Raw genomic sequence first — 72,089 nt, forward strand, 5'->3', positions numbered from 1 at the left:
GCGACAAGTGTCGCTTTAATTTGGTGTATTACATGTGTGATTTCATGAAAGTTTCATATTTATAGTCATTTCATTTGAATTTGGCGCTCTGCCATTTCACCGGATGTTGTCAAATCGATCCCGCTAAAGGGATTTGATCCCTAAGAAATTTTAATATAATGTGTCATCATCGCAAATCAACTGCATTATACTTCAAAAACATTTAAACTTCAACCAGTAAAGTGTCTCTTTGGCTAGCTTTTGCTACAGCCGATATCATTGAGCATTCTAGCTAACAAGCATTCTAGCTAACACGCATTCTAGCTAACAACGGCTGCATCCAAAATAGTTGGCTTGCAAAGATCACAACCAAATATAACGACGGTTCAAGCAAAAATCGAAACATCAACATCATTGATGAGAACCCCCAAAAAAGTGATTTTGTGTAGAGGTAATATAAACATACATCTAGGCTATGTTGAATGGACGCAGACGGCGATGGCTTTCCTACTGCAGCCAAGAGTTGCGCGCATATGTACGTGACGACAGTGTGTCGTGTCCTGGAAAGGGGTTCATCCTCTCCTGTGGGTGGTGCCCCGTTACTAATGCAATAAAGCTCCTTGAAGCGATCCCAGCACAAGGCGTGGATTATTTTTTATCTGACAGACCCACAACGACTTTCTCCTCCACTCTGTCATTACCAGCCAGCTGCGGCACGTCTGGAAGTAGACATTTTGGGACTTAATACATTTGATTGTTCTTTATTGTGTGCAGTACAGAGACATTTCCCTCAATCAATCAGATTGTTGCAGAATGAGTGAAGAAAAAAGCACAAAGCAACAGAGGAGAGTGGGAGATCTTGTATTTGTTTATGGTAAATTCTAGATGAAATTAGAGAAATAATTAGAGAGAAATAATACCTCCATAGGAAACAATGCAAACCTGCCTTGTTAATGCATGTTGTTTAAATAACACTCAAAGAAATTAAATACTGAATACAAGATGCTTTTAAACAAGTTGATAGATCTTCAGACCATTCATATTTCTGAACCATAAAAACATGTATCCATAAATACATTTGTTATTTATGAAATACTGTATACTGCAACTTGTTCAAATGTTTGATCATCTGAAATATGATAACTAAATTAGTTTTGGTTAGGCATTGGGTCACTGGGTTTAGATATTCTAGATGTCAAGGATGTGACATATTGCAACTTCCAACAGTCAGTCAGTAAGACACTCTCTCTGTAGTCAGTCAGTCAGTCAGACACTCTCTGCAGTCAGTCAGTCACACCCTCTCTCTCCAGTCAGTGAGTCAGCCAGACACTCTCTCTCCAGTCAGTCAATCAGACACTCTCTCCAGTCAGTTAGTCAGTCAGTCAGACACTCTCTCTCCAGTCAGTCAGTCAGTCAGTCGCACTCTCTCTCCAGTCAGTCAGTCAGACACTTTCTCCCTAGTCAATCAGTCAGACACTCTCTCCCTAGTCAGTCAGTCAGACACTCTCTCCCTAGTCAGTGAGTCAGACACTCTCTCCCTAGTCAGTCAGTCAGACACTCTCTCCCTAGTCAATCAGACACTCTCTCTCTCTCTCCAGTCAGTCAGTCAGACACTCTCTCTCTCTCCAGTCAGTCAGTCAGACACTCTCTCTCTCCAGTCAGTCAGTCAGTCAGACACTTTCTCCCTAGTCAATCAGTCAGACACTCTCTCCCTAGTCAGTCAGTCAGACACTCTCTCCCTAGTCAGTCAGTCAGACACTCTCTCCCTAGTCAGTCAGTCAGACACTCTCTCCCTAGTCAGTCAGTCAGACACTCTCTCCCTAGTCAGTCAGTCAGACACTCGCTCTCCCCAGTCAGTCAGACACTCTCTCTCTCCAGTCAGTCAGTCAGACACTCTTTCGCAGGTCAGACAGACACTCTCACTCTCCAGTCAGTCAGTCAGTGAGACACTCTCTCCCTAGTCAGTCAGTCAGACACTGTCTCCCTAGTCAGTCAGTCAGACACTCTCTCTCTCCAGTCAGTCAGTCAGACACTCTCTCTCTCCAGTCAGTCAGTCAGACACTCTCTCTCTCCAGTCAGTCAGTCAGACACTCTCTCTCTCCAGTCAGTCAGTCAGACACTCTTTCGCAGGTCAGACAGACACTCTCACTCTCCAGTCAGTCAGTCAGTGAGACACTCGCTCTCCCCAGTCAGTCTGTCAGACGCTCTCCAGTAAGTCAGACACTCGCTCTCTCTCTCCAGTCAGTCAGACACTCTCTCCAGTCAGTCAGACACTCTCTCCAGCCAGTCAGTCTCTCTCTCTCCAGTCAGTCAGTCACTCGCTCTCTCCAGTCAGTCAGTCAGACTCTCTCCAGTAGGTCAGACACTCGCTCTCTCTCCAGTGTCAGTCAGTCGGACTCTCTCTATCCAGTCAGTCAGTCAGTCGCTCTCTCTCCAGTCAGTCAGTCAGTCAGACACTCTCCAGTCAGTCAGTCCGTCAGTCAGACACTCTATTCTCTCCCCAGTCAGTCAGACACTCTCTCTGCAGTCAGTCAGTCAGTCAGACACTCTCTCTCTCCAGTCAGTCAGACACTCTCTCTCTCCAGTCAGTCAGTCAGACACTCTCTCTCTCCAGTCAGTCAGTCAGACACTCTCTCTCTCCAGTCAGTCAGACACTCTCTCTCTCCAGTCAGTCAGTCAGACACTCTCTCTCTCTCCATTCAGTCAGTCAGATACTCTCCCTCTCTCTCTCTCCAGTCAGTCAGTCAGACACTCTCTCTCTCTCCAGTCAGTCAGTCAGACACTCTCTCTCTCCAGTCAGTCAGTCAGTCAGACACTCTCTCTCTCCAGCCTGTCAGCCACTCCGTCAGACACAGACACTCTCTCTCCCCAGTCAGTCAGACACTCTCTCTCTCCAGTCAGTCAGTCAGACACTCACTCTCTCCAGTCAGTCAGTCAGACACTCACTCTCTCCAGTCAGTCAGTCAGACACTCACTCTCTCCAGTCAGTCAGTCAGTCAGACACTCTCTCTCTCTCCAGTCAGTCAGACAGACACTCTCTCTCTCTCCAGTCAGTCAGTCAGTTACTCTCTCCCTCCTCAGTCAGTCAGACACTCTCTCTCTCCAGTCAGTCAGTCAGACACTCTCTCTCTCTCCAGTCAGTCAGTCAGACACTCTCTCCAGTCAGTCAGTCAGACACTCTCTCCAGTCAGTCAGTCAGTCAGACACTCTCTCTCTCCAGTCAGTCAGTCAGACACTCTCTCTCTCCAGTCAGTCAGTCAGTCAGTCAGACTCTCTCTCCAGCCTGTCAGCCACTCCGTCAGACACAGACACTCTCTCTCTCCAGTCAGTCAGTCAGACACTCACTCTCTCCAGTCAGTCAGTCAGACACTCACTCTCTCCAGTCAGTCAGTCAGACACTCACTCTCTCCAGTCAGTCAGTCAGTCAGACACTCTCTCTCTCCAGTCAGTCAGTCAGACACTCTCTCTCTCTCCAGTCAGTCAGTCACTCTCTCTCTCCAGTCAGTCAGTCAGACACTCTCTCTCTTCAGTCAGACACTCTCTCTCTCCAGTCAGTCAGTCAGACACTCTCTCTCTCCAGTCAGTCAGACACTCTCTCTCTCCAGTCAGTCAGTCAGACACACTCTCTCTCTCCAGTCAGTCAGTCAGACACTCTCTCTCTCTCCATTCAGTCAGTCAGATACTCTCTCTCCAGTCAGTCAGACACTCTCTCTCTCTCTCCAGTCAGTCAGTCAGTCAGACACTCTCTCTCTACAGTCAGTCAGTCAGACACTCTCTCTCTCCAGTCAGTCAGTCAGTCACTCTCTCCCTCCTCAGTCAGACACTCTCTCTCCAGTCAGTCAGTCAGACAGACACTCTCACTCTCCAGTCAGTCAGTCAGACACACACTCTCTCTCTCTCTCCAGTCAGTCAGTCATTCAGACACGCTCTCTCTCCAGTCAGTCAGTCAGTCAGACACACACTCTCTCTCTCCAGTCAGTCAGTCAGACACACACTCTCTCTCTCCAGTCAGTCAGACACTCTCTCTCTCCAGTCAGTCAGTCAGACACTCTCTCCAGTCAGTCAGTCAGTCACTCTGTCTGCAGTCCATCAGACAGTCAGACACTCTTTCTGTCTCTAGTCAGCCAGTCTCTCTCTCTCTCTGTCTCCAGTCAGTCAGACAATCGCGCTCTCCAGTGTCAGTCAGAAAGACACTCTCTCTCCAGTCATTCAGTCACTCTCTCTGCAGTCAGTCACTCTCTCCCTCTCCAGTCAGTCAGTCAGACACTCTCACTCTCCAGTCAGTCAGTCACTCTCTCTCTCTCTCTCCAGTCAGTCAGTCAGACACTCTTTCGCAGGTCAGACAGACACTCTCACTCTCCAGTCAGTCAGTCAGTGAGACACTCGCTCTCCCCAGTCAGTCTGTCAGACGCTCTCCAGTAAGTCAGACACTCGCTCTCTCTCTCCAGTCAGTCAGACACTCTCTCCAGCCAGTCAGTCTCTCTCTCTCCAGTCAGTCAGTCAGTCACTCGCTCTCTCCAGTCAGTCAGTCAGACTCTCTCCAGTAGGTCAGTCAGACTCTCTCCAGTAGGTCAGACACTCGCTCTCTCTCCAGTGTCAGTCAGTCGCTCTCTCTCCAGTCAGTCAGTCCGTCAGTCAGACACTCTATTCTCTCCCCAGTCAGTCAGACACTCTCTCTGCAGTCAGTCAGTCAGTCAGTCAGACACTCTCTCTCTCCAGTCAGTCAGACACTCTCTCTCTCCAGTCAGTCAGTCAGACACTCTCTCTCTCCAGTCAGTCAGACACTCTCTCTCCAGTCAGTCAGTCAGACACTCTCTCTCTCCAGTCAGTCAGTCAGACACTCTCTCTCTCTAGTCAGTCAGACACTCTCTCTCTCTCCAGTCAGTCAGTCAGACACTCTCTCTCTCTCCATTCAGTCAGTCAGATACTCTCCCTCTCTCTCTCTCCAGTCAGTCAGTCAGACACTCTCTCTCTCTCCAGTCAGTCAGTCAGACACTCTCTCTCTCCAGTCAGTCAGTCAGTCAGTCAGTCAGACACTCTCTCTCTCTCCAGCCTGTCAGCCACTCCGTCAGACACAGACACTCTCTCTCCCCAGTCAGTCAGACACTCTCTCTCTCCAGTCAGTCAGTCAGACACTCACTCTCTCCAGTCAGTCAGTCAGTCAGACACTCTCTCTCTCTCCAGTCAGTCAGACAGACACTCTCTCTCTCTCCAGTCAGTCAGACACTCTCTCCCTCCTCAGTCAGTCAGACACTCTCTCTCTCCAGTCAGTCAGACACTCTCTCTCTCTCCAGTCAGTCAGTCAGTTACTCTCTCCCTCCTCAGTCAGTCAGACACTCTCTCTCTCCAGTCAGTCAGACACTCTCTCTCTCTCCAGTCAGTCAGACACTCTCTCTCTCTCCAGTCAGTCAGTCAGACACTCTCTCCAGTCAGTCAGTCAGACACTCTCTCCAGTCAGTCAGTCAGACACTCTCTCCAGTCAGTCAGTCAGACACTCTCTCCAGTCAGTCAGTCAGACACTCTCTCCAGTCAGTCAGTCAGACACTCTCTCTCTCTCTCTCTCTCTCTCTCTCTAGTCAGTCAGTCAGTCAGACACTCTTTCCAGTCAGTCAGTCAGACACTCTCTCTCTCCAGTCAGTCAGTCAGTCAGACTCTCTCTCCAGCCTGTCAGCCACTCCGTCAGACAGACACTCTCTCTCCCCAGTCAGTCAGACACTCTCTCTCTCCAGTCAGTCAGTCAGACACTCACTCTCTCCAGTCAGTCAGTCAGACACTCACTCTCTCCAGTCAGTCAGTCAGTCAGTCAGACACTCTCTCTCTCCAGTCAGTCAGTCAGACACTCTCTCTCTCTCCAGTCAGTCAGTCACTCTCTCTCTCTCCAGTCAGTCAGTCACTCTCTCTCTCCAGTCAGTCAGTCAGACACTCTCTCTCTTCAGTCAGACACTCTCTCTCTCCAGTCAGTCAGTCAGTCAGACACTCTCTCTCTCCAGTCAGTCAGACACTCTCTCTCTCCAGTCAGTCAGTCAGTCAGACACACTCTCTCTCTCCAGTCAGTCAGTCAGACACTCTCTCTCACTCTCCATTCAGTCAGTCAGACACTCTCTCTCTCTCTCCATTCAGTCAGTCAGATACTCTCTCTCTCTCTCTCCAGTCAGTCAGACACTCTCTCTCTCTCCAGTCAGTCAGTCAGTCAGACACTCTCTCTCTACAGTCAGTCAGTCAGACACTCTCTCTCTCCAGTCAGTCAGTCAGTCACTCTCTCCCTCCTCAGTCAGTCAAACACTCTCTCTCTCTCCAGTCAGTCAGTCAGACAGACACTCTCACTCTCCAGTCAGTCAGTCAGACACACACTCTCTCTCTCTCTCCAGTCAGTCAGTCAGTCAGACACGCTCTCTCTCCAGTCAGTCAGTCAGACACGCTCTCTCTCCAGTCAGTCAGTCAGACACACACTCTCTCTCTCCAGTCAGTCAGTCAGACACACACTCTCTCTCTCCATTCAGTCAGTCAGACACTCACTCTCTCCAGTCAGTCAGTCAGTCAGACACTCTCTCTCTCTCCAGTCAGTCAGACAGACACTCTCTCTCTCTCCAGTCAGTCAGTCAGACACTCTCTCGTCAGTCAGTCAGACACTCTCTCTCTCTCCAGTCAGTCAGTCAGTTACTCTCTCCCTCCTCAGTCAGTCAGACACTCTCTCTCTCCAGTCAGTCAGACACTCTCTCTCTCTCCAGTCAGTCAGACACTCTCTCTCTCTCCAGTCAGTCAGACACTCTCTCTCTCTCCAGTCAGTCAGTCAGACACTCTCTCGTCAGTCAGTCAGACACTCTCTCGTCAGTCAGTCAGACACTCTCTCTCTCTCCAGTCAGTCAGTCAGTCAGACACTCTCTCCAGTCAGTCAGTCAGTCACTCTGTCTGCAGTCCATCAGACAGTCAGACACTCTTTCTGTCTCTAGTCAGCCAGTCTCTCTCTCTCTGTCTCCAGTCAGTCAGACAATCGCGCTCTCCAGTGTCAGTCAGAAAGACACTCTCTCTCCAGTCATTCAGTCACTCTCTCTGCAGTCAGTCACTCTCTCCCTCTCCAGTCAGTCAGTCACACTCTCACTCTCCAGTCAGTCAGTCACTCTCTCTCTCTCTCTCCAGTCAGTCAGTCATTCACTCTCTCCAGTCAGTCAGTCAGTCAGACACTCTCTCTCTCTCCAGTCAGTCAGACAGACACTCTCTCTCTCTCCAGTCAGTCAGTCAAACACACACTCTCTCTCTCCAGTCAGTCAGACACTCTCTCTCTCTCTCCATTCAGTCAGTCAGATACTCTCCCTCTCTCTCTCTCCAGTCAGTCAGTCAGACACTCTCTCTCTCTCCAGTCAGTCAGTCAGACACTCTCTCTCTCCAGTCAGTCAGTCAGTCAGACACTCTCTCTCTCTCCAGTCAGTCAGACAGACACTCTCTCTCTCTCCAGTCAGTCAGTCAGACACTCTCTCTCTCCAGTCAGTCAGTCAGACACTCACTCTCTCCAGTCAGTCAGTCAGTCAGACACTCTCTCTCTCTCCAGTCAGTCAGACAGACACTCTCTCTCTCTCCAGTCAGTCAGTCAGACACTCTCTCGTCAGTCAGTCAGACACTCTCTCTCTCTCCAGTCAGTCAGTCAGTTACTCTCTCCCTCCTCAGTCAGTCAGACACTCTCTCTCTCCAGTCAGTCAGACACTCTCTCTCTCTCCAGTCAGTCAGACACTCTCTCTCTCTCCAGTCAGTCAGACACTCTCTCTCTCTCCAGTCAGTCAGTCAGACACTCTCTCGTCAGTCAGTCAGACACTCTCTCGTCAGTCAGTCAGACACTCTCTCTCTCTCCAGTCAGTCAGTCAGTCAGACACTCTCTCCAGTCAGTCAGTCAGTCACTCTGTCTGCAGTCCATCAGACAGTCAGACACTCTTTCTGTCTCTAGTCAGCCAGTCTCTCTCTCTCTCTGTCTCCAGTCAGTCAGACAATCGCGCTCTCCAGTGTCAGTCAGAAAGACACTCTCTCTCCAGTCATTCAGTCACTCTCTCTGCAGTCAGTCACTCTCTCCCTCTCCAGTCAGTCAGTCACACTCTCACTCTCCAGTCAGTCAGTCACTCTCTCTCTCTCTCTCCAGTCAGTCAGTCATTCACTCTCTCCAGTCAGTCAGTCAGTCAGTAAGACACTCCCTCTCTCTCCAGTCAGTCAGTCAGACACTCTCTCTCTCCAGTCAGTCAGTCAGACACTCTCTCTCTCCAGTCAGTCAGTCAGACACTCTCTCTCTCCAGTCAGTCAGTCAGACACTCTTTCTCTCCAGTCAGTCAGTCAGACACTCTTTCGCAGGTCAGACAGACACTCTCACTCTCCAGTCAGTCAGTCAGTGAGACACTCGCTCTCCCCAGTCAGTCTGTCAGACGCTCTCCAGTAAGTCAGACACTCGCTCTCTCTCTCCAGTCAGTCAGACACTCTCTCCAGTCAGTCAGACACTCTCTCCAGCCAGTCAGTCTCTCTCTCTCCAGTCAGTCAGTCAGTCACTCGCTCTCTCCAGTCAGTCAGTCAGACTCTCTCCAGTAGGTCAGTCAGACTCTCTCCAGTAGGTCAGACACTCGCTCTCTCTCCAGTGTCAGTGAGTCGGACTCTCTCTATCCAGTCAGTCAGTCAGTCGCTCTCTCTCCAGTCAGTCAGTCAGACACTCTCCAGTCAGTCAGTCCGTCAGTCAGACACTCTATTCTCTCCCCAGTCAGTCAGACACTCTCTCTGCAGTCAGTCAGACACTCTCTCTCTCCAGTCAGTCAGACACTCTCTCTCTCCAGTCAGTCAGTCAGACACTCTCTCTCCAGTCAGTCAGTCAGACACTCTCTCTCTCCAGTCAGTCAGACACTCTCTCTCTCTCCAGTCAGTCAGACACTCTCTCTCTCTCTCCATTCAGTCAGTCAGATACTCTCCCTCTCTCTCTCTCCAGTCAGTCAGTCAGACACTCTCTCTCTCTCCAGTCAGTCAGTCAGACACTCTCTCTCTCCAGTCAGTCAGTCAGTCAGACACTCTCTCTCTCTCCAGCCTGTCAGCCACTCCGTCAGACACAGACACTCTCTCTCCCCAGTCAGTCAGTCAGACACTCACTCTCTCCAGTCAGTCAGTCAGACACTCACTCTCTCCAGTCAGTCAGTCAGTCAGACACTCTCTCTCTCTCCAGTCAGTCAGACAGACACTCTCTCTCTCTCCAGTCAGTCAGTCAGACACTCTCTCGTCAGTCAGTCAGACACTCTCTCTCTCTCCAGTCAGTCAGTCAGTTACTCTCTCCCTCCTCAGTCAGACACTCTCTCTCTCCAGTCAGTCAGACACTCTCTCTCTCTCCAGTCAGTCAGACACTCTCTCTCTCTCCAGTCAGTCAGTCAGACACTCTCTCTCTCTCCAGTCAGTCAGTCAGACACTCTCTCTTCAGTCAGTCAGACACTCTCTCTCTCTCCAGTCAGTCAGTCAGTTACTCTCTCCCTCCTCAGTCAGTCAGACACTCTCTCTCTCTCCAGTCAGTCAGACACTCTCTCTCTCTCCAGTCAGTCAGTCAGACACTCTCTCTCTCTCCAGTCAGACAGTCAGACACTCTCTCCAGTCAGTCAGTCAGACACTCTCTCCAGTCAGTCAGTCAGACACTCTCTCCAGTCAGTCAGTCAGACACTCTCTCTCTCTCTCTCTCTCTCTCTCTCCAGTCAGTCAGTCAGTCAGACACTCTTTCCAGTCAGTCAGTCAGACACTCTCTCTCTCCAGTCAGTCAGTCAGTCAGACTCTCTCTCCAGCCTGTCAGCCACTCCGTCAGACACAGACACTCTCTCTCCCCAGTCAGTCAGACACTCTCTCTCTCCAGTCAGTCAGTCAGACACTCACTCTCTCCAGTCAGTCAGTCAGACACTCACTCTCTCCAGTCAGTCAGTCAGTCAGACACTCTCTCTCTCTCCAGTCAGTCAGTCAGACACTCTCTCTCTCTCCAGTCAGTCAGTCACTCTCTCTCTCCAGTCAGTCAGTCAGACACTCTCTCTCTTCAGTCAGACACTCTCTCTCTCCAGTCAGTCAGTCAGTCAGACACTCTCTCTCTCCAGTCAGTCAGACACTCTCTCTCTCCAGTCAGTCAGTCAGTCAGACACACTCTCTCTCTCCAGTCAGTCAGTCAGACACTCTCTCTCTCTCCATTCAGTCAGTCAGATACTCTCTCTCCAGTCAGTCAGACACTCTCTCTCTCTCCAGTCAGTCAGTCAGTCAGACACTCTCTCTCTCCAGTCAGTCAGTCAGACACTCTCTCTCTCCTCAGTCAGACACTCTCACTCTCCAGTCAGTCAGTCAGACACACACTCTCTCTCTCTCTCCAGTCAGTCAGTCAGTCAGACACTCTCTCTCTCCAGTCAGTCAGTCAGACACACACTCTCTCTCTCCAGTCAGTCAGACACTCTCTCTCTCCAGTCAGTCAGTCAGTCACTCTATCTGCAGTCCATCAGACAGTCAGACACTCTTTCTGTCTCTAGTCAGCCAGTCTCTCTCTCTCTCTGTCTCCAGTCAGTCAGACAATCGCGCTCTCCAGTGTCAGTCAGAAAGACACTCTCTCTCCAGTCATTCAGTCACTCTCTCTGCAGTCAGTCACTCTCTCCCTCTCCAGTCAGTCAGTCAGACACTCTCACTCTCCAGTCAGTCAGTCACTCTCTCTCTCTCTCTCCAGTCAGTCAGTCATTCACTCTCTCCAGTCAGTCAGTCAGTCAGTAAGACACTCCCTCTCTCTCCAGTCAGTCAGTCAGACACTCTCTCTCTCCAGTCAGTCAGTCAGACACTCTCTCTCTCCAGTCAGTCAGTCAGACACTCTCTCTCTCCAGTCAGTCAGTCAGACACTCTTTCGCAGGTCAGACAGACACTCTCACTCTCCAGTCAGTCAGTCAGTGAGACACTCGCTCTCCCCAGTCAGTCTGTCAGACGCTCTCCAGTAAGTCAGACACTCGCTCTCTCTCTCCAGTCAGTCAGACACTCTCTCCAGCCAGTCAGACACTCTCTCCAGCCAGTCAGTCTCTCTCTCTCCAGTCAGTCAGTCAGTCACTCGCTCTCTCCAGTCAGTCAGTCAGACTCTCTCCAGTAGGTCAGTCAGACTCTCTCCAGTAGGTCAGTCAGACTCTCTCCAGTAGGTCAGACACTCGCTCTCTCTCCAGTGTCAGTCAGTCGGACTCTCTCTATCCAGTCAGTCAGTCGCTCTCTCTCCAGTCAGTCAGTCAGACACTCTCCAGTCAGTCAGTCCGTCAGTCAGACACTCTATTCTCTCCCCAGTCAGTCAGACACTCTCTCTGCAGTCAGTCAGTCAGTCAGTCAGACACTCTCTCTCTCCAGTCAGTCAGACACTCTCTCTCTCCAGTCAGTCAGTCAGACACTCTCTCTCTCCAGTCAGTCAGACACTCTCTCTCTCTCCAGTCAGTCAGTCAGACACTCTCTCTCTCCAGTCAGTCAGTCAGACACTCTCTCTCTCCAGTCAGTCAGTCAGACACTCTCTCTCTCTAGTCAGTCAGTCAGACACTCTCTCTCTCCAGTCAGTCAGACACTCTCTCTCTCTCCAGTCAGTCAGTCAGTCAGACACTCTCTCTCTCTCCATTCAGTCAGTCAGATACTCTCCCTCTCTCTCTCTCCAGTCAGTCAGTCAGACACTCTCTCTCTCTCCAGTCAGTCAGTCAGACACTCTCTCTCTCCAGTCAGTCAGTCAGTCAGTCAGACACTCTCTCTCTCTCCAGCCTGTCAGCCACTCCGTCAGACACAGACACTCTCTCTCCCCAGTCAGTCAGACACTCTCTCTCTCCAGTCAGTCAGTCAGACACTCACTCTCTCCAGTCAGTCAGTCAGACACTCACTCTCTCCAGTCAGTCAGTCAGTCAGACACTCTCTCTCTCTCCAGTCAGTCAGACAGACACTCTCTCTCTCTCCAGTCAGTCAGTCAGACACTCTCTCTCTCTCCAGTCAGTCAGTCAGTTACTCTCTCCCTCCTCAGACACTCTCTCTCTCTCCAGTCAGTCAGACACTCTCTCTCTCTCCAGTCAGTCAGACACACTCTCTCTCTCCAGTCAGTCAGTCAGACACTCTCTCTCTCTCCAGTCAGTCAGTCAGACACTCTCTCCAGTCAGTCAGTCAGACACTCTCTCCAGTCAGTCAGTCAGACACTCTCTCCAGTCAGTCAGTCAGACACTCTCTCCAGTCAGTCAGTCAGACACTCTCTCTCTCTCTCTCTCTCTCTCTCTCTCCAGTCAGTCAGTCAGTCAGACACTCTTTCCAGTCAGTCAGTCAGACACTCTCTCTCTCCAGTCAGTCAGTCAGTCAGTCAGACTCTCTCTCCAGCCTGTCAGCCACTCCGTCAGACACAGACACTCTCTCTCCCCAGTCAGTCAGACACTCTCTCTCTCCAGTCAGTCAGTCAGACACTCACTCTCTCCAGTCAGTCAGTCAGACACTCACTCTCTCCAGTCAGTCAGTCAGTCAGACACTCTCTCTCTCCAGTCAGTCAGTCAGACACTCTCTCTCTCTCCAGTCAGTCAGTCACTCTCTCTCTCCAGTCAGTCAGTCAGACACTCTCTCTCTTCAGTCAGACACTCTCTCTCTCCAGTCAGTCAGTCAGTCAGACACTCTCTCTCTCGTCAGTCAGACACTCTCTCTCTCCAGTCAGTCAGTCAGTCAGACACACTCTCTCTCTCCAGTCAGTCAGTCAGTCAGACACACTCTCTCTCTCCAGTCAGTCAGTCAGATACTCTCTCTCTCTCTCTCTCTCTCCAGTCAGTCAGACACTCTCTCTCTCTCCAGTCAGTCAGTCAGACACTCTCTCTCTACAGTCAGTCAGTCAGACACTCTCTCTCTACAGTCAGTCAGTCAGACACTCTCTCTCTCCAGTCAGTCAGTCAGTCACTCTCTCCCTCCTCAGTCAGTCAGACACTCTCTCTCCAGTCAGTCAGTCAGACAGACACTCTCACTCTCCAGTCAGTCAGTCAGACACACACTCTCTCTCTCTCTCCAGTCAGTCAGTCAGACACGCTCTCTCTCCAGTCAGTCAGTCAGACACACACTCTCTCTCTCCAGTCAGTCAGTCAGACACACACTCTCTCTCTCCAGTCAGTCAGTCAGTCAGTCAGACACTCTCTCCAGTCAGTCAGTCAGTCACTCTGTCTGCAGTCCATCAGACAGTCAGACACTCTTTCTGTCTCTAGTCAGCCAGTCTCTCTCTCTCTCTGTCTCCAGTCAGTCAGACAATCGCGCTCTCCAGTGTCAGTCAGAAAGACACTCTCTCTCCAGTCATTCAGTCACTCTCTCTGCAGTCAGTCACTCTCTCCCTCTCCAGTCAGTCAGTCAGACACTCTCACTCTCCAGTCAGTCAGTCACTCTCTCTCTCTCTCTCCAGTCAGTCAGTCATTCACTCTCTCCAGTCAGTCAGTCAGTCAGTAAGACACTCCCTCTCTCTCCAGTCAGTCAGTCAGTCACTCTCTCTCTCCAGTTGGGGCGGCAGGGTAGCCTAGTGGTTAGAGCGTGACAAGGCAGTTAACCCACTGTTCCTAGGCTGTCATTGTAAATAAGAATTTGTTGTTAACTGACTTGCCTCATTAAATAAAGGTCAAATAAAAAAATGTAACAAGTCAGTCAGTCAGTAAGACACTCTCTCTCCAGTCAGTCAGTCAGTCAGTAAGACACTCTCTCTCTCTCTCCAGTCAGTCACTCTCTCTCTCTTTGAAAGTATTACATTGTTGAATTATATAAACCATTTGTAAATAGCCTATTATAAACTCATTGATTGCATAGTGCATCCCTCTACTGTATGTCCTTAGCATAGTGTTCGCTCTGCTGCCTGGCACAGTGTGTTATGGGAAGCCACTGACTCCATTCCCTAGAGTTGTAAATGTTGTGCCCAGCAGCAAGTTCCCTTCACTGGAAGGGTTCAGTGGATTTCAAGGCACACAGACAGATGGAGAATAACTCAACTGGGATAATCATTTCATTTAATTCATTATTATTTTACCAGGAGTTGCCTGTCAGCGTGTAACCAGCATCCCATCATGGTGGCGTTCAAAGGAATCTGGACCAAGGACTTCTGGAGAGCTGTGTCAGCCGAGTACCTAGCTTCCCTGATCTTCGTCCTCCTCAGCCTGGGCTCCACCATCAACTGGGCATCCGAGTCGGACAACCCTCCCCCCCGCAGACCTGGTCCTCATTTCGCTGTGCTTTGGTCTGACCATCGCCACCATGGTGCAATGCTTCGGACACATCAGTGTCAGTCACGTCAACCCGGCGGTGACCAGGAAGCTGAGCCTGGCCAAGGGTGTCTTCTACCTGGCTGCCCAGTGCCTGGGGGCGATCACTGGGGCAGGGCTCCTCTACCTGGTGACACCAGTGTCTGTCAGAGGGGGCCTTGGAGTGACTCTGGTAAGACATATAGTTTAGCCTTACAATCAGAGAATCTAGCTAACAACAGTCAGAGTTGACACCTATGGACTAGTTTGGGACTATTCCGTCAGGCAAGCTCAATCAAGCACAGCTAAAGTATTTGAAAATATTGTAAATACTAGTTGAACCCAGGTCTGGTATGGATTGATGCCATAAAGAGTTGTTCATTCATAGACGAAGACACACCGACTGTGGCTAACTCTTACTCTCGTTTCCCAGGTGAACCCTAAGCTCAACATGGGCCAAGCCCTGTTGGTGGAGCTCCTGATCACCTTCGAGCTGGTCTTCACCGTGTTCCCCACCTGCGACCCCAAACGCTCTGACCTTAACGGCTCGGCTGGCCTCGCCATTGGAGTCGCTGTAGCCGTCGGCCATCTGTTCGCGGTGAGTGGGATTCTATCTCTAACTTGAGTTAGGTCAATTAGGGGTCAGGCCACATGTTGTAGTGGTTAGAGCTCTAGGATTATAGCGAACCTGAAGGCCTCAAGAGTCAGACATTACAGTGTATTTAATTCAATACCAACTATGGAAGGAAATGTAAACAGGGCATTGATGTAGATTGGTGATGTAGTTTGTTCTTTAAATCATCATAATGGTGGAATAGTACATTAGTTCATATCTCACGTGGGCATCCTCCTCCATGCCAACCAATCATCAGGGACCTACCTAAACCCCATTAATTGTCCTGCAAACGACATGCTACCTACCTCTAGTCATAGCAAAGCTTGACTATCAATATGCTGCCTACATGCCACTAGATGCCTATCAATGCTAACTAGTACCATGTACTGTATATCTATGGAATACCAGCATACATTTCCCTATGATGATATATACTTTCATTGTATCATTATCATGTATTCAAGTGGAACAATCCACTACTGTAGGTGTTGTGTCAGCTCTGGCTAGGTCTTGCTCCATGTCTCCCTCTCTCCCTCTCTCTACAGTGCTCGCATGTTAAAACCTCTATGCCATGCTTTGTGTTCTAGATCCCATACACAGGAGCCAGTATGAACCCCGCTCGCTCCTTTGGGCCTGCAGTCGCCACCATGAATTTTGAAAACCACTGGGTAAGATAGAAACTGTTGCCGCCTTCTCGCCCTCAAAGGGCTGTACTCCTACACAGTTGTCGGTGAAGGGGGAATATCTAAGCCAGGTAGTCCATATCTAAGACATTGGTTTCTATTTGTCAATATAAGGGACACAACTGTATCATGTGTTGAAACCATATCTCAAATGGTTAAAACTGACCTGCCATGTTGTGAAGCATTGTTGATCATACACTGAGTGTACCAAACACTATGACAGACTGACCATGTGAATCCAGATGAAGGCTATGATCCCTTATTGATGTCACATGTTGAATCCACTTTAAAAATAAATCAGTGTAGATGAAGGGGAGGAGACCGGTGAAAGAAGGATTTTTTTTGTATGTGTGCCATTCAGAGGGGGAATGGGCAAGACAATATATTTAAGTGCCTTTGAAGAGGGTACGGTTTCCCATGTGTATCAAGAATGGTTCTCCAGCCAACTTGACACAAGTGTGGGAAGCATTGGAGTCAACATGGGCCAGCATCCCTGTGGAACTCTTCTGACACCTTATAGTCCATGCCCCAGTGAATTGAGGCTCTTCTGAGGACAAAAGGGGGTGCAACTCAATATTAGGAAGATGTTCCTTATGTTTTGGACACTCAGTGTATCATTCATTAAAAACAGTTGAAAGGTAAACTCTTTGCTTAAAATATAGGGTCAGATATGTGTTTAGATGTGATTTTGTGATAAGTGTTCAGGTTGTCTCTGTTCTCCAGGAGCAAGGGGGGCTAGAGTAGTATGGGGGGGGGGGGCTGGAGGGGGCTACAGCTACAGGACTATGGACATTTTGAAACCCAGTAAGGTCACATTGCAATGATGGCATATCACCATGCCAGAGCAGCTGAAGGATGCTATCTAGTGCCGTTCAACGACGTCTTCACCCACAACAGTGGACGGGAGTTCTACAAAGGTTAAACTGGAAAGGAAATACTCACCTAAAGCATGCCTAATTAATAGTTTATGTATAACCCTCGCTACGAGGTAGATGCATGCCTTGTAGCTTGCTAATGCAGAATAAAAGGAACAGCACAGACCAGTCATAGACAGGTGTTACGGACTATACAAAGCATGTGCTTCTTTAATTCTGTATCCAGGGCAATAATTCTCACGGAGCTGTTCATACTGACTCAGCAAGGCACAGTGGAACTGCTTGGTGTGTGTGTGTGTGTGTGTGTAGGGGAGGAGGGTCTGGGTCTTGGATATAATTAGGATAGGTCTTCTCACTGAGAGTGGCGTCATTATCTGACGGGTGTTTGCTGTCTTTTGAGAACAACATGGTTGACCTGGCAGAACCCAAAAAAGGTACCTGGCTCCACTGAGGATGCCCATAAACAACGACTGTTGCACCTTTAGCTGCATGGCAGCTCTGTCAGAATGGGGTAGCCTCCGCTGTGGTAATGGGTTCATATTTGTCTGAACTGGGTTTGCCTTTTATCTGTATTGCAGGTGTACTGGGTTGGTCCAATCCTGGGTGGCATCATGGCGGCTGCCCTCTATGAATACCTGTTCTGCCCGGACCCTGAGCTGAAGAGGATGCTCCGGGACGTCTTCCAGAAGGATCCAGCGTCGAGGAAGTACAGGGAGGTGGAGGGCAACGGCGTGTACCAGGGGAAACCAGATGACCTGATCACCAAGCCACCGTCCATCCACCACATCGACCTGGAGAAGGGGGAAAAGAAGGATCTTTTCCGGGATGGTCATCCTTTTGACTACCACGGGCACGGAAGAGGGAGACCAACCTGTAGAGCAGGGGGAGATCCAGAGAGAGACACTTTCAGTTAGGGTCCTCCACCACTGCAGCCCCCTACTCCAAGCCCCCATGCCTTAACCCACACAACTCACTTCTCAGGCAGAATAGGATTGCTGCATGTCCTCGCAATGTAGATGTGTTCGTGTACATGGAGGTGAGCCTTCCTCAACATTTGTGAGGTAACTGGATAATATAAAACTTTGCACTCTACTCCAACCAATTACCCATATCATATGAAATCTATTGATCTCTGCAATCTTGTCCCATCATCTTCTGGCCCAGATTTGTTTTCTTGTGGCCCTCTACTACACCGCAGGATGATAACAATAGACTATACTTCAGGGATTTCTGTCAGGGAAAAATGTCCAGGTCAACCATTTACAATGGGTCATCACACTGAATTTGGTAACTGGAGACAAAACGGCAAGCTTATTTTGGGGAGAATTAGTGTCACAAATTGTATACGAGGGCATAAGAGACATTATTTACATATGGTCGTTAAGTACATTATAAAACCAATGCTATGATGGACAGGTTCTGTCGGACATCTTCAGCCCGCTCCTATATTGTTCGTACTTATTTTACATTCTCAGTGCACATTGGTCAGTGAAGACAAACAATTAAGCTTTGCCTATAACATATCTATCTTAACACACAGATGTTCAGTGCGTAGCAACAGATCATAAACAAACCATCAAATAGCAGTTATAGAGCTCATTGTAATGGCTGGAATGTTTCCATATGTTTGATGCAGTTCCAAATATTCCATTCCAGCCGTTTACAATGAGTCCGTACTCCTATAGCCTATAATAAGCTCTCTAAAGCCATGACATCATTTTCTGGAATTTTCCAAGCTTTTTAAAAAGGCACAGTCAACTTAATGTATGTAAATGTCTGACCCACTGGAATTGTGATACAGTGAGAAGAAAAAAAATCTGTCTGTAAACAATTGTTGGAAAAATGACTCAGCTGCTCACAAAGTAGATGTTCTAACCGACTTGCCAAAACTATAGTTTGTGAGCAAGAAATGTGTGGAGTGGTTGAAAAGCGAGTTTTAATGACTCCAACCTGAGTGTATGTAAACTTCTGACAACTGTATTTGAATGTCAGACTTTCATACTTGACAACTGCACCTTAAATGCCGTTTCTGTGCCGATTTAGAATTTCATGAAATAAATGGTCATTTCCAAGTCTTCAGTGTGAACAATTTTGTGATTGTACTGCACATATCCATGCCTTTGTTTGGCTTCTGTTGGTACCTCACAAAACACAAACCATAACCGTATCATATACCAAATAGATGCAACAGTGTTTTTCCATCTGACATAAAGCACTTCTCATGATACAGCTTTTAATAAACGTTGGAGTTTAAGGCCAGAACCTGAGCAGAGAATTGCTTCTGAAGAGATGTACCATTTCACTGTAGGGCAGAAGGAGTTTACAGCAGCAGTGTGACAGAAGCACAGTACCCGCCATGATGGATAGCCTCATCTCCCTCTAGAAAGTGTCTCCTCATAGCCAGACGTATGGGGATGATGTGTGTTCTTTCTGAGACTATAGGTTCATATAATTCAATCAGTGGAACACCACTGGAAATGTTGGGGCACTTTGTCATATAGAATAGAGGTGATCTGTCACAATGTCACTTTATTTCCTTTGAAAAAAACAGGGACAATTTCATGTGGAGAGAAGCCAAGCTGACTGCATATACTGCTAGGTGATAAAAAACGAACTGGTTGACTTAGGATGACATTGTGCCACTGTTAATACAAAAGGAAAAGCTAGGGAGTTAAACTCTCACATTTACAGTGCAATAGAACTCATGTTACACTAAAGATTAAATCACATACCAGTTAGTTTTTTACTCCCCCTACCTCCCTCCCCAACTCAGTTTAAGGTACGTACACATGCCAACAGCGTCACCGTCTGGGCACCATAGTTTTGTGGGAAAAATAAGGTATGGTCTCATGAATACCTGCCATTAGACTGTTGACCAGAGGAGGGCAGTCACGAGCCTTACAATGAACTTTGAGGCCTGAGGAGGTGAGGGAGACAAGGCAGCTTGAGTCCTATTCCCTGTTCATGAACTGATTCCTGTTGAAAACAACAGAAAATCGCAACCTAACATTTACACAACTACCCTAAGTGGCCTCATGACATTACAGAGGGTAATTTACTCTAGCTGATTTGCAAGGGATATGAAAGCTGTGCTCAGATCGATATTGGCCTGAGTCCCCAAGCAGGCTGGACAGTAGGTCATAGTACCATAACCCCCATTCCCCATCCGCTCCTCTCTCCCCAACCTATGGGCATCCCTCCAGGGCCTGAGTAAAGTCCACAGGCCAACAGTCTCTCAGCTCACCCTATATCATCTTCATAGCCCAGATAAATTAGCACTTAAATCTAAGTGCGACCATTGACTATTTCCTCATGGAATAGGGTACAATGAGAGCTCTGTCTGCCACAAGTACTAATTTACAGAGCTGGCTCATCATCGGACAATGTTGAAGGAAGGGGAGGGGACAGCATAGGTAGATAGCCGCCAAAATTGTCAAACGGATGTGTAGTGGCTTCCTTTCCTCTTGACCATAGCCACTGCACTAGCCTGAAAGGGGTTTCCAAACGGCCAAAACATTCAATGAGATCCAGGGATATGGTGCAACAAAAAGTTTTATTCTTCTTATATCAAACAAAAAAAATGTTATCCAAATCACCTTAAAGCATAGATTACTTGATGTGAAAAATACATAATATGGCCTGTCTGTATGGTCAAAAGACTATACAGCTCCCGCGTCTAGCTAGGACTCCCCCGCCCCCGAAGGCCCAACGTCCTGCCTTTATCCTAACACACTTTACCACATGGGCAAGAGGGGGGGCCAAGTTACACTAATCACAAAGGAATATATCTCAATCAGGTAAATATAAATCATTAAGGTACCTAGTATTTCATCATATACATTCATAATTTATATATTTACACAAACGTACATGGAGCTCTGTATGTTCTATTTTTTTTTAAGAATATGTCCAAATCGGCTCTAACAGGATGCTTGTGTAATTGAATGAGATTTGTTTTGTGTTCAACCTTAACTGATATGAATAGATTCCATTGCAAAGTCTTGTATTCAGTCACCTTTCCACATATGTGAATACCTTGAAATATCTTGAGTATTCCTTCTCCTTCCTCTGCTGCAGTATTACATACAGTACATTTGATGTTCCAGACAGACACCAACAGTTGTTCTGGACCAACTACACTGAACAGAAAAAAACACCCTAACCTATGGATTTCACATGACTGGGAATACAGATATGCATCTGTTGGTCACAGATACGTAAAAATAAATACATTAGGGGACATGGATCAGAAAAACAGTCAGTATCTGGTAACCACCATTTGCCTCATGCAGCGCGACACATATCCTTCACATACGGTATATCACAAAAGTGAGTACACCCCTCACATTTTTGTAAATATTTGAGTATATCTTTTCATGTGACAACACTGAAGAATTGACACTTTGCTACAATGTAAAGTAGTGAGTGTACAGCTTGTATAACAGTGTAAATTTGCTGTCCCCTCAAAATAACTCAACACACAGCCATTAATGTCTAAACCGCTGGCAACAAAAGTGAGTATACCCCTAAGTGAAAATGTCCAAATTGGGCCCAATTAGCCATTCTCCCTCCCCGGTGTCATGTGACTCATTAGTGTTACACGGTCTCAGGTGTGAATGGGGAGCAGGTGTGTTAAATTTGGTGTCATCACTCTCACACTCCCTCATACTGACTGGTCACTGGAAGTTCAACATGGTACCTCATGGCAAAGAACTGAAAAAAAAAAGAATTGTTGCTCTACATAAAGATGGCCTAGGCTATAAGAAGATTGCCAAGACCCTGAAACTGAGCTGCAGCACGGGGGCCAAGACCATCTAGCGGTTTAACTGGACAGGTTCCACTCAGAACAGGCCTCGCCATGGTCAACCAAAGAAGTTGAGTGCACATGCTCAGGGTCATATCCAGAGGTTGTCTTTGGGAAATAGACGTATGAGTGCTGCCTACATTGCTGCAGAGGTTGAAGGGGTGGGGGGGTCAGCCTGTCAGTGCTCAGACCATATGCCGTACACTGTATCAAATTGGTCTGCATGGCTGTCGTCCCAGAAGCAAGCCTCTTCTAAAGATGATGCACAAGAAAGCCCGCAAACAGTTTGCTGAAGACAAGCAGACTAAGGACATGGATTACTGGAACCATGTCCTGTGGTCTGATGAGACCAAGATAAACTTATTTGGTTCAGATGGTGTCAAGCGTGTGTGGCGGCAACCAGGTGAGGAGTACAAAGACAAGTGTGTCTTGCCTACAGTCAAGCATGGTGGTGGGAGTGTCATGGTATGGGGCTGCATGAGTGCTGCTGGCACTGGGGAGCTACAGTTCATTGAGGGAACCATGAATGCCCACATGTATTGTGACATACTGAAGCAGAGCCTGATCCCCCTCCCTTCGGAGACTGGGCCGCAAGGCAGTATTCCAACATGATAACGACCCCAAACACACCTCCAAGACGACCACTGCCTTGCTAAAGAAGCTGAGGGTAAAGGTGATGGACTGGCCAAGCATGTCTCCAGACCTAAACCCTATTGAGCATCTGTGGGGCATCCTCAAACGGAAGATGGAGGAGTGCAAGGTCTCTAACATCCACCAGCTCTGTGATGTCGTCATGGAGGAGTGGAAGAGGACTCCAGTGGCAACCTGTGAAGCTCTGGGGAACTCCATGCCCAAGAAGGTTAAGGCAGTGCTGGAAAATGGTGGCCACACAAAATATTGACACTTTGGGCCCAATTTGGACATTTTCACTTAGGGGTGTACTCACTTTTGTTGCCAGCGGTTTAGACATTAATGGCTGTGTGTTGAGTTATTGAGGGGACAGCAAATTTACACTGTTATATAATCTGTACACACTTCTTTACATTGTAGCAAAGTGTCAATTCTTCAGTGTTGTCATATGAAAAGATATACTCATATTTACAAAAATATGGAGGGGTGTACTCACTTTTGTGATATACTGTAGAGTTGATCAGGCTGTTGATTGTGGCCTGTGGATTGTTGTCCCACTCCTCTTCAATGGCTGTGCGAAGTTGCTGGATATTGGCGGGAACTGGAACACTGTCGTACACGTCGGTCCAGAGTATCCCAAATATGCTCAATGGGTGGTGACATGTCTGGTTAGTATGGAGGCCATGGAAGAACTGGGACATTTTCAGCTTCCAGGAATTGTGTGCAGATCCTTGCGACATGGGGCTGTGCATTATCTTGCTGACCCATGAGGTGATGGCAACGGATGAATGGCATGACAATGGGCCTCAGGATCTCATTACGTTATCTCTGTGCATTCAAATTGCCATCAATAAATGCTATTGTGTTTGTTGTCCGTACCTTATGCCTGCCCATACCATAACCACACCATCATGGGGCACTCTGTTCACAATGTTGACATCAGCAAACCACTCGCCCACACAACGCCATACACGCTGTCTGACATCTGCCCGGTACAGTTGAAACCCGGGATTAATCATTGAAGAGCACACTTCTCCAGCATGCCAGTGGCCATCGAATGTGAGCATTTTCCCACTGAAGTTGGTCACGACGCCAAACTGCAGTCAGGTCAAGATCCTGTTGAGGATGACGAGCATGCAGATGGGCTTCCCTGAGACGGTTTGACAGTTTGTGCAGAAATTCATCAGCTGTCCGGTTGGCTGGTCTCAGGATCCCGCAGGTGAAGAAGCCAGATGTGGAGGTCCTGGGCTGGCATGGTTACATGTGGTCTGCGGTTGTGAGGCCTGTTGGATGTACCGCCAAATTCTCTAAAACGACATTGGAGGCAGCTTAAGGTAGAGAAATTAACCTTAAAGTCTCTGGCGCAACTCTGGTGGACATTCCTGCTGTCAGCATGCCAAGTGCACGCTCCCTCAAAACTTGAGACATCTGTGGCATTGTGATGTGTGACAAAACTTCACATTTTAGAGTGGCCTGTTATTTTTCCCAGCACAAGCTGCACCTGTGTAATAATCATGATGTTTAATCAGCTTCTTGATATGCCATACCTGTCAGGTGGATGGATTATCTTGGCAAAGGAGAAATGCTCACTAACCGGCATGTGAACACATTTGTTCACACATTTTGAGAGAAAGCTTTTTATGCGTATGGAACATTTCTGGGATCTTTTACTTCAGCTCATGAAACCAACACTTTACATGTTGAGATTATATTTTTGTTCAGTATAAATAAAGTGACATTGAATAATGGGTTTGTGCTACCTCTACTCAGCTGCTCAGGTGATGAAATCCCTAATGAGCCACCAGCAAGATTTCATTTTCATAAAACTAAAGTCTTATGTTAGGCAAAATGTATTTTAATTTATTTCATATTGATGCCTATTTGAGATGGCAAGGGTGGCCTGGACAAGGCTTTTATCAACGTTATTTGTTTATAAGGCTGATAGGCATTATTAAATAACATTCAACAACAATGTCCGAAAAATAGCGTAAAAATTGAACAAATTGAAAACGCACCAAAACCTATTTGTCCTACAGTACACCAAACTGAAAGAGGTTTATTTGTGCTATACAGAACCAATAAAGCACATCATGCATATTATACAAGGAAAGGCATTATCTCAGGCATTATCTTTAATTAATTTCCTAATCTAACATTCCTCACATTTATTGTATGTAGAATCTTCAAAACTTAAAGCTTCTGATGCAAAATGCCTCTCAGCAGCCGATACAACTTAGGGGGGCACAGAGATAAAACACACACCTTAAAGATCATTAGCAATTAATATTTGGGGATTCATGAAGAAAAACAGCGTAAAACACTTGTTTCATAATTCATACTATAAACAAGAAAGTCTCCCACTTCCTTAATAATTTAGAAGTAAGCTAATGTTGATTTATTCAGGAAGGTCTCTGCCACCAGCGCCGCCTGGAGTTCCCAAATTTGAATTAAAGTAGGACAGTAGCAGGCGAGTCTGTAATAACATTTGTATAATTGTATTATTGCTCTGGGCTCAGTTCATTTCCTCCTCCAGTAGCTGCGTGAAATTGTTTGATTCTCGAAACCGCCTTGAGTCTGCAGCTCTGGGGTTGGAGGGTGGTACAGGAACAGGAAGGAATGCGACACACTTCTTCTCTCCCTCTTTCTCTCCATCACTTTATTTCCCCCTCTCTGTCTGATTCTCTGTCTGACATATACACACACACACACACACACACACACACACACACACACACACACAAACAGCAACACAGATAAATAACCCTTTGTTATTCTGAGTTTCATAATACTGCTACACTAGCTCACTTAATATCTCAATCTGTCGGGAGAATATGATTGATATCCTCACTCACCTTGTCACTTCGGATAAATATTTTGCTGCATTTGCATGATAATGCTGGGAGACGTAGTTCATTTGGCATTTATCACATTCGTCAAATAACGCCAAAATTAGCTTTTGAACACACAATTGGCAATTTTTAGTTAACATTGGCTGCAGAATTGACCAAGTTCTACCAGTGTCAGCCATTCTAGGATACCGGTATCTAGGATAAAGAGCACACCTCACATATCTAGGAGAGAGAGTGCACCTCATGTTTATCCTGTAGCTCATACAGCAAGTTACAGAATGATCATAACGAGAGTTGCCATCTTCATCATTGGACTGTTATGCCTGCTGTTGTTGCGCATTGCAATTTTGTTTGTCATCGATTTGGATTTACATTTTTTTCTAAACGCTAATTTACAAAACCAAGACTACACCATAAGACAAACAATCAAGTTTAAGCGCTATTAGCCTGTGTAGTGCACACCTGAGACCCCAGTGGCTTAGCGACAGGAAGAGGGTGGAGAATCTCTGATTGGTTTCCTCAGGGCTCGGTTTCTCTCAGTTCAAAACCCCACATTCCCTCACTCCCTATCCCTCCCTCCCTCCCTCCTTCATCCCCCTTCCTTCTATGCAGAACAACCCAAACTCTAGTTTGATGAAACACATTTGTTTGGCTTAACTCTTACATTGCCATCACGACAGCCATATCGCGGAGGCCTCGGAGGTGTAACGTGGCCCATCAGCCATGTAGCTAATGAGAGGATATATGTAGGACTATGGGACTTCACCGGAGGACCTGTTTCCATTTGGGTCTGGCCTGCACTGCCATGTTATTAGGAAAACCTTTATTATTGTTGCCCTCTAGTGGGAACCATGTAATAGGATTACATTTTATTAGAGCCTCCCAGCATTACCCAACCAAACCCCCTCCTCCTCTTGTCTCTCCTCTCTTCCTCTTACTACATTGTCATTACCTCTTCTGTCCACTGTGGGTGGGCTGGCTGTATGGCTGGGTTTGGGATGGGAAGAACTGGATGGATGTATGTCGCTGTGATCAGAGTATTAGTGAAGATAGGTGCTCAAACAGACTGAATAGGACCACTCCTGTCTACCACCGGAGAGCCACATTGTGTGAGGGTATGCTGCTATGTGTAATCATTTACTAGGATACTCCTGGTATATTCCACCATCGAAACCATCATGAGGGCTAAACAAAAGAGAACATTTTCATGCAGATGCAAGTCATGTCAAAGGGTTCTTCATTTTAGGTACAGTACCTTGATGATACCAAACCCAACATACGACAACTCCACAGTACACTTTACCAAAACAAGCTAGTTGCAACAGAGCCTTCCTTAAAAGTTATATGTCCCAGTGCCAAAAATACTATTTGATGATAAACTGCAGGCAGCCCCAAACTATACATGGCCGTAGGGCAGATTGAGTCAGATTCAGGAACAATTGCAACCCTCTCCCTATCCAGCCCACTCCCTTACATAACCACGGGCCATTACAGGGGTGTGGTGTGCACAGCAAGAGTCATTAACGTGGTCTGAGGCTACATCACAGCAAGATATCGCAGTATGTTCTGAATGAGGATAGCTGTGGCCACTGTTTGATTGAGTTCATTAGAACTATGGGGAGAGCTGGTGAAATCAAATCAAAGTGTATTGTCGTAGAATGAAAGAGCCATGGGCATACTGACTGAGGGAAAGGGAGATCAAGCCACCAGTACGCACTAGTCTGACCTAAAGATTCAAGAAGAACAAATTAACTTCTCACTGATGACACATTCAGAAGCTATGAGGAATTCAGCAAGTGAAAACTCAAAGTTTAGACAGGAGGATAAATATATTTTGGAAAGAACTAGACCAATAAAAAGAGTGCCATCTGCCTCAAAAAGGGAACAAGTGATATAGTATTTGTGAGATAAAATGAATACAGACAAAGAAACCATGGATTTGTATAACTGTGGCTCAGTTGACTGTTTTCCAGAGAGTTGGAAAGTAACTCAAGCCTCCATACAGGGCATGCACGTATAACCTTAGGCATGATGTCATCAGGCACTGTTGCCAGGCTAGGTTTGTTTGGGGCGAAATAACATCTGCAAGCTATTTCACTAATTTGTCCACCAAAATATAGCTTTGACAGGGCTCTCCCGCTGTTGCAGCAGCTAGGTTCTTTTCCAAGTAAAACATACCCCACAACCAGAGTATTAGAACAATGGAATTGTTTCTGGCCCCCGAACACCAAGCAAGAGTATTCAAAAATCACCATTGGCGAGCTGGTTTTCATTTCTACAACATCTAATGTATATCTTTAATACTGAATTCGGAGGGCCGCATTGTGACTTGGCTCCATTTGTGTGGAAAATGGGGAACGTATGAGATTTCTAGGCCTTGGGTGCTCTCAGTTTTGCTACAGTTTGTCAGCCTGATTGCAAAGATAGAAAATAATATATATAAATAAACAGTGCAGGAGGATGGGGGAAATAGAAAATGCAAGGCTTGGCGTTTGTGCGCCAGCCGGCAACCTCCAGGGCAAATAACTCCATTGTAACACTTTAGTCCTATGTTTGTTTTCCCCTGGGACACATTGGTCAAACAGTGGAAAGCTAAAAAATAAAAAATAACAAAAAAAACGGTGCTCTGGATGTGTTAAGAATGGCTGGCCCTGGCCGTTCCTCGAAAGCAATCTCTGGTGATGATCTCTTTAGGATGCAATGGGCAGACGAACACTCTTTAGATCTTGGGACTTTCAGAGTTGGTCAGTGGCCAATTTGCTACAGTTGGTCATTTGCCCGATACAGCCTCAGCCAGAGGGAATGGTTACGAGGGGCCAAACTATGAGTGACATGGAGTACATCAAATTATCTGCACAGGCCTACTCCATCCTGGATACTGTGGTTCTCTTGTTTCCTACATTCTTTGTTTGTCCACACAGATCATGGTATGATGACTACATCTAGCATGTTTGAGTATATGGGAAACTGAAAAGGTAACTGCCTAAACCGCTATCTTCAAACAATCACTATTCATATGATTTGTATCCATGAGTCACTCACTTGTTACACAAATGCAACTATCTTCTCTGTAGTGTTGGTGTTTTGAATGGCTTAGTTCGGGAAGGACATACACAGCAGTTGACATTATGTATCAATTAATGCATATTATTTGAAACCTGTGAAGGTGAATAGAGCCCCCTAGTAAAGGTGTCATAATACCCATAAAACCTAGTGGTCAAACAGGGAAATGGTTCCAATAATGTTTCCACCAATAATTTTTTCCATAGTGGATTTTAGAAACACTTACAATAAGGGCTGTGTTTCGTGTAGGCTTATAATGGCGGGATGTTTTGATAACCAAATCTCTCCCGGACAAGGTCATTTATCAATATATTCGGCTCCATTTACTTTCAGATTTGAAAATGTTAATTAGCATCAAAGTAGACATCATGCAAAACTACAAATCCCTGCATGTCATTCCTAGCTGACACCTTTGCTAACAGGTACTGTGTCACTGTAAAACCTGCACAATACAGGTAACAGAATTGTCCATTTAAAAAAAAAATGACAATTTATTCATTACTACATTTAGCTAACAGATAGTTCATCCAGAGATTATTACCTTTGCCTCGATTCGGCAGTCTTGTCCAGATCATCGTGGCATTTTTAGTTCTTTATGATAGGCACGTTAGCAGCTAATTAGCACAGTCTAATATTGATAAGTCGCCTTGTCCTAGAGAGATTTACATGGTTATCAAAACGTCACGCCAGGGTAAACACAGCCCTTATTTGAAGTGTTTCTAAAATTCCCTGTGGGAAAATAATTGGAACCATTTCCGTTTGACCGCTAGGTTTTATGGGTATTATGACTCATACTGTGGTACTCTATAGATTTGCATAGATGTAAGCGCTCTTTATTCCCCATTCAGAGCAGCTAGTGCTTTTAACAGCAGGTGGCGAAAGAGAGGATGGAAGCGTTTCTAAATGTTATTCTTGTGCTTATTTGTAACAGGAGGATTTGTGTGTTCAACAGCAGGACATGGGAGACAAATGAACAGGTGCACTGTTGAATTTATCAGGCATGTGGCTCTGTTAGAGTGAAAAGCCATGTAAAATATATGGACATCGTTAAAATGACTGTACAACCAGGTAACAAAAAGATGTATATTTTGCATTATGTAGAAATCAATGAACGGAAGAATTTAGAACTTAATCTTAGCTGTCAGTATGCCACCGTTTGAAATTAAAATCTTCAACATTCCAGGGCTCGGTTTTTCAAAAGCATTTTAAGGCTAAATTCCTCCGGATATATGGTTCTAACGATTAACTTAACTTAAAATGCTTTTGGGAAACCGGGCCCTGAAATGATGCATGGTTGAACATTTGAAATGAGCTCGTGCATAAGCCCCAGGCGCTGATTCAGACTTGATTGGGGCAAGGCTGCAAGTGCTTATTTATATAACTATGTAGGTTGGGAAGTTGGCCAAAGGGAATTGGGGGGGGGGGAGGGGGCTCGATTTACCATTAGAATTAATCCATTGATTAAAGTTTATTGTAAATCAAGTTGTTTGACGTTGTGACCATTTATGTTCGAGCTCCAGAACATTTAACAAAAATACACGTTAAAAAAGAAAATGTTCAGAAGACAACCAACAATCTATGTAATTATCACCATCTGCTGCTTTTCCTTCCTGGCAAAGAAAACACTCCGTCCATTTGCAGAAATCGCCTCCGGGAACGTTACATCAAAACTAATCATGACGATTAAAATCAGCTTTGCTGTGCGAGAGGAAGCCAATATGGAAGTTTGAGACAGGCGTTAGGATGTTGTACGCCGGAAAAAAATTCATGATTTTTTTTTTTCTCACGATTTTATGAAGAAATATAAAATAAATGTTCCATAAAGGCCGACGCACTGTTGTAGTGATGTTTTTGATAGGAGTTTTATTCTGCAGATTGGTTTAGACTGGGGTAGAGACATGAGCTAATTGTATCCTGATCTTTGCCTTGAGGGGTTTGGAGCCCTGGAGCAAGTATTCTCTGTATTTTGTTCTGTCTACCTTAGCCAAGCTATTGCATTTCTCACTGGTGTAGGAAGGGAAGCAGATCGCAGGCGAAATCTGAGGGAAAGGATTCTCAAATATACTTTATGCCCATCCATGTTTCAGGTAAGCGGATATTTATTGGGTTTGCTATTATTTCCGAGGCTGGTTTGACTGGGACTTTCAAGGCGCAGCCGCTTTTACGCATGTGCCAGGCGATGAGCGCCACAGTAACACTTAACCACTTCCTGGATATTGTTAGGTGTAAAACAACTCTTTTTCTGTACCTGCCGATGAATTACTTAGTTTATATTTGTATTTTCACCGAATTTTACGACCTTTGTTCAGAAAACACCATAGCTATCGGTCCGTGTGAATTTGCTCCTGGCGCATTGTTTCAGCCCGAACACATCGTCGCCGTTTTCCCCGTCGGACATCGTCACACACAAACTGAGTTTAGGCATTTCGATAGAAAAAGCCTCTTCGTTTGTCCTAAACCAGTTTCATTTCCTGAGTGCCCCAGATCTGGCTAATGAAAGACGCCATTGTGGAGCAATTTTGCCGGAGGGTTTTTATTTTGTAAGACAGGAGGTACCTATTTTACACACGTCAATGCAAATTCTGTGAATAATGCATTTGTATTTGGCGTCGTTTTGTAACGAGAACCATATCTATGTAAACCAAGAGACAATGCAGGCTACAGTATCTTCCTTTTGCTTCCCATAGATCTCTTGCGGGGCTGACCTATACCCGTGCGCAGGGATTTCCACGGTACAGAGGTGCCACTGCAAATATTTAGATACTCCCTGGCGGAAGTCTGGATCTATGTTTGCATCTTTGTAGCTGTGATGTTATGGAGACAAAACATGATATATATGGTTAGTATGAGTTTACAAATTCGAATTTTAGGAATGATATTCATCCACAATGGTTAACACATTACTAGCGAGATATATGGTTGCGCATCAGGATGTGGCCACAATGGCTATGAACACTATGCAACTTTTTGAACTTGACATTTTCTCAATCAAAATCTAACTGTTTACAGGCTGCTGGTGGTATATTTCCACCCTTTTAATGGAAAAATGTCAAACGCGCACACGCTAACATTTTAATTAATCATATTCCCTACTTGAGTGAAATGCGTGGCTCTAGGACCATTCACTGGAGGGCGCTGTTATGACGAGCAACATTCGCATCTGTGCGTAAAAGGGCACCATTGCTCAATGTGCTTCATATATATATATATATATATATATATATGTATGTATGTATGTATGTATGTGTATGTATGTATGTATGTATGTATGTATATATATATATATATGTATGTATGTATGTATGTATGTATATATATATGTATATATGTATATATATGTATGTATGTATATATGTATGTATATATATATGTATATATGTATATATATGTATGTATGTATATATATATGTATATATATGTATGTATATATGTATATATATATATGTATGTATATATATATGTATATATGTATGTATGTATGTATATATATATGTATGTATATATATATATGTATGTATATATATATATATATATATATATATATATGTATATATATATATGTATATGTATGTATATATGTATATATATATATATGTATGTATATATATGTATATATGTATATATGTATATATGTATGTATGTATATATGTATGTATGTATATATGTATGTATGTATATATATGTATGTATGTATATATATATGTGTATATATATGTATGTGTATGTGTATATATATATATATATGTATATGTGTGTGTGTGTCTCATTAGTCACACATTAGTGTCTCCAAATGTACGAGGGAACCTTTAACAATTTTTGGATGATTAAAACAGTGGACTCAACAGCATGCTGAAAAGATTCCTACCATAATTTTATGGCTGAAAAGATTCCTACCATAATGCTTACTTGTGCATGCAACTGTTTGTCTGTGTGAACAAAAATGTACAATATTTGTTGAAAACTAAACACAGAAACTGAATGCAGTCCAACAACTAATCTTTGATTAATTGTGCCAACTCCAGATTTGTTTCAACATGGTGTGGATTTGGTCAACACAATTACACCAGACTAGGATAAACAAGAAAGTCACTTGAGACGGAACTATTTGTTTAGACTTAAATATGCAAGAACACGCTAAACTTGAGTAGCAAGGGAACACTGAACCACTAACAAATGGTAGAGCATTTGTTTTGTATCCACACAGCAATGTGGTTGGCCTACATTATTCAAAATGGCAACAGGTGGGAAGACTGACTTGCAGGAGTTCTGAAAGGAAAAGAGATGAAGAGAATGGGATGTAGTATATCAGTCCACACGTACAGGTAACTTGAGTAAATGAGACAGTCTATTGACTACGGGTGTGGTTCCTGAGTTAATTAAGCAATTAACATCCCATCATGCTTAGCGTTATGTATAAAAATGCTGGGCAGACCATTATTTTGGCTGCCATGGCTATGCCCCATCCACAGGGCATGAGTAGTCACTGAATGGTTTGATCAGCATTAAAACAATGTAAACCATATGCCATTGTCATCTGTCACCAGATCTCAACCCAATTGGACACTTATGGGAGACTCTGGAGAGGTGCCTGAGACGGCGTTATCAATGAACAAAACACCAAATGATCAAATTTCCCCGAATAATGGTGTCTCATCCCTACAATCGAGTTTGACACTTGTAGACTCTACCAAGGTGCATTAAAGCTGTTCTGGCTCGTTGTGGCCCAACACCCTATTTTAAGACCCTTTATGTTGGCGTTCTTGTGATGCCTTGCAGTGTTAGTTGTCAGGTTCTACTGATGATCTTACCACCTGGGTGTCCTGGTCTGTGCCGTTTAGATGTGTACTGTAAGAGTTGAAGTGTTCTCCTGCTGTTTGAAAGTAGGAGTAGTCAACCTGAAAAAGAATCCACAGGAAATGGTTTTAATTGGAGTTGGGATGAAATGGTTGTGCTACATGTGCTGAATCCCATTCTCTTTTTCTCCTCTCTCGCTCCATGACATGCACACACACATTTTTCATGATTCTTCGAAGCAGATTCTCCACTCCATCCACCTTCATGATTGCAAGGCTTTGAGGACAGCCAATTCCAGCGAGCTGGTTTTCAGAACTTTCTACACATACCATCTTCCACAAATTAGTCAGGGAACAAATTACCTGCATTCTGAGTATGATCCCACGCACTTTGCCGGCTGCTGTACACAGGTTTCCCTTTTGAAGAGCAGCCGTGTGATTTCTCCCTCTCTGTTCGCCCCGCGGGCCCCTCTGCCTTCTGCGAGAGGGATTCTGGAGTTGAATTTTAAAACTATGTACGGCTGCCTGCGCTTATCGGCCTGTGCACAAACGAACTGCATGCAAATCAGGGCAGGATCACACACCACAGTCTAGGCCTGCACTCAAAGGCAGGCTTAATTGCTAATTGGGTATCTAGGTGTGAAACCCACACTGCCAAAACTGAAGTAAAAACATGGATGTTTTAAGGCTAGTTGTGGTTGTTTTTTAATTAAATTATTTTTTAAATACTGATTTTTAAAATGAGTGGATTGGATTTCCTGAACGTCATAGGAAAATAACCCAGGAGAGTATAGTGTGTGTCAATACTTCATGTAGTTTGGATTCTATTTGGTAAACAACTACAATGAGGGGTCAGATGTTGTGGATTTAATGTTACCATCTTATGGTGTGTATTATGATCTTTTCGCAGTGCTGTTATGGAAAATGTTGGATAGGAATATATTCTCCCTTTCTGCTTTTTGAAAGATAAAAAATAATTGCCTGTGGATCTCTGATATGCCATTAGATTAGATCTAGAAGGGACTTTGAAGTCTACATATTTCTGGTATGGGCCAAGACCATACTGCTTTATAGAGGGAGGAACCTTTTGGACTGTGTGTGGATGGTAGGTACCGGTAGGAACTAGGAAGGGCACCTGCATAACTGTTAATAAGAAAAGAGATTAGGCTAAATAATTAACCATAACAGACACATTGCAAAAAACAAAGTGGAAATGTGTCCATAACATTGAGCAACATTATCCAGCTAGTTTATGTAAAATGGGTGGGTGTCACTGTTTTTAATTTGCTCATCAAATCTACACTACAATCTTAACAGCCCTCCTGAATACAGCCCATTGTTCTGGGCAAATAATAATCATGTATTCAACTTTTATGGCGCTATTCATGACGTAAATAAATATCAAAGCGTTGTAAAGCAACAAAAACGCCGTTTAAAAAGAAACGTATCATCATGAGTAGATCGACGGTTAATAAGAGGCTGAAGGTTGAGAGAGTTCATGGCTTGATTGAGGTCAGCGGAGGGCGTACGTACGCTATCAATAGTATCAGTGTCTGCTTTATGTGCGTAAACTGCTCTATGGGCAGTGTGCTGTGGAGGCTAAAAGGGTCGGGGAAAGGTTAAGCGTTCATCCGGGGTCGCCAATGCCCTGGGGGCTAGTGTGTGTGTTTAATCTAGAACCGAAACACGAGGTCTATGTTGCATTTTGATTATGTACTTTGGTTAGTCACGGAATACTTTGCACTGTTATAGTGTTTACAATAGTTACTGAGCTTTGTTTTTTTTACCAAGGACCTGTTGTTGCCAGACATCTGGACAAGGTTTAGTTTCAGATGCAGGCTAAATGGAAAAGTAATGTTCAGGCTACATGGTAGTGTTTGAGAGGCAGCTGGAAACAAAGGATGGCGAAGAATGGAAAGGGAAAAGGCCAGGGCGCAAATCCAGATCTGCGTCATTTTTTGGGATATGCTGTACTTTTGGGGTGGTCCAAAGATCAACCTGTTGTCCACTTTATAGAATACACCTTAGCAGACGCGAAATTCTGCGGTAAATGTGACAATACCTTCCTTTATAACAGCGACAACCCTAAAAACCCAGGGGCAACAGGATGAACATGCTGTCGGGGGGGCTTTGACTTATCCCAACAAACATTGCAAAAGCGGCACAGTTGACTGTCTGCCACAGAAGCATCGCTCTTGTTTATGGTGTGCTGCTGCCCTTCACGCCTCTCCGGAGTCTGTAGGTGGAAACCGACAGCATCTCCAGCTCGAAGCCTGTTTTTAGTGCGCCAGGTTCGATAATGGAAGCAACAGATATCATGGATTTAACACCTCAGAAACCGAGAAAGCACCCGCATCCAATCAATTCCGTGGATGAGTCCGTAGTACACGCGTCCCTGAAACGAATCTCAATGCGAACAGGAGCGGAATGCGGGGACGCTCCGTTCATGTACTCAAGAAGCAACCCCTTACCTGCAGTATCACTAAAGCAGAATGATAATGCTGTGTCTTCATCGTCAGTGCAGGTAACATACATGTATTTAGTCCAATTCGTTTCCACTGCATACTCTCTGTAGATGCTTTGTTTTATGTCGGTTGCCTAGCCACCAACATTGGAAGTTGTTGGATTTATTTGGTGTGAATCAATGCAATTGTTTTGTATCCATTTCCCCACGTTGATAAAATCAGATAAGCAGAGCTAATGTCATTTAAAACGTAATCTAAAGTTTTAATTTAAGGTGTTCTAAATCTCTTGGTCATTATTACTTCATTCAAATTAGAACATCCACATTTCTCCCTCCAATGACAGTGTTTGCATATTGTGCAGAGACGTTCTGTATTTTTTTTCTTATTGGCTCAGAGGAGGGTCTTGAACTTGTGATTGGGAAACTCAATTTGTTCTGTGTGCCATTAGAGATATTGCCAGCTAATTGTGTTTTTGGGTTAGCAGAGAACATTTCTAAATCTTATTACATTATTCAAATCTAGACTGATTATTGCTCATTTACAGTCTGTGTGAGATTGCTGCTCTAAATTGATGTGATTTTGGAAGATGATTATGCCCAACAGACATGGAATGTTGTGCTTGGTAACATTCAGGTCAAGGTCAGGAAATACTAGGCTAGTGTAACACAGAGCTATAGGTATATTATCCCAGTCCTGACTTAACAGAGGGTGTTGGACCTTGGCCAACTATTTGACTGCAAATTTTTTCAGAATGATGACAAGAATATTGTCTGGCCAATCAAAGTCCTGCAATGTTGCTATGATTAATTCTTAATTTCAGGTTTAGTTTAAAATGTATCCTTTTTAACCGGTGTGTACTAACACACTTCCTGTTTGGTGTAAATGTAACCTTTTTAACCGGTGTGTACTAACACACTTCCTGTTTGGTGTAAATGTTACCATTTTGACTGGAGTTTGTGCTGTTCAGTCAACATTTATCAATGGAAGAAAATATACATTTACATATTATGAACAAATCCTTTTGAATGTGTATTCAATCTGTGCTGTCCACCATATTGCTAATCATTATCATGATTTGTCTACTTGTTTGTAACAGGATAACCGTTCCAGCATGTCCAGGCCAATGATCACCAGATCGCCAGCGTCCCCCCTGAGTAACCAGGGCATCCCGACACCCGCCCAGCTCACCAAGTCCAACGCCCCTGTGCACATCGACGTGGGCGGACACATGTACACCAGCAGTCTGGCCACGTTAACCAAGTACCCAGAGTCCAGGCATGTGACGGCTCTGCTATTGATACAGTTCCTCAATTACAATAGAGTAAAGCTATGTCTTTGTTTGAGCACTTTTGGTACACAGTGCCACAGAGTGTTTGTTTTTTTAATCTGTGTTGTTCGTTTGTGATTCTAGAGGGTGTTTGGGATGATTCGGGGGTTGAAAGGGAAATGATGATGTAGATGGTAGCCTAGCCCCTCATTTCAGCCGTGTTCATCTGCATTGGCTCTCTTACTGCTTAAAGATGCCATCTGGGATCTTAAGCACAACAAATTCCTAACGTATCATATGAATTGCAATTAAAATAATAATAATCATTTTGGGACGAAACATATACAAAATGGATGACGTAGTACATAAACTTTGGCTCGTGAACTCCACTTTCAAAAGTGCTGGCTGAAACTATACAAAAGTTCTGCAGAATTACTTTAATGCCAACCTCTGACAGTGCAGCCCGGACAAATGTCAAAGTTCATCCAATCACAAAGATGCAGCACTCAAATGGATGAATGAGGTGAGAAAGACTGGATGTAAAACACCGGGTTTGATATTACTGAGTGTTTCAATTCGTATGATTATTGAGGCTATTCTACAATACAGTGATTACAATCCATCATAGCAATATTTCCCCACTGTACCAAATACAAAATGGCCTCCTTTTTTCAAACCTGCCCCGGAGATATTTTGAGAAGTAAGCATTTGCATGGCTCAAAAGTCCAAACTGCAGACAAAAGCAGCTCAGTAATTCTGACAGATGTCCCAGCAGCAGTAAAGGGAACCATCTGGAGGCAAAAGGGCCACGCTGCAGCCCGGGGCCGGGCGCCACCCCGCCTCAGGCTCCTCTCTACCAGCTGGCCCTGACCCCTCCATCAGACCAACAGGACAGCTCTTTCCTCTCATCCATACCGCTTTATTTCTCTTTCCCTCTGATTCTATCGCTCTCTACCTGTCTTTGTCTGTTTCTCTCTTTCGTTCTCTCTCTCTCGCACGGTCTCTCGCATTCTCTCGCACGGTCTCTCTCTTTCACACTGTCTCTGTCTGTGTGCATGGAGCAGAGTAATGTCTGCATCACTCAACAAAGGCGTGAAAGAAATCAAACACTGCGTTCACCCACATCCAGTGAGTCATAGCACATGATGCACAGAGTCGCTGTCCTCAGTACTGTCATCTGCTCAACAACTCAACTCAAGAATAGAAGCAGTTTGTTGGGTCCCATAACATATGATTTTTTTGTACATGCATGGAAGGGGAAAAATATATAATCTACACATTGGCTAGATTAGCAACTGAGAATTGAATCATCATGCATTTTGTTCCAAGTCGCATGTGTATTGATCTGTCTCTCTCTCATTTCAATTTCAATTGAAGGGCTTTATTGGCATGGGAAACATGCGTTTACATTGCCAATGCAAGTGAAATAGATCATAAACGAAAATGAACAGTAAACAATACAATCGCAAAAGTTCCAAAATAATAGACATATCAAATGTTATATTGTCTATATACAGTGTTGTAATGATGTGCAAATTGTTAAAGTACAAAAGGGAAAATATCTAAAATTTTCTTGTGGCAACAGGTCACAAATCTTGCTGCTGTGATTGCACACTGTGGTATTTCACCCAATAGATATGGGAGTTGATCCAAATTGAATTTGTGGGTCTGTGTAATCTGAGGGAAATATGTATGTCTAAATGGTCATACATTTGGCAGGAGGTTAGGAAGTGCAGCTCAGTTTCCACCTCATTTTGCGGGCAGTGTGCACATAGCCTGTCTTCTCTCGAGAGCCAGGTCTGCCTTGGGCGGCCTTTCTCAATAGCAATGCTTACTGAGTCTGTACATAGTCAAGGCTTTCCTTCATTTGGGGTCAGTCACAGTGGTCAAGTATTCTGCCACTACTCTCTGTTTAAGCGAAATAACATTTAGTTTGCTCTATTTTTTTTGTATATTATATCCAATGTGTCAAGTAATTATCTTTTTTTGTTTTCTCATGATTCGGTTGGGTCTAATTGTGTTGCTGTCCTGGGGCTCTGTGGGGTCTGTTTGTGTTTGTGAACAGAGCCCCAGTACCAGCTTGCTTAGGGGGCTCTTCTCCAGGTTAATTTCTCTGTAGGTGATGGCTTTGTTATGGAAGGTTTGGGAATCGCTTACTTTTAGGTGGTTGTAGAATTTTTAACGGCTCTTTTCTGGATTTTGATCATTAGCGGCCTAATTCTACTCTGTCTGCATTATTTGGTGTTTTAGTTTGTTCACCGAGCATATTTTTGCAGACTTTTTTGCAGTATTCTGCATGTAGTCTCGATTTGGTGTTTGTCCCATTTTGTGAATTCTTGGTTGGTGATCAGATCCCAGACCTCACAACCTTAAAAGGGCAATGGGTTCTATAACTGATTCAAGTATTTTTAGCCAGATCCGAATTGGTATGTCCAATTTTATGTTCCTTTTGATGGCATAGAAGGCTCTCTCAATTTCAATTAAAGGGCTTTATTGGCTTGGGAAACATATGTTAACATATCTCTCTCTGTGTTTCTCTCTCTTTCTCTCTCTCTGTGTTTTCTTTGTGCCTCTCTCTAGAATCGGCCGTCTCTTTGATGGCACAGAGCCCATAGTGTTGGACAGTCTGAAGCAGCACTATTTCATTGACAGGGACGGACACATGTTCCGCTACATCCTCAACTTCCTCAGGACTTCCAAGCTCCTCATCCCAGACGACTTCAAAGTGAGTGTCTGACTGTCCCCTCCACTGTAGCGTCCAATCATCTGGTCAAACCCCAGAGCGCTAGTATATAGAGAGTGTATGGCTCTAGTCAGCATTGGTGCCGAATTTTTTTTTTTTTTGCGTGGCCAAGCCTGAACACTGGGGGAATTATATGGTGTACTCTCCATTGACGCTTCGAGGATGTTAGTGAAATAAATAAAAAACCAGCAAACATGCTGGCCACATTACAGTGTCTGTAGACTTTATGACAGTGCTTACCCCTTAATTTGTGTGTGCCGGCACTGGCGATCCGTGCGTGTCCAAAAGAGGGCCGCTGATCCTCACTGTATGTGACACATTTGCATTCCGTTTTGCTTGTTTTTTTTATGTGTCGTTTAGCCCTTAATTACAAACTTGGCCCGAGAGAAAATAAATGACATTATCTGATGGACTGTCCAAACACAGTGGCACTCAATCAGTGGGGAAGTATGTCAGCTAAAATAAGCAAAGACAAAAGACAGGCCCAAGTTCTGACCCAGGCTAAATTCACCCTGACAGACATTCAGATGTGAGACCGAGTCTGAGAAAATTTGAAAGCGTGATTAAGTCCCGCTGCCTTTTGGGCAAGATACACCCCCCCCACAATACCTTGTTGGGGTTTGTGGTAGACCTAGATGTTGAATAGGGACTAGTCTTGCTCTGCGTATTTGTAATGCAGTGAATTGTTGTGGTGGATGGGACTCACCCAGAATCCCCGTGGTTTGAGTGATCACACTTTGGCTGGGTCTCAGGAGATTTAACCAGCTTCCTTTCCTCATGAATAGTCATCTATCGAGATTTAGAAGTAGAGGTGTTGAGAACCCATGCGCTTTCACCCAAACAGGGAAATTATATTGAGATGCTGCACTTGTGTCAACTTGCCCTGACCTGGTCTCTTTGCTGTCCCCATGCAGGACTATAGCCTGCTGTACGAGGAGGCCCGGTACTTCCAGCTGCAGCCCTTGCTGGCCGAGCTGGAGCACTGGCGCCAGGATCGCGACCTGGCCAGGGTGTCACGCCCCTGCGAGTGCCTGGTGGTACGCGTGGCGCCCGACCTGGGAGAGAGGATAACGCTGAGCGGAGATAAGGCCCTCATCGAGGACGTGTTCCCGGAGATCGGCGACGTCATGTGCAACTCGGTCAATGCTGGCTGGAACCACGACTCCACACACGTCATCCGCTTCCCGCTCAATGGATACTGTCATCTCAACTCTGTCCAGGTGAGGACACGTACACACACACTGTGGTTAGTCTCTGGGGCCGGATGTGAATGTTCTATAGAAGGCTAGATGCAAATGTTCCTCGGTTATGATGAAACCATTGCCTCAGTCAGAGAGGCATCCATAAATGAAAGCACAGAACCATTGTTATTAAAAATGTTGGAAGTTTTTCCATTCTTACTGTATATTGCAGAAAGCCTTTCTCACACACCAACAAACCACTCTCAAGTTTATGTGCGGCGGAGGGGGAGAGAGAGCTACACTGCATTCCCTGGCAGGTTGTCCTGAGGCAGGGCCCATAATCCTGTTTGGTTATTAAAGCACGCCGGAGGAGGGTGCTGTATCTGGGCCTAATGGAGGCAGGGTGGGGTGGCGGGGGAGACGGCCAGCATTGGGGGGACCTTTGTAGTTCTGGCAGGGGCTTTGGCCCGGGGCTGGAGGGAGAGGGGGGCTTGCTGAGCTAAGTGGCAAATAGCGGGAGAGAAAGGCCCTACTACCCCCTGGGGTCTCTGATGGAATGTGATCCTGCCGCCCTCCGGGCACATCTGTAGATGTCTGCAAGGCTGCGGGATCAGGGACAAATCCACACACAGCGAGAGACACACACACACAGCGAGAGACACAGACACACGCACAGAGAGAGAGAGACACACACACAGACACAGAGAGCGAGAGACACACACACAGAGAGAGAGACACACACACAGAGAGAGAGACACACACACACACAGAGGGAGAGACACACACAGAGACACACACACACACACACACAGAGAGAGAGAGAGAGAGAGAGAGAGAGAGAGAGAGAGAGAGAGAGAGAGAGAGAGAGACTGACTCTTGGGTAAGAAGGGGTGGATGTCTCCTTTCTTCCTATTTATTCCCCTAAATTCATCTGTGTATTTTGTCATTCTCTTACTATATAATCTGTTCTTCTCTGTTCATTCAAACCTGATGCCACTTTTTCTTGTGCTCGACAAAGGTGCATGTTGTCATTGAGTTTGTTTCTAGCTACGTTCTACTTCCTACTGTGATTGATCTGCTAAGAGCATTGCGCCTCTGTGAACACTGTTCTTCAGAATCTCCTCCCTCTCTTCAGGATAGCTAAACGTCCTCTGTGTGTAACATCTAAAAACAGTATTAACAATGTTTCCTCAACACCCCTTCTCTCTCCGTGTGTCCACCAGGTGTTGGAGCGTCTGCAGCAGCGTGGCTTTGAGATCGCCGGCTCCTGCGGTGGAGGCGTCGACTCTTCCCAGTTCAGCGAGTACGTCCTGAGGAGGGAACTGAGGAGGGCGGGCCAGCGAGGAGGGCCTAACTCAAACAGGATAAAACAGGAGCAGCTGGACTAGAGACCTCCCAGAAACTGGGGGGCGCTAGACTCTTTTTTTTTCTTCTTTTTTTTTGGTGGCAGCCAAGCGCTCATCGGGACGCAGCCGAGCTCTGTGGACTCTGAGGCCATTCTTGCGAACATTAGAATACGTTTTTAAATGTATACTTTTTCTCAGTCTCATAATGGGCATCAGCTCATTAGAATCATTGACGAAGTTGCACGTGTTCAAACGCTACATATTAGCTTTTCCCATCAGAGAACCTGACCTATGCTAACCTAGCCAGCTGGCAGGGATTGTTTCTTATAACAAACTCTGCATCAGCCTATCAAAGGTCTTACTATCCACCAACCAATGACACCAAGGGGGCTCCCGAGTGGCGCAGTGGTCTAAGACACTGCATCTCAGTACAAGAGGCACTGCAGTACCTGGTTTGAATCCAGGCTGCACCACATCCGGCCGTGATTGGGAGTTCCATAGGGCGGTGCACATTTGGCCCAGCATCGCCCGGGGTAGGCCAGCATCGCCCGGGGTAGGCCAGCATCGCCCGGGGTAGGCCGTCATTGTAAATAAAAATTTGTTCTTAACTGACTTGTCTAGTTAAATAGAGGTAAAATACAAAACATACTTAAAATAATACAACTTGGACACCAGAGGGGTATTTTTAAACCTCTAAGTTGACTTTTATTCCTCTTGGTCTGTCTCAAGTGTGGAGTGCCAGTATTGCATGATGCATCCTTGACTAGGCTACTAGCTAGGTTATCTGATGGGAACAGGTAGCATATAGCGTTTGATCACGTGCAACTATGTCAACGATTTGAATTTGCTGATGCGCATTTTGAGACCGAGGGGAAAAGTTTCAACTTAAAAGTATTCTAATGTACGCAAGTATGGCACCATGCAGCGTGTTATCTTTCTGTTGTTTCTTTGTCGGTATGTTTTTACAACTCGAGAAGAACCACTGAGAAAGAGAGAAAATAAGGTGCGACTGGAGATTTTTGTTGTTGTTGTTGCCGTAAGAGATGCAGAACATTTGATGAGTTCATATCTCAAGGACATTTGTGAATGTTCAAGCCCCCCCCCCCCCAATGAGAGAGATCATATTTCCGCAGGGTCCCCAAGTAAAGTTTGTTTTAAAACTTTGAACCTACGGTTAGACATGATCAAGACAACACAAAATGTTAATGGTTTGGTGGCACATGTAGTGCAAGGCCTCTCACCAGAGAGATGTGGTTTTTAATTTACCCGCCTCCACAAAGTCACATTTTTCTGCCACACTGTAATGTGTTGCAGGATCCCCGTTCACATAACCACCATTATTTTGAACCGAATAGGATGCATTCTTCTCCACACTCTTATTCACACAGGATGTTTAAGTATTGTGATACATGCAAATTAAGTGTTTGTTTTTAAAATCGAAGTTAGCTTATTGGATTTTATGCTATGAAATAAGAGTTCACAGTATTATCAAGATTTTATGTCATAGACCATTCTATACTCACTACATGAAAAGGATGAAGTCGATTCTAAGAAATGGCACAGAATTGCCTCTTTGTTAGGGGACTTAAGACTAGAGAACAGAGGTAATTTAGAGGATCATAAGATCGACCTTGTGACATACTGTAAATGAGATTTACCATCGTATGTGTTTTGAGTTTTTTTTTTAAATGTTGAAATGGACACCTTTTTTTAACTGAATAATGTTGCCTCATTAATGACTGCATATGTGAGGCTATTATTATAAGACCCACATTTTAAGAATTACTCTTAGGATATATCAATGATATGAAGTTTGATCATCGTGAACTATTTCCAACGCGATCTACCTACGCTCCCTAGATTTGAGTAAAGAGGAATGTAGCACTAAAATGTGAAATAAATCTTCAACCAAAGTTGTACCGATGACTGACCATTGACTGTTCTTGTTCTGGTGCTGGGGAGATTGCTGGTTATCACTGCATATAATATCATGCAATATGCTGGTGTTGGGCTCTTGTTGTTTGCAACCTTTTTGTGTGTTCAACACCAGCAGGTGAACAAAAATCTGTTTTCGCTTTGTATTACATACATTTTACACAGAATGTTTATATGTAGATACAGTGGGGCAAAAAAAGTATTTAGTCAGCCACCAATTGTGCAAGTTCTCCCACTTAAAAAGATGAGAGGCCTGTCATTTTCATCATAGGTACACTTCAACTATGACAGACAAAATGAGAAAAAAAATCCAGAAAATCACATTGTAGGATTTTTTTTATTTATTTGCAAATTATGGTGGAAAATAAGTATTTGGTCAATAACAAAAGTTTATCTCAATACTTTGTTATATACCCTTTGTTGGCAATGGCAGAGGTCAAACGTTTTCTATAAGTCTTCCCAAGGTTTTCACACAATGTTGCTGGTATTTTGGCCCATTCCTCCATGCAGATCTCCTCTAGAGCAGTGATGTTTTGGGGCTGTTGCTGGGCAACACAGACTTCCAACTCCCTCCAAAGATTTTCTATGGGGTTGAGATCTGGAGACTGGCTAGGCCACTCCAGGACCTTGAAATGCTTCTTACGAAGCCACTCCTTCGTTGCCCGGGCGGTGTGTTTGGGATCATTGTCATGCTGAAAGACCCAACCACGTTTCATCTTCAAAGCCCTTACTGATGGTAGGCTTTGTTACTTTGGTCCCAGCTCTCTGCAGGTCATTCACTAGGTCCCCCCATGTGGTTCTGGGATTTTTTGCTCACTGTTCTTGTGATCATTTTGACCCCACGGGGTGAGATCTTGCGTGGAGCCCCAGATCGAGGGAGATTATCAGTGATCTTGGATGTCTTCCATTTCCTAATAATTGCTCCCACAGTTGATTTCTTCAAACCAAGCTGCTTACCTATTGCAGATTCAGTCTTCCCAGCCTGGTGCAGGTCTACAATTTTGTTTCTGGTGTCCTTTGACAGCTCTTTGGTTTTGGCCATAGTGGAGTTTGGAGTGTGACTGTTTGAGGTTGTGGACAGGTGTCTTTTATGCTGATAACAAGTTCAAACCGGTGCCATTAATACAGGTAACGAGTGGAGGACAGAGGAGCCTCTTAAAGAAGTTACAGGTCTGTGAGAGACAGAAATCTTGCTTGTTTGTAGGTGACCACATATGTATTTTCCACCATAATTTGCAAATAAATTCATTAAAAATCCTACAATGTGATTTTCTGGATTTTATTTCTCATTTTGTCTGTCATAGTTGAAGTGTACCTATGATGACAATTACAGGCCTCTCTCGTCTTTTTAAGTGGGAGAACTTGCACAATTGGTGGCTGACAAAATAATTTTTTGCCCCACTGAATACTGTATTAAGTCAATTTCACCTGCCCCCATTCTCCAATGCTTTCTCTCTGTCCTCCTCTGCCATCTCTCCCTTTCGCTACTGTGTCATTTTCTGTGTACTTGGTGCTCTAGGCACAGAGACAGATCACGTTTTACATCGTCATGGTATTGTACGAGTTAGAAAGTTAAAACTTTGCTTTGCTTCAGACTCTGAATCAGCAACTCCAATAATTTGTTTAGGGTAGATTGGTTCTATTGGGCATTCTTTACTTGGTTCTATTGGGCATTCTTTACTTGGTTCTATTGAATAGAGACGACTGCTTCACACAAGTCCTGTCAGTTGTGTTTCCACAGATCCCTCCAGGACCACAATACAAAGTGAAATCCCACACAGAGTGCTGTCGTACGGTGCTGTTGTACTTCATCCCTCTTGGAGAAATCTCCACTTAATTCTCTATTATAGCCTTGTTGGTCCAGATTCTCTTCTGACTGACTATTATAGGTTAGAGGCAATACTGTGAATTGCTCCCATTGGGCAAAGCATGCTGCTCACAGGCTTTCAACTCTTAGTTAGTATTTTGCAGGTTTGTTTAATAAATTGCGATTGTAGTATTTAGGGAAATTGCCAGTGTCACATAAATACCACCATACATCCCAAGTTTACACATTCAGTTTTTCTCCATAAGTACAATGAACCATGTTACATCTACCAAAAGTGTTGTGTTGCTGGAAGCTGAACGAATGCTGCAATTTCTAATGCAAAATTACAGTTTGTGAAATTCTCCTTCAGAAGTCTATTCTAAACTAGCAGGGGTACATTTTATGCACCCCTATCTGATTTTTAAGTTTGCAACTGTAGGGCATTGGCATCTGTAATGATACCCTGTCCAGCCTTATCTCTTCATTTCCTGAATTCACTCCGAGTTGAAAAGGAATCGCAGATTGCCTCCTCTCAGGACACTGCCTGTTAGAGTAAGAAGATGAATGGTACTAAGAAGCAAGACTGGTGTGTCCTCCTCTCTCTGATCATGTCTCTCTCTCTCTCTAGTGATTACTCCCAGTCATCAAAAGAAGGGCGTATGACCAGTAGACACTCCTCGAAGGGCTCTGGTCCTCCCTAGGCCTTGCTTACTCACCACTAGTAAAAGTCAGTGTAAGGACTCTCGCCTTGCTTACAGTAGCCGTTAATACAAGCCACTGTGACGGGCTGCTAATGAGTGCCCTGGCATACTGTATCTAACTAATGAAGAAACTGTACTTTGTCGAACTAACTTCTTCTCTCAAAGGTGCCTTAAACCTGTATTGGAGAAGAAAAAAATCTTGGGGGCTTTTTAAGTCGGTTCGATGATAATTACAAACGTTACACTTAGTCCTTAAACGACAGAAAAACACATTGAACAGTATTGAAAGGAGACATCACTACATCTGAAATATTGAATAAGAGACCCCTACATGTCCCTTCATTTTCAAGATAAACTATTTTATTATACACTGCTCAAAAAAATAAAGGGAACACTAAAATAACATCCTAGATCTGAATGAATGAAATATTCTTATTAAATACTTTTTTCTATACATAGTTAAATGTGCTGACAACAAAATCACAAAAATGATCAATGGAAATCAAATTTATCAACCCATGGAGGTCTGGATTTGGAGTCACACTCAAAATTAAAGTGTCAAACCACACTACAGGCTGATCCAACTTTGATGTAATGTCCTTAAAACAAGTCAAAATGAGGCTCAGTAGTGTGTGTGGCCTCCACGTGCCTGTATGACCTCCCTACAACGCCTGGGCATGCTCCTGATGAGGTGGCGGATGGTCTCCTGAGGGATCTCCACCCAGACCTGGACTAAAGCATCCGCCAACTCCTGGACAGCCTGTGGTGCAACGTGGCGTTGGTGGATGGAGCAAGACATGATGTCCCAGATGTGCTCAATTGGATTCAGGTCTGGGGAATGGGCGGGCCAGTCCATAGCATCAATGCCTTCCTCTTGCAGGAACTGCTGACACACTCCAGCCACATGAGGTCTAGCATTGTCTTGCATTAGGAGGAACCCAGGGCCAACCGCACCAGCATATGGTCTCACAAGGGGTCTGACGATCTCATCTCGGGACCTAATGGCAGTCAGGCTACCTCTGGCGAGAACATGGAGGGCTATGCGGCCCCCCAAAGAAATGCCACCCCACACCATGACTGACCCACCGCCAAACCGGTCATACTGGAGGATGTGGCAGGCAGCAGAATGTTCTCCACAGCGTCTCCAGACTGTCACGTCTGTCACATGTGCTCAGTGTGAACCTGCTTTCATCTGTGAAGAGCACAGGGCGCCAGTGGTGAATTTGCCAATCTTGGTGTTCTCTGGCAAATGCCAAACGTCCTGCACGGTGTTGGGCTGTAAGCACAACCCCCACCTGTGGACGTCGGGCCCTCATACCACCCTCATGGAGTCTGTTTCTGACCATTTGAGCAGACACATGCACATTTGTGTCCAGCTGGAGGTCATTTTGCAGGGCTCTGGCAGTGCTCCTCCTGCTCCTCCTTGCATAAAGGCGGAGGTAGCGGTCCTGCTGCTGGGTTGTTGCCCTCCTACGGCCTCCTCCACGTCTCCTGATGTACTGGCCTGTCTCCTGGTAGCGCCTGCATGCTCTGGACACTACGCTGACAGACACAGCAAACCTTCTTGCCACAGCTCGCATTGATGTGCCATCCTGGATGAGCTGCACTACCTGAGCCACTTGTGTGGGTTGTAGACTCCGTCTCATGCTACCACTTGAGTGAAAGCACCGCCAGCATTCAAAAGTTACCAAAACATCAGCCTGGAAGCATAGGAACTGAGAAATGGTCTGTGGTTATCAACTGCAGAACCACTCCTTTATTGGGGGTGTCTTGCTAATTGCCTATCATTTCCACCCTTTGTCTATGCCAATTGCACAACAGCATGTGAAATTTATTGTCAATCAGTGTTGCTTCCTAAGTGGACAGTTTGATTTCACAGAAGTGTGATTGACTTGGAGTTACATTGTGTTGTTTAAGTGTTCCCTTTATTTTTTTGAGCAGTGTATTTGAAATCCCTTTTGAAGTGACCAGCCTTTGTACATCAATCGGGACGCCAATGCCTTGGTTCAGTTCGGTAATAACTGTTCTTATGGTGTTCTAGTAACAACCACCTTGCCAAACCTCAACCCCAGAGCCAGCAGTCTCCCAGTTGAGTGTCTACTAATACAGTATCTGTGACAGCACTCCAAGTGGAGAACGAGGGGTACTACTACTGATCACGAAAAAGCGGAGCTCTGTATTGTTTTATTTATCAGTCTAGCCTTGAGTTATGGTGCGCTTGCAGTGAGGAATTTTAGAATGGACTATGATCGCTGCGGGCCCATTGGCATCCACTGTACACTGAGAGGGAATAGGTTCTATTCCACACAAGATGTAAAAGAGGAACATGAGATTGGGAAACCGCTCCAAATTCAACTCTTGCCTGTGTGTGGCTCAGGGCATAGAAAAGCCGTGAAGATTCAAGGTTGCGGGAGCATAGTCGAGTAGTTTTTTTGCCTTCATTTTTTATGGTTTCTCAAATCTACCCATATGTATGCTGCATGTTATACTCACTCACCTCTCATTCTGACACACACTAAATTGCAGTTGTATTGCTGGATTATAATGGATTGGAATGTTCACTTTAGATGTCTCTTGCCAGTAGTGAAATCCGACCACCAGAGATCTTGACTATAGATATTATAGGTGCCTCTCTCTTTTCCCTCAAACCTGTATTGAAAAAGCCTCGAGGCCTTTTAACTTATGGCTAGGGGCAGTATTGAGTAGCTTGGATGAATAAGGTGCCCAGAGTAAACTGTCTGCTACTCAGGCCCAGTTGCGAATATATGCATATTATTCGTAGATTTGGATAGAAAACACTCTGGAGTTTCTAAAACTGTTTGAATGATGTCGATGAGTATAAAATAACCCATATGGCAGGCAAAAACCTGAGAAGAAATCCAACCAGAAAGTGGGAAATCTTGGCCTATCAAATACACAGTGTCTATGGGGTCAAATTGCACTTCCAAAGGCTTCCACTAGATGTCAACAGTCTTTAGAACCTTGTTTGAGGCTTCTACTGTGAAGTGGGGGCGAATGAGAGGGGAATGAGTCAGAGGTCTGCCAGAGAGGCATGAGCTGACCACGCACGTTCACGTGATAGTTAGCTTGCGTTCCATTGCAATTCTACAGACAAAGGAATTCTCCGGTTGGAACATTATTGAAGATTTATGATAAATACTTCGATTCTATACTTCGTTTGACATGTTTCTACGGACTGTAACGGACTTTTTTGACTTTTCGTATGCATCTAGTTATCACGCGACATGAATTTGGATTACTGGGCTAAACGTGCAAACAAAAGGAGGTATTTGAACATAAATGATGGACTTTATTGAACAAATCAAACATTTATTATGGAACTGGGATTCCTGGGGGTGCATTCTGATGAAGATCATCAAAGGTAAGTGAATATTTATAATGCTATTTCTGACTTCTGTTGACTACACATGGAGTGCTTTTTCAGTGAAGCTTTTTTGAAATCTGACACAGCGGTTGCATTAAGGAGAAGTTTATCTAAAGTTCCACGCATAACACTTGTATCCTTTATCAATGTTTATTATGAGTATTTCTGTAAATTGATGTGGCTCTCTGCAAAATCACCGGATGTTTTGGAACTACTGAACATAACACACCAAAGTATACTGAGATTTTTTGATATAAATATGACCTTTATCGAACGAAACATACATGTATTGTGTAATATGAAGTCCTATGAGTGTCATCTGATGAAGATCATCAAAGGTTAGTGATTAATTTATCTCTATTTCTGCTTTTTGTGACTCCTCTCTTTGGCTGTGTTTTTCTGTGACTTGGCACTCACCTAACATAATCGTTTGGTGTGCTTTCGTCATAAAGCCTTTTTTAAATCGGACACTGTGATGGGATTAACAAGAAATGTATCTTTAAAATGGTGTAAAATACTTGTATGTTTGAGGAATTTTAATTATGAGATTTCTGTTGTTTGAATTTGGCACCCTGCACTTTCACTGGCTGTTGTCATATCGATCCCATTAGCGGGATCTCAGCCCAAAGCCGCTGAGATAAGGACAAACATATCCTTTGGCAAAAACCACCGGCAAGCCTTTCTCTCTTTCTCTCAAACACACTCACGCATGCACACGGTCTTGTTTCTCTATCCTTGTGGGGACACATAATTGATTCCCATTCAAAATCCTATTTTCCCTAACCCTAACTCCTAACCTTTAACCCTGATTCTAACCCTAACCTAGCCTTTTTCCATGTGGGAAATAATTGTTTTGCTTGTTTACTATTCTTGCGGGGACTTCTGGTCACAAGTATAGTTAAACCTGTCCACACATGCACACCTTCACTCACTTACTCACTCACACTCATTTACTCACTCCATTTCCTCTCTCAGTTGAGAGTTAATAAGAGCTATACCCTGCCATTGATTAAAAGGTCTAAACCGAACTTCATTGCTCACCAGCCCTCTACTCCTCACCCCTACCTTCCTGCCATCCACATGGGCAGACCTGCATGTTAAGAGTAGTGTTGTAATGATTTGGGAGAGCTTGCCATTCGGGGGCCTCCCATCCATCATTGTGGTAAGGCCAGGGGCTTTATTATAATACAGAGGACAGACGTGCTCTGGGGCTATGTGGGACACAATAGAGGTCTTTCAACAGACCTATAAATACATGATCTGTCAGAGCCGCTGTCCTGGGGGCACTCTCAGCCAGGCTCCAGCCCTCCGGTCGGCCATCACTTATGCTAAGATATGCGCTATCCCCCGGGGCTGAGGCTAAGGCTCAGTTCATTTCAGCCCCTCATCAACCATAAAGTGCATTCTACCTCCAGCCATGAGAATAAATAAGAACAAGATGAAAAAAAAGTGATTCATTATGATGGAGGAGAGTAGTGAAACCTTAACAAAACAAACAAATGGAGGAGTAGGAACTGAAAACAGAAATGCAATTGAGCCTTTTGAAGTAGCGTCCAAAGAGTATTATAGTCCGTTGAGTTACCTAACCAATAAAGTGGTTTGCTTTACGGAAGACTGAGAATGTGAAGACCAAGACACCAGACAGGAAGACTTGGCTTGTAGACCTTACCATTAGCTTATCATTGAAAGATGTGTTCAAGACTGAATACATATTTCTGCACCTGCAACTGTGTATCACCTGGGGGGCAGTCACGTGTTAGAATAATGAACAGGTGTACATTTGAACCCTGTTTGCTATCAAACAATATGTTCAAATGTTATTCCCACTCATGGGTGGCAGATTATGATTATGTCCAGCATGTGGTGAGTGGACAGAAACTCACACTGCTCAACACAACAGTGATAGCCTGACTGACCAGGTATGGGGTGTTTTCACAGTCTCAGCTCTAACATTGTTAATTAGCCCAGGAACTGTGTTGGTTTTGAACTGTCAACCATGCTGATGTGACACAACCATGTGACACTAACCTCACCCCATATCTGCAGCTCATTCCTTAACCACTTCACTTTGTAGTCTGTGCCTCGACATTTACACCCCCAAATCTTACCCGTTCCCCTCCAAACCCCACAGCCACTCCTCTCCATGCACTTGACAGCAGAGCCAGGTAGAGGGATGACATTGGCTGGCATTGGATGGATGTTGGTTTACCCCCACATCTCCTCCACCTCTTCCATCTCCCTCCCTCTCCTCCTTCCCCCAGATTTCTCCCCGCCCCAGCTGCCTCCCCCTGGCCACGCCTCCAGCCTTCAGGAGGCTTCCCTGCCTCCCTCTCTGCCCCCCTGTAGCCAAGAAGGAAAAGCAGGCAGAGGAAGAAAAGAAAACTTCAGGCACACCATGCAAGGCCATCTGGGTAATCTTGTTTAAAAGTCTTGAGGTGATTGTTGAAATTTACAGCAAAAAAAAAATACATCAGACCTCATTTCCATACATACCAGCCTCAAGGAGACAAAATTTAATAAACCAAGAATTTAAAAAATAATTACACTAAAACCAATACAGAATATTCAACATTAGTTGCATTTTGTTCCTTGTAATCCTCCCTGCATGCTCCCCAAACCTTGTGTATACTTTCTGATTTATTAAAGAAGAGGAGAACAGTTGGACAAACATGGAAGCTATTTGGACAAACTAACATACAAACACACACACACACACCGAAATTATCCCGTGGGGGCTGAATGAAAGCAAATCAAACCGAAATCCAACACGTTAAAGTCAATTTGATTAGTAGAAAAATGCAAAACCGTCTTCAACTGGCATATCCCACAGTCATAAAATGTTAATTTGCCACTTTATAGCTGAAAGCTAAATTCTGCTTATATAAACCTTTAAACACTCTGCATTTCTAAAATGTGCCTTAATTTAATGAAGTAAACACCGGCACAAAACAATAAATGCCCCAATTAAAGAACAGGCATGAAGAGAAGTGTCTATTTCCTGTTACGCCCCTGCGGTCATAATGTACCCAAGCGTGTCTGTGCATTTACTCACATGCAGGAGTGTATGCATCATATGTAGCTCGTAAACATCATGCCTTCCTGTTTCACATTAGCATATGTGCCTTGTTTGTAATGTAGGTTATCTGGTGCTAGATCCAGGTTATATGTTTGTGAGAATATGGTGTGGGTGCATGTGTGTGTGTGTGTGTGTGTGTTTAACAAACAAAAATGTGAGGAACTGGGGACATTTTGTTGTCCCCACAATGTCAAATGCTATTTCTAGGGGGTTTAGGGTAAAGGATATACTTAGTGTTAGGGTTAGAATTAGGTTTAGGAGCTAGGATTAGTTTTAGGGTTACGGTTAGGTTTTTGGGTTAGGGTTGGGGTTAGGGAAAATAGTATTTTGAATGAGAAGGAATTGTGTGTGTCATTGTGGTTTTGCTGTTGATCTATAAGTGTGTAACTGAAATATAAATATTCTATGCATCTACACATTTATGTATGTGTACTGCACATGTCCATTATGAATGTGTATGGGTACGATCTGCCTTCCTTTCTCCCTCCGTTCTCCCTGCTCCTCCGTCTGTATGTCATCTTTAGGCCTGCCTGCCTGCCTTCCTCCGTGCCTCACAACCCTGGGGGGCATCTCCCATCAGGCTTGATGTGTTCCAAAGTATCCCGAAAGACCTAATGTGATCTGAGAGGCTGACGGGTCTGTCCCTGCTGCCTGCTGTCTTTTCTCCTCCCCGCATTGGACTGCGCTACGGAACACACACACACACACACACACACACACACACACACACACACACACACACACACACACACACACACACACACACACACACACACACACACACACACACACACACACACACACCAAGAAACACACAGATGCACACACACACACACACACCAAGAAACACACACACACACACACACACACACACACACACACACACACACACACACACACACACACACACACACACACACACACCAAGAAACACACAGATGCACACACACGCACAAATGTATGAAGGCACACACACATGTAGAAACACACGCACGTACTGCGCACAGGACGGAAGCACACACACACACACACACACTTTTAAGTGAGTAAGCATTTCACTGTTAGTCTACACCTGTTGTTTACGAAGCATGTGACAAATACAGTAAGAGTAGATTTTAATGCAGCCTGAAGTCTACACATCCTGTTGAGAGCCCAATCAAAATATTAGCATTTTATCTGCTTTGATATTAATTGATTTGCACTAAGGAGCCATACATCTCACTGCTGCAATGAAGTGAGGCATGATACTGTAACTCTACTTCATCTCCTAGTTCTATGAATCAATCTAATACGTTTGTCTTGGGCATTGGAATTGGACCTCCAGAGTTTTGAATGCATATGATTATGGCTGCTTTTGTGTGCATCAGTGAAAGAGTCTAAATGTGTGTGTGTGTGTGTGTGAACACTGAGTGGAGAAAAACAATGCCTTCCTGGTTCAGTAGCCCTGTCACACACAGAGAGGAGCCTGAGGGGATACACAGAGACAGAGGGAGTGGGGGTTGGATACCATGAGACGAGGGCATCGAAATGGGGCTTAGCAACACAGAGATATACCAACTGGAAGCGTGTGTGTTTGTGTTGCGTGTGTGTGGGGGGGGGGGGGATAATCTATTGCATCCAGTGAAAGAAACACAGCCTGCGGGTCTAACTATGGGCTGTGCCGATTAGGACTGGTCTGATATCTCAATCACCAATCAGAGATGCTGGGACACTCCTGTTGCATCTAATAGGGATAGTCTTTAGACCAAAAATATACGACTCAAAGCTTATCTAAATATGGTCACAATTCATGTCACAACCTGTATGTGTTGATGATCGTCAATTCCGTGAAGTGCCCTTTCCAACCATCATCAATAGCTGAAAGACAAAGACAGTCAAGCTTTCAAATACAAGATCAACATCAGTGAAAAGGCTTGGCACTTTAATTAAAAGACAGAGGGGATTTTTATTGATATTTGGCCACATACTTTAGGCGCCAGTCTATAACGCCTAAAGTACACAGTAATGTTTTCTTGATCAATGATTAACTCTCCTAGTTGAGATCTTAGATCACTCTGGCAACATATCTGCCGGTGGTCTTCAGCTTGCTGCGTTTCTATAGGTCAAAATGAAGCTCAGCAGGGAGGAATGACTGCTGAAATGGTTTTGGGGAGGAGGAGAGGGAGGAGTGGGACCTAAAGGTGACAGGTATTACCCAGTTGTATCCTGCCCATTCAAGCAGAAAGAGAGAACATCTACTTGAGCTCAGTAAAAAAGGTACAAACTGTAGGTGTTTTCGTTCAGCAATTTGGTCCCTGTGACAAGCCTTAAATTGGTGGCTGTGTGAATAATGTTGTGTTTATTCCAATTAAGTTTATCTACGATGTTGGATTATGATGATGATGACTCTACATAAGCTCAGGGTTGATCATTTCTGACATAGTGTTCTGACACATTGTCAGCCCAGCCGCAAACCCTTCCCTCTGTGACCCAAGGAAATGTGTGCCATTTTGGAACGCAAAGATGATCCTCAAGTTGTCCCTGACTCTACAGACCGGTCTCCTGTCCAACTGAGAGGTAGGGGAGGGAGGTGGAGTGGAAGGGTTCTGAGGAAAGGGGGCAGAAAAGTCAGGGGAGGTCAGGTGCTTGAGAAGGGGGTAGTGACAAGAGAGAGAGAGAGAGAGAGAGAGAGAGAGAGAGAGAGAGAGAGAGAAGGGGGTAGTGACAAGAGAGAGAGAGAGAGAGAGAGAGAGAGAGAGAGAGAGAAGGGGGTAGTGACAAGAGAGAGAGATAGAGAGAGAGAGAGGATGGGGTAGTGACAAGAGAGAGAGAGAGAGAGAGAGAGGGGGTAGTGACAAGAGAGAGGGAGAGAGAGAGAGAGAGAGAGGGGGTAGTGACAAGAGAGAGAGAGAGAGAGAGAGAGAGAGAAGGAGAGAGAGAGAGAGAGAGAGAGAGAGAAGGAGAGAGAGAGAGAAGGAGAGAAGGAGAGAGAGAGAAGGAGAGAGAGAGAGAGAGGGGGGGGGTAGTGACGAGAGAGAGAGAGAGAGAGAGAGAGAACGGGGTAGTGACAAGAGAGAGAGAGAGAGAGAGAAGGAGAGAGAGAGAGAGGGAGAGAGAGAGAAAAGGAGAGAGAGAGAAAAGGAGAGAGAGAAGGAGAGAGAGAGAAGGAGAGAGAGAGAGAGAAGGAGAGAGAGAGAAGGAGGGAGAGAGAGAGAAGGAGAGAGAGAGAGAGAGAGAGAGAGAGAGAGAGAGAGAGAGAGAGAGAGAGAGAGAGAGAGAGAAGGAGAGAGAGAGAGAAGGAGAGAGAGAGAGAGAGAGAGAGAAAGGGGCAACCAGTGAAGAACAAACACCATTGTAAATACAACCCATATTTATGCTTATTTATTTTATCTTGTGTCCTTTAACCATTTGTACATTGTTAAAACACTGTGTATATATAATATGACATTTGTAATGTCTTTATTGTTTTGAAACTTCTGTAAGTGTAATGTTTACTGTAAATTTGTATTGTTTATTTCACTTTATATATTATCTACCTCACTTGCTTTGGCAATGTTAACACATGTTTCCCATGCCAATAAAGCCCTTGAATTGAATTAAATTTAATTTAATTGAGAGAGAGAGAGAGAAGGAGAGAGAGAAGGAGAGAGAGAGAAGGAGAGAGAGAAGGAGAGAGAGAAAGAGAGGAGAGAGAGAGAAGGAGAGAAGGAGAGAGAGAGGCTGTGAGCCAGGCCCAGGGGTGAAAAGTAGGACAGTGCCACAGGAAGTGGTGGAACAGAGAAGAGCCAGAGGCCTTAATGAAAACCGATCCCCTGAGGCTGCCCCCTCCCTGCAGCCCAACAGCCACAAAAGGCAGGCTAAGTCTTCACAGTCCATAAAGGGTAGAGACTGCTGGAAGGGAAAGCAGCGGTCATTTTCACAATGGCCCATTCCGAAGCCTAGCCAGGGGATATCTTAGTTACGAGGTAAACAAGTTTAACAAGTAAAAACATGTACAGTATATCTTTTTAAAAATAAGCTACCTTTCAAAAATACAAATTAAGTCATCTTTAGAGATTCCTCACTCAGAAGGACACAGATTGCATAAACTGGGCATTATTAAAATACTATTGATATGTTTCAATTATTGTCTACTTATTGTCTTCCTTTTTCAATTGAATGAACTGAATTAATCTTGATATTGAATTCAAAAAACATGTAACCCACCAACGCATCCTAAATCTATTTATTAATAAAGTTTGTTAAAACATAGAATCTAATCGAGGCGTGAGGCGGGAAACACGTTTGAAAATAAACTTTGAGTAACTCATTAAATTAAGAAAATTATAAGAATAATGAGCCGGAGCGCTGCCTGAGGAGAGAAATCTCATTAACAGGTTTTTCAATTCCCCTTTTTCAATACATTTGTTAGAAGTACCAGAGAGCGCTCAATTATCACCCACCCTTTCACCTCTGAGACATGTGGGTGACGAGAGGCCCCAGAGGACCATGGCTGCAGACTGCAGCCGGCCAGGCCCCCATTCACAGCTCATAGGGCAGGGCGGCTCTGCAGTGGAGGACATACTGACCATGTGTTTAATACCGTCAACACCCTAGTCTAGAGCTGCCCGGCTGCTTAGTCCATAACATTAACAGACTCACACCTCGCGCCTCGATTAGATAACATTTTTTACGAACTTTATTAATTAACCTATTTAGGATGTATTGGTTGGTAGAGAAATGGCGCTGGAGGGGATGGCTGCCATTTTATGGGCTCTGAACCACCCAAACAATTATTTTTTTTTTTTCTCATTGTTTGAAACGTATTTTATTCAAAATGTTTCCGCTACCGTCTCTTATGACCGAAAAGAGCTTCTGGACATCAGAACAGCGATTATTCACCTTGAACTGGACAAATAATTTCTCTTTAATGAGTCGGACGAGAGGGAGTTACTACAGTCACCCGACGAGGCCATCATCCACATCATTCGCAGGAGAAAGAGGTTTTTACAGAAGGAGATCAGGGTGCCTTGTAAAGATCCAGAGATGAGTGGCTAATCAGCTTTTAACATCGGTACTATTGGCATACAATCGCTGGATAATAAAGTGGACGAACTACAAGCACATATGTCCTACCAACGGGACATTAAAAACTGTAATATCTTATGTTTCACCGAGACATGGCTGAAATCCCGCTATGCACTCCGACGAACCATCAAACAGGAAAAGCGTCAATACAGGACTAAGATCAAATCGTACTATACCGGTTACGACGCTCGTCGGATGTGGCAGGGCTTGCAAATTATTATACACTACAAAGGGAAATACAGCCAAGAGCTGCCCAGTGACACAAGCCTACCAGACGAGCTAAATTAGTTCTATGTTCGCTTCGAGCAAGTAACACTGAAACATGCATGAGAGCATCAGCTGTTCCGGACGACTGTGTGATCACGCTCTCCGTAGCCAATGTGAGTAAGACCTTTAAGCAGGTCAACATCCACAAGGCCGCAGGGCCAGACGGATTATCAGGACGTGTACTCCGAGCATGCGCTGACCAACTGGCAAGTGTCTTCACTGACATTTTCAACCTCTCCCTGTCTGAGTCTGTATTACCAACATGTTTCAAGCAGACCACCATAGTCCCTGTGCCCAAGAAAACTAAGGTAACCTGCCTAAATAACTACCAACCCGTAGCACTCACGTCCGTAGCCATGACGTGCTTTGAAAGGCTGGTCATGGGTCACATCAACACCATTATTCCAGAAACCCTAGAGCCACTCCAATTTGTATACCACCCCAACATATCCATAGACAATGCAATCTCTATCACACTGCCCTTTCACACCTGGACAAAAGGAACACCTACATGAGAATGCTATTCATTGACTACAGCTCAGCGTTCAACACCATAGTGCCCTCATAGCTCATCACTAAGCTATGTACCCTGGGACTAAACACCCCAGGTGGTAAAGAGAGGTAACAACACATCCGCCATGCTGATCCTCAATATGGGGGCACCTCAGGGGTGTGTTCTTAGTCCCCTACTGTATTCCCTGTTCACTCATGACTTCACGGCCAGGCACGACTCCAACACCATCATTAAGTTTGTCAATGACAACAGTGGTAGGCCTGATCACCGACAACAGCGAGACAGTCTATAGGGAGGAGGTCAGAGACCAGACTGTGGTGCAAGTACAACAACCTCTCCCTCAATGTGATCAAGACAACAGAGATGATTGTGGACTACAGAAAAAGGAGGACCGAGCACATCCCTATTCTCATTGACGGGAATGCAGTGGAGCAGGTTGAGAGCTTCAAATTCCTTGGCGTCCACATCACCAACAAACTAACATGGTCCAAGCACACCAAGACAGTTGGGAAGAGGGCACAACAAAACCTATTCCCCCCAATCCGTAAGACTACTGAACATCTAATCAAATGGCTACCCAGACCATTTGCATTGCCCCCCCCCCCTCCCTCTTTTACGCTGCTGCTACTCTCTGTTATTATCTATGCATATTCACTTTAATAACTCTACCTACATGTACATATTACCTCAATTAACCGGAGCCGTTGACTCTGTACCTGTATCCCCTGTATATTGCCTCGTTATTGTTATTTTACTGCTGTTCTTTAATTATTTATTACTTTTATTTATTTTTTATATATATTTCTTAAAACTGCATGGTTGGTTAAGGGCTTGTAAGTAAGCATTTCACTGTAAGGTTGTATTCAGCACATGTGACAAATACAATTTGATTTGATTTGATACAAATCAAATGTATTATTATAGCCCTTCGTACATCAGCTGATATCTCAAAGTGCTGTACAGAAACCCAGCCTAAAACACCAAACAGCAAGCAATGCAGGTGTAGAAGCATGGTGGCTAGGAAAAACTCCATAGAAAGGCCAAAACCTAGGAAGAAACCTCGAGAGGAACCAGGCTAGGCAGAGACAAGGCAGAGTATAGCCCACAAAGATCTCCGCCACGGCACAACCCAAGGGGGGGCGCCAACCAAGACAGGAAGATCACATCAGTGACTCAACCCACTCAAGTGACGCACCCCTCCTAGGGATGGCATGAAAGAGCACCAGTAAGCCAGTGACTCAGCCCTTGTAATAGGGTTAGAGGCAGAGAATCCCTGTGGAAAGAAGGGAACCGGCCAGGCAGAGACAGGAAGGGCGGTTCGTTGCTCCAGAGCCTTTCCGTTCACCTTCACACTCCTGGGCCAGACTACACTCAATCATATGACCCACTGAAGAGATGAGTCGTCAAAAGAAAGATCAGGGTCCAGAGTAACACCAAGGTCCTTCACAGTTTTATTTGAGACGACTGTACAACCATTAAGATGAATTGTCAGATTCAACAGAAGATCTCTTTGTTTCTTGGGACCTAGAACAAGCATCTCTGTTTTGTCTGAGTTTAAAAGTAGAAGTTTGTAGCCATCCACTTCCTTATGTCTGAAACACAGGCTTCTAGCGAGGGCAACTTTGGGGCTTCACCATGTTTCATTGAAATGTACATCTGTGTGTCATCCGCATAGCACTCAAAGTTAACATTATGTTTTCGAATGACATCCCCAATAGTTAAAAAATATAGTGAAAACAATAGTGGTCCTAAAACGGAACCTTGAGGAACACTGAAATTTACAGTTGATTTGTCAGAGGACAAACCATTCACAGAGACAAACTGATATCTTTCAGACAGATAAGATCTAAACCAGGCTAGAACTTGTCCGTGTAGACCAATTTGGGCTTCCAATCTCTCCAAAAGAATGTGGTGATCGATGGTATCAAAAGCAGCACTAAGGTCTAGGAGCACGAGGACAGATGCAGAGCCTTGGTCTGATGCCATTAAAAGGTCATTTACCACCTTCACAAGTGCAGGCTCAGTGCTATGATGGGGTCTAAAACCAGACTAAAGCATTTCGTATACATTGTTTGTCTTCAAGAAGGCAGTGAGTTGCTGTGCAACAGCCTTTTCTAAAAACTTTGAGAAGAATGGAAGATTCGATATAGGCCGATAGTTTTTTATATTTTCTGGGTCGAGGTTTGCCTTTTTCAAGAGAGGCTTTATTACTGCCACTTTTAGTGAGTTTGGTACATATCCGGTGGATAGAGAGCCGTTAATTATGTTCAACATAGGAGGGTCAAGCACAGGAAGCAGCTCTTTCAGTAGTTGCATTGGAATAGGGTCCAGTATGCAGCTTGAAGGTTTAGAGGCCATGATTATTTTCATCATTGTGTCAAGAGATATTACCAGACTAAAGCACTTGAGTGTCTCTCTTGATCTTAGGTCCTGGCAGAGTTGTGTGGACTCAGGACAACTGAGCTTTGAAGGAATACGCAGATTTAAAGAGGAGTCCGTAATTTGCTTTCTAATAATCATGATCTTTTCCTCAAAGAAGTTCATAAATGTATTACTGCTGATGTGAAAGCCATCCTCACTTGGGGAATGCTGCTTTTTAGTTAGCTTTGCGACAGTATCCAAAATACATTTAGGATTGTTCTTATTTTCCTCAATTAAGTTGGAAAAATGGGATGATCGAGCAGCAGTAAGGGCTCCCGATACTGCACGGTACTGTCTTTCCAAGCTAGTCGGAAGACTTCCAGTTTGGTGTGGCGCCATTTCCGTTCCAATTTTCTGGAAGCTTGCTTCAGAGCTCGGGTATTTTCTGTATACCAGGGAGCTAGTTTCTTATGAGAAATGTTTTTAGTTTTTAGGGGTGCAACTGCATCTAGGGTATTGTGCAAGGTTAAATTGAGTTCCTCAGTTAGGTGGTTATCTGAATTTTGTCCTCTCACGTCCTTGGGTAGGCAGAGGGAGTCTGGAAGGGCATCAAGGAATCTTTGTGTTGTCTGTTAATTTATAGCACACTTTTGATGCTCCTTGGTTGGGGTCTGAGCAGATTATTTGTTGCAATTGTAAACGTAATAAAATGGTGGTCCGATAGTCCAGGATTATGAGGAAAAACATTAAGATCCACAACATTTATTCCATGGGACAAAATTAGGACCAGAGTATGACTGTGACAGGTAGGTCCAGAGACATGTTGGACAAAACCCACTGAGTCGATGATGGCTCCGAAAGCCTTTTGGAGTGGGTCTGTGGACTTTTCCATGTGAATATTAAAGTCACCAAAAATTTGAATATTATCTGCTATGACTGCAAGGTCCAATAGGAATTCAGGGAACTCAATGAGGAACGCTACTTCCGGCGCCGACAGAGATGGCCGCCTCGCTTCGCGTTCCTAGGAAACTATGCAGTTTTTTGTTTTTTTACATGTTATTTCTTACACTAGTACCCCAGGTCATCTTAGGTTTCATCACATACAGCCGAGAAGAACTACTGAATATAAGATCAGCGTCAACTCACCACCAGTACGACCAAGAATATGTTTTTCGCGATGCGGATCCTGTGTTCTGCCTTACAACCAGCGCCACGGGATGGTTCCCATGCAGCGACCCAAAAAAACGACTCAGAAAAAGAGGGAAACGAAGCGGTCTTCTGGTCAGACTCCGGAGACGGGCACATCGTGCACCACTCCCTAGCATTCTTCTTGCCAATGTCCAGTCTCTTGACAACAAGGTTGATGAAATCCGAGCAAGGGTAGCATTCCAGAGGGACATCAGAGACTGTAACGTTCTCTGTTTCACGGAAACGTGGCTCACTGGAGAGACGCAATCCGAAGCGGTGCAGCCAGCGGGTTTCTCCACGCATCGCGCGGACAGAAACGAACATCTTTCTGGTAAGAAGAGGGGCGGGGGCGTATGCCTTATGGCCAACGTGACATGGTGTGATGAAAGAAACATACAGGAACTCAAATCCTTCTGTTCACCTGATTTAGAATTCCTCACAATCAAATGTAGACCGCATTATCTACCAAGAGAATTCTCTTCGATTATTATCACAGCCGTATATATCCCCCCCCAAGCAGACACATCGATGGCTCTGAACGAACTTTATTTAACTCTCTGCAAACTGGAAACGATTTATCCGGAGGCTGCATTCATTGTAGCTGGGGATTTTAACAAGGCTAATCTGAAAACAAGACTCCCTAAATTTTATCAGCATATCGATTGCGCAACCAGGGATGGAAAGACCCTGGATCATTGTTACTCTAACTTCCGCGACGCATATAAGGCCCTGCCCCGCCCCCCTTTCGGAAAAGCTGACCACGACTCCATTTTGTTGATCCCTGCCTACAGACAGAAACTAAAACAAGAAGCTCCCACGCTGAGGTCTGTCCAACGCTGGTCCGACCAAGCTGACTCCACACTCCAAGACTGCTTCCATCACGTGGACTGGGAGATGTTTCGTATTGCGTCAGCCAACAACATTGACGAATACGCTGATTCGGTGTGCGAGTTCATTAGAACGTGCGTTGAAGATGTCGTTCCCATAGCAACGATTAAAACATTCCCCAACCAGAAACCGTGGATTGATGGCAGCATTCGGGTGGAACTGAAGGCGCGAACCACTGCTTTTAATCAGGGCAAGGTGTCTGGTAACATGACTGAATACAAACAGTGCAGCTATTCCCTCCGCAAGGCTATCAAACAAGCTAAGCGCCATTACAGAGACAAAGTAGAATCTCAATTCAACGGCTCAGACACAAGAGGCATGTGGCAGGGTCTACAGTCAATCACGGACTACAGGAAGAAACCCAGCCCAGTCACGGACCAGGATGTCTTGCTCCCAGGCAGACTAAACAACTTTTTTGCCCGCTTTGAGGACAATACAGTGCCACTGACACGGCCTGCAACGAAAACATGCGGTCTCTCCTTCACTGCAGCCGAAGTGAGTAAGACATTTAAACGTGTTAACCCTCGCAAGGCTGCAGGCCCAGACGGCATCCCCAGCCGCGCCCTCAGAGCATGCGCAGACCAGCTGGCCGGTGTGTTTACGGACATATTCAACCAATCCCTATACCAGTCTGCTGTTCCCACATGCTTCAAGAGGGCCACCATTGTTCCTGTTCCCAAGAAAGCTAAGGTAACTGAGCTAAACGACTACCGCCCCGTAGCACTCACATCCGTCATCATGAAGTGCTTTGAGAGACTAGTCAAGGACCATATCACCTCCACCCTACCTGACACCCTTGACCCACTCCAATTTGCTTACCGCCCAAATAGGTCCACAGACGATGCAATCTCAACCACACTGCACACTGCCCTAACCCATCTGGACAAGAGGAATACCTATGTGAGAATGCTGTTCATCGACTACAGCTCGGCATTCAACACCATAGTACCCTCCAAGCTCGTCATCAAGCTCGAGACCCTGGGTCTCGACCCCGCCCTGTGCAACTGGGTACTGGACTTCCTGACGGGCCGCCCCCAGGTGGTGAGGGTAGGCAACAACATCTCCTCCCCGCTGATCCTCAACACTGGGGCCCCACAAGGGTGCGTTCTGAGCCCTCTCCTGTACTCCCTGTTCACCCACGACTGCGTGGCCACGCACGCCTCCAACTCAATCATCAAGTTTGCGGACGACACAACAGTGGTAGGCTTGATTACCAACAACGACGAGACGGCCTACAGGGAGGAGGTGAGGGCCCTCGGAGTGTGGTGTCAGGAAAGTAACCTCACACTCAACGTCAACAAAACTAAGGAGATGATTGTGGACTTCAGGAAACAGCAGAGGGAACACCCCCCCATCCACATCGATGGAACAGTAGTGGAGAGGGTAGCAAGTTTTAAGTTCCTCGGCATACACATCACAGACAAACTGAATTGGTCCACTCACACAGACAGCATCGTGAAGAAGGCGCAGCAGCGCCTCTTCAACCTCAGGAGGCTGAAGAAATTCGGCTTGTCACCAAAAGCACTCACAAACTTCTACAGATGCACAATCGAGAGCATCCTGGCGGGCTGTATCACCGCCTGGTATGGCAACTGCACCGCCCTCAACCGTAAGGCTCTCCAGAGGGTAGTGAGGTCTGCACAACGCATCACCGGGGGCAAACTACCTGCCCTCCAGGACACCTACACCACCCGATGCTACAGGAAGGCCATAAAGATCATCAAGGACATCAACCACCCGAGCCACTGCCTGTTCACCCCGCTGTCATCCAGAAGGCGAGGTCAGTACAGGTGCATCAAAGCTGGGACCGAGAGACTGAAAAACAGCTTCTATCTCAAGGCCATCAGACTGTTAAACAGCCACCACTAACATTGAGTGGCTGCTGCCAACACACTGTCAATGCCACTGACTCTACTCCAGCCACTTTAATCATGGGAATTGATGGGAAATGATGTAAATATATCACTAGCCACTTTAAACAATGCTACCTTATATAATGTTACTTACCCTACATTATTCATCTCATATGCATTCGTAGATACTGTACTCTATATCATCGACTGCATCCTTATGTAATACATGTATCACTAGCCACTTTAACTATGCCACTTGGTTTACATACTCATCTCATATGTATATACTGTACTCGATATCATCTACTGTATCTTGCCTATGCTGCTCTGTACCATCACTCATTCATATATCCTTATGTACATATTATCCCCTTACACTGTGTATAAGACAGTAGTTTTTTTGGGGAATTGTTAGTTAGATTACTTGTTCGTTATTACTGCATTGTCGGAACTAGAAGCACAAGCATTTCGCTACACTCGCATTAACATCTGCTAACCATGTGTATGTGACAAATAAATTTGATTTGATTTGATTTTGATTTGTATATGGCCCAGGAGACGTGTAAACAGTAGCTATAAAAAGTGATTGAGTAGGCTGCATAGATTTCATGACTAGAAGCTCAAAAGACGAAAACGTCACATACAGTGACTTAAGAAAATATTTACACCCCTTTCCACATTTTCATGTGTTACCTTGTGTTTAATTTAATGAATCTACACACAATAACACATCATATCAAAGTGGAATTATGTTTTCGGAATTTTTAAAAATGAATTAAATATGAAAAGCGGGAATGAGTCAATAAGTATTCAACCCATGTGTTATGTCAAGCCTGAATAAATTCACGAGTAAAAATGTGCTTATCAAGTCACATAATAAGTTGCATGGATTCATTCATTTTGCAATAATAGTGTTAACATGATTTTTGAATGACTACCTCATCTCTGTACCCCACACATTCAAATATATGTAATGTCCCTCAATCAAGCAGTGAATTTGAAACACAGATTCAACCACAAAGACCAGGGAGGTTTTCCAATGCCTCACAAAGAAGGGCACCTATTGGTAGTAGGGTAAAAGCAGACATTGATATCTCTTTACGACCTCAGTTTCCGGAGAGGAGAGGAAGGAAACCGCTCAGGGATTTCACCATGAGGCCAATGGTGACTTTAAAAGTTATAGAGATTATTAGCTGTGATAAGAGAAAACTGAGGATGGAGCAACAACTTTGAAGTTTCTCCGCAATACTAACCTAATTTACAGGGTAAAAAGAAGAAAGCCTGTACAGAATAAATCATATTCCAAAACATGTATCCTGTTTGCAGCAAGGCACTAAAGTCATACTGCAAAAATTATTGTCACAGCAATTAACTGTACGTCCTGAATACAAAGTGTTATGTTTGGGGCACATCCAATACAGCACATTATTGAGTACCACTCTGCATCATGTTATGGGTATGCTTGTAATCATTAAGCACAGGCATAATCCTGGAGGAAAATCTGGGTCAATCTGCTTTCCACCAGACACTGGGAGATGAATTCAGCATTCAGCAGAACAATAACCTAAAACACAAAGCCAAATCTTCACTGCAGTTGCTTATCAAAAAGACATTGAATGTTCCCGTGTGCAGTTTTACAGTTTTGACTTAAATCTGATTGAAAATCTATGGCAAGACTTAAAAATTGTTGTCTAGCAATGATCAACAACAAATTTAACAGAGCTTGAAGAATTTTTTAAGAATAATGGACACATATTGTACAATCCAGGTGTGCAAAGCTCTTAGAGGCGACCCAGAAAGGTGATTCTAACATGTATTGACTCAGGGGTGTGAATACTTACACTACTGGGCATACGTTTGGCGTCACAGAAATGTCAATTGAAGGGTCAATTAAAATAACATCAAATTGATCAGAATTACAGTGTAGACATTGTTAATGCTGTAAATTACTAATGTAGCTGGCAACGGCAGATTTTTCATGGAATATCTACATAGATGTACAGAGGCCCATTATCAGCAACCATCACTGTGTTCCAATGGCACTTTTTGTTAGCTAATCCAAGTTTATCATTTTAAAAGGCTAATTGATCATTAGAAAACCCTTTTTCAATTATGTTAGCACAGCTGAAAACTGTTTTTCTAATTAAAGAAGAAATAAAACTGGCCTTCTTTAGACTAGTTGAGTATCTGGAGCATCAGCATTTGTGGGTTCGATTACAGGCTCAAAATGGCCAGAAACAAAGAACTTTCTCCTGAAACTCGTCAGTCTATTCTTGTTCTGAGAAATTAATGAAATTGAGGCGATTCCATGCGAGATATTGCCAAGAAACTGAAGATCTCATACAACACTGTGTACTATTCCCTTCACAGAAAAGAGCAAACTGTCTCTAACCAGAATAGAAAGAGGAGTGGGAGGCCCTGGTGCACAACGGAGCAAGAAGACAAGTACATTAGAGTGTCTAGTTTGAGAAACAGATGCCTCACAAGTCCTCAACAGGCAGCTTCATTAAATAGTACCAGTCTCAACGTCAACAGTGAAGAGGTGACTCCGGGAAGCTGGCCTTCTAGGCAGAGTTCTTCTGTCCAGTGTCTGTGTTTCTTTTTGTTGGCCAGTCTGAGATATGGCTTTTTCTGGCCATTTTGAGCCTGTAATCGAACCCACAAATGCTGAGGCTCCAGATACTCAACTAGTCTAAAGAAGGCCAGTTTTATTGCCTTTATTCAGGACAACAGTTTTCAGCTGTGCTAACATAATTGCAAAAGGGTTTTCTAGCCTTTTAAAATGATCAACTTGGATTAGCTAACACAAAGTGCCATTGGAACACAATGATGGTTGCCGATAATGTGCCTCTGTACACCTATGTAGACATTCCATTAATAATCTGCCGTTTCCAGCTACAATAGTCATTTACAACATTAACAATGTCTACACTGTATTTCTGATCAATTCGATGTTATTTTAATGGACAAAAAATATGCTTTTCTTTCAAAATCAAGGACATTTCTAAGTGACCCCACACTTTTGAACAGTAGTGTATGTAAATGAGACTCATGTATTTCATTTTCCCACGAATTTGCAAAGATTTCTAAAAACACTTTCCCATTATAGAGTATTGTGTGTAGATGGGTGAGAATATTTTTTTAAATGTAGGCTGTAACACAACAAAATGTGGGATAAGTCCAGCTGTATGAATACATTCTGAATGTACTGTACACATACAGGACTGTATTCGGGATAAATCTATCCAATCAAATGTAGAAATGAGATAAACTCAACATCATTATCTAACTGAGTTGTGAAAGAGAAACCGAGTGCACGTTCTTCTCTTTCACTCTGTTTCTTTCTTTTCCTTCATTCTTTAATGTGTTTCCAATCCTCCAATCGGGATGAGGCCTTGAGGCTAGATCCTTGGGCCAGAGCTTTGGAAGGCTGTGTTTGTTCTGGAAAGGTTCTCCGTGTCCTCCTCCCTCTCAAGACATGACAAAGTGCCTCTGGGAGGGTGGTGGTGGGGGGGGGGGGGTGCAGCCCGGCCCACCTGGAGTGTCTCGTCTTCATCCAACCCCCCCTGGTGGTGGCCCACGGCGCTGCGCAGAGATGGGTTTGGCTCTGCAGGGCTACAGCTAAGGCAACTCCTTGGAAAGATATCAACTCTCAGCAATCTGGAGTCTCTGTCTTACTGATACCAGGCTCGCTCTCGCCTCTCCTCTTCTAATGGGTCTGTAGCTACAGAGCTGAGAGGTGGAACTGGAACTGATCAGGCCCTGTTGTGATGTAGATCGACGACCACAAAGATGGAGGGCGACCACAAAGATGGAGGGCGACCACAAAGATGGAGGAAGACCACAAAGATGGAGGAAGACCACAAAGATGGAGACAGACAACAATGGTGGTGATATCAGTCACCAATCCCCAAATGAGGATGCTTATCATCCTGACTACACAACGCTGTCTGTATGGAGGCCTGTAGGAGCACAGGAAGAGAATTGTGCCCAGAAGGTTGTTAGTTCAACACCAGAGCAGAAATCATCATTGTGCCCTTGGGAAAGACCCCAATCCACAAACATGGGGATACACATGGAATAATAGCCAAAGATCAGAGAGGAATAAAAAAGTAAATCAACAAACAGTGATAAAAAGACACAGGGATCAAATAGAGTGTTGTTACTGATGGGGAGTGTATTTAAGCATGCAGCGAAACACATCTTTATTTCTGACCTGAATGAGACAATTCCACTTTAAAAATGGGTATTCACAGATAAACACAGCCTTGTTTTCCAGATCCTAGCTGGGGGGGAGAGAGTAGTCATTTCTTATACGGACCCTCCAGCACAATGAAAGCAGCGCTCCATTTCCATCTCACTTTTGCATCTGCAGCCGACCAAACTGCAGCATCTGCCCTGTTTGTTTCATTTGTTACGCATCGGATTGGCCTTTTGTGTGTAAGAGGGGGAAAAAGGGGAAATACATTTGTTAAAAATCCAGCTGTATTTTCATCCAGGGATTGTTTTTCCTTCTACTGCCTATTATATAAAGTTACAGTGTAGATCATTGTTGATAATGTAGACTTGTACCTCTGAAGATAACTCTCTTTTTTTTGCAGTCAATCTTCTGAAATGAATGTGTTCAGACCAGTTGAATAGAATTCAAGCCCAGGCACTCTCTATTTAAAACATGGATTACAAACTGAGACAATAATCTCACAAACCATGAGTAACCAGTACTGTTTCTTTGAGATTTTAAAGCTTGTTACAGAAAGAAGAGGACGTACACACACACACACACACACACACACACACACACACACACACACACACACACACACACACACACACACACACACACACACACACACACACACACACACACACACACACACACACACACACACGCACGCACACACACACACACACACACACACACAGTCAAAGTTTTAGTGCTTAGTTTTGATTCTCTTTCTTCATTAGCCGTGGGGCCTAGCTCCGGTTAGCTCCAGTATTAGGCTCAATTAGGACACGATCCAATTAGAGGTCTCCGCTCCCCTTGAGCAAGGAGAGGCAGGAAGAGGGAGACTGGGAGAAATGTATAAGTCGACAACATGCGGACATAGCCAACATAAACAAACTTACTTTGTTGATCTCTGCTGTTGCTGTGCAGTGGGTCCTCTGGGAGTCGAAGCCCTGCTAGTCTAAGCTACAAGATAAAACAAAATAAAAAAAGCCCTGCGGTGAAACATGAACTCTGTGAACACAAGGGCTCCGACACCATGAAGGGAATGTCTGGGCCCAGAAAATGAAAAGCCCCCAGGCCTTTTCCATTTACAGCAAATCCAGCACTAGCTCCTAGCCAGGGTTAGTATCAGACTCACAAAATGAACACTTACACTACAGGGGAACAAATGAGGAGCTCCTTTATTGTAATGTGTTTGTTAATATAAATATATGTCTGGTAATAGAAATATGCCTTAATAGTGACAGGAAATCATTGCTGGAAATATATAATCTGATGGAGGAATGGAGAGAGAGAGAAAGAAAGAAGACGGTGAGTAGCTATTGACAATTCTAGCTGTGCACCCCTCTCTTATTATCCCATCAGCATTGCCGTCCTGTATGTATGGTTGGAGGTGGTTGGTGGCGGACATGTTGTGTGAGCTATTTGGGTTTGCCCTTGCCTTGGGGCTCCAGTGTTCCTCCCTTAGGCGGTGTATGGGGGAAATGGTCTGTGATGGTAGGGTAAACCTTGACCTGCCTGCCAGGAGGCTGCAGCACACAGAATGAAATGAGCACAAACAAAGCAGGAAGGGAGGGACGAATAGAGAGAGGGAGGGGTAGAGAGAAAGAGAGCTGGTAGGGTCATCCACCTAACTACCAGGTGTGAAACAGGGAAGAGACTCAGGGGGTATGTTAATTTGGTATAGAATAGAACAAACCCGCTCTATAAAATTAATGAAAACAGGAGCATTTTATATCTGGTTGTAAATAAAAAAAGAAATTTATCTCAACAGTGAAAAATGTCCTCATATGTGCTACCTACATCCCCCCAATAGAATCCCCATACTTTAACGATGACAGCTTCTCCATCCTAGAGGGGGAGATCAACCACTTCTAGGCCCAGGGACATGTACAATTGTGTGGTGACCTAAATGCCAGAACTGGACAAGAAACTGACACTCTCAGCACACAGGAGGACAAACACCTACCTGGAGGTGACAGCATTCCCTCCCCAATATGCTCACATAGACACAATTACGACAAAATAAGAAAAAAATGGGTCACAACTCCTGCAGCTCTGGTCGCACGTCGGGTCTGTACAAAGTCAATGGTAGGCTTCAAGGAGACTCATACAGTAGGTACACCTACAGCTCATTACTTAGCAGTAGTACTGTAGATTACTTTATCACTGACGTCAACCAAGGCCCCCAGAGAGTAACAGTCAGCCCACTGACAACCCTATCAGATCACAGAAAAATCACACTTGAACAGAGCAACACTGCATCAAGAAATATCAAAGCCAAACAAACTGCAGACTATTAAGACATGCTATAGATGCAAGGAAAGTAGTGTAGAAACCTACCAGAAAACTATTGGGCAACAAATTCTATCCCTTTTATACAACTTCCTGGACAAAACATTTCACTGCAATAGTGAAGGTGTGAACTTGGCCTAAACAGTCTATTTGACCATTCAGCTTCCCTATCAAATCAAAACATTTGAAGCAGGCAACCTAAGAAAATCAACAACAATGACAAATGTTTTGATGAAGATTGCAAAAACCTAAGAAATAACTTGGGGAAACTATTCAACCAAAAACACAGAGACCAAGAAAACCGGAGCCTACAGCTTTACTATTGTAAAACACTAAAACAGTACAGTTATACACCAAGGAAAAAGAAGGAACGACACATCAGAAAACAACTCAATGTAATTAAAGAATCCATAGAATATAACCACTTCTGGCAAAATTGGAAGACACTAAACAAACAACATAACGAGCTATCTATCTAAAATGGAGATGGATAAACCACTTCTCCAACCTTTTTGGCCCTGTAACAAAGAACAAACAGCAAAAACATTTACATGATCAATTACACATCTTAAAATCAGCTATTAAAGTCTACCAGAACCCACTGGATTCTCCAATTACATTGAATTAACTACAGGACAAAATGCAAACCCTCCAACCCCAAAATGCCTGTGGTGTTGATGGTATTCTACATGAAATTATAAAATATACAGACCACAAATTCCAATTGGTTATACTTAAAGTCTTTAACATCATCCTCAGCTCTGGAATCTTCCCCAATATTTGGAACCAAGAACTGATCGCCCCAATTGACGCAAGTTGAGATAAATTCGGGCCCCAATAACTACCGTGGGATATGCTTTAACAGCAACTTCTGGAAAATCCTCTGCATTATCACTAACAGCAGATACCTGCACTTCCTCAGTGAAAACAATGTCCTGAACAAATGTCAAATTGTCTTTTTCGAGGGGTCAGACAGGGATGCAACTTGAACCCCACCTTCTTCAACATACAGTACCAGTGAAAAGTTTGGACAGGCCT

General features: G+C 44.6%; 1 protein-coding gene, 1 long non-coding RNA gene and 1 pseudogene across 6 annotated transcripts; 2 read left to right on the forward strand and 1 right to left on the reverse strand.

The window, feature by feature from the left end:
• Positions 1-13,994: 13,994 nt before the first annotated feature.
• Positions 13,995-18,123, forward strand: LOC109872290 (aquaporin-4-like; annotated as a pseudogene).
• On the reverse strand, positions 16,549-28,436 carry LOC116357778 (uncharacterized). Its single transcript, XR_004205717.1, has 2 exons — positions 28,254-28,436; positions 16,549-17,237 (listed from the first exon to the last, which is right to left on the reverse strand). It is a non-coding gene; the product is annotated as an uncharacterized LOC116357778 (long non-coding RNA).
• Positions 28,437-28,606: 170 nt separating this feature from the next.
• On the forward strand, positions 28,607-43,437 carry LOC109872294 (BTB/POZ domain-containing protein KCTD1). 5 transcript variants are annotated; one of them, XM_020463478.2, is made up of 6 exons: positions 29,308-29,799; positions 30,400-30,551; positions 36,067-36,245; positions 38,818-38,962; positions 39,895-40,200; positions 41,385-43,437. In XM_020463478.2, exons 2-6 carry the CDS (start codon positions 30,522-30,524, stop codon positions 41,547-41,549), a joined length of 825 nt encoding a protein of 274 aa, XP_020319067.1. In that variant the 5' UTR covers positions 29,308-29,799; positions 30,400-30,521; the 3' UTR covers positions 41,550-43,437. The 5 variants fall into 5 exon arrangements, with proteins under 5 accessions (XP_020319069.1, XP_020319067.1, XP_031663049.1 ...); XM_031807188.1 differs by lacking the exon at positions 29,308-29,799 and adding an exon at positions 29,888-30,264; XM_020463480.2 differs by lacking the exons at positions 29,308-29,799; positions 30,400-30,551 and adding an exon at positions 28,607-28,780.
• The last annotated feature ends 28,652 nt before the right edge of the window (positions 43,438-72,089 follow it).

The sequence above is a fragment of the Oncorhynchus kisutch genome, linkage group LG27 (assembly GCF_002021735.2).
Source record: "Oncorhynchus kisutch isolate 150728-3 linkage group LG27, Okis_V2, whole genome shotgun sequence".
Taxonomy (NCBI): Eukaryota; Metazoa; Chordata; class Actinopteri; order Salmoniformes; family Salmonidae; genus Oncorhynchus; species Oncorhynchus kisutch.

Excerpts from the sequence above, each read along its gene's own strand:
- LOC109872294 (XM_020463475.2), top strand. The coding sequence starts at position 34,805 with ATGGAAGCAACAGATATCATGGATTTAACACCTCAGAAACCGAGAAAG. Across the intron at positions 36,246-38,817 it reads ACCAAGTACCCAGAGTCCAG|AATCGGCCGTCTCTTTGATG; the intron begins GCATGTGACGGC and ends GCCTCTCTCTAG. Across the intron at positions 38,963-39,894 it reads TCATCCCAGACGACTTCAAA|GACTATAGCCTGCTGTACGA; the intron begins GTGAGTGTCTGA and ends GTCCCCATGCAG.